The 72,089-nt window shown below is 40.5% G+C and overlaps 3 protein-coding genes and 1 long non-coding RNA gene across 5 annotated transcripts; 3 read left to right on the forward strand and 1 right to left on the reverse strand.

Moving 5' to 3' along the window:
- Positions 1-7,987: 7,987 nt before the first annotated feature.
- Positions 7,988-8,473, forward strand: LOC104111369 (uncharacterized). Its single transcript, XM_009621050.1, has one exon. It carries the CDS (start codon positions 7,988-7,990, stop codon positions 8,471-8,473), a length of 486 nt encoding a protein of 161 aa, XP_009619345.1.
- A 26,931-nt stretch (positions 8,474-35,404) lies between these two features.
- On the forward strand, positions 35,405-39,975 carry LOC104111367 (ubiquitin carboxyl-terminal hydrolase 20-like). Of its 2 annotated transcripts, XM_009621048.4 has the most exons (8): positions 35,407-36,143; positions 36,238-36,358; positions 36,716-36,826; positions 37,316-37,485; positions 37,618-37,956; positions 38,454-38,576; positions 38,809-39,310; positions 39,404-39,975. In XM_009621048.4, the coding sequence occupies exons 1-8, from the start codon at positions 35,739-35,741 to the stop codon at positions 39,715-39,717; spliced, it is 2,085 nt and encodes a 694-aa protein (XP_009619343.1). In that variant the 5' UTR covers positions 35,407-35,738; the 3' UTR covers positions 39,718-39,975. The 2 variants fall into 2 exon arrangements, with proteins under 2 accessions (XP_018631532.1, XP_009619343.1); XM_018776016.3 differs by having other exon boundaries at positions 35,405-36,143; positions 38,809-39,975.
- Positions 39,976-40,445: 470 nt separating this feature from the next.
- On the reverse strand, positions 40,446-40,932 carry LOC108947735 (uncharacterized). The gene is made up of 2 exons (XR_001972275.3): positions 40,828-40,932; positions 40,446-40,644 (listed from the first exon to the last, which is right to left on the reverse strand). It is a non-coding gene; the product is annotated as an uncharacterized lncRNA (long non-coding RNA).
- LOC117280335 (uncharacterized) lies at positions 40,646-43,460 on the forward strand. The gene is made up of 4 exons (XM_033660038.2): positions 40,646-40,914; positions 41,033-41,175; positions 41,278-41,375; positions 42,996-43,460. Exons 1-4 carry the CDS (start codon positions 40,674-40,676, stop codon positions 43,222-43,224), a joined length of 711 nt encoding a protein of 236 aa, XP_033515929.2. The 5' UTR covers positions 40,646-40,673; the 3' UTR covers positions 43,225-43,460.
- Positions 43,461-72,089: the final 28,629 nt, after the last annotated feature.

Raw genomic sequence — 72,089 nt, forward strand, 5'->3', positions numbered from 1 at the left:
CAGTCATACACATTCATTTGTATATTATATCTCAGTCTCTGTTACCATTTATTGATACATCACATCATTATTTTGGACTGATTTTTTATGACATCGTGAGCCCGAGAGACTGGAGAGATTGATGAATGAGTGAGTCCGAGGGCCTGATGGTGAGGATATTGATGGGATAGTGTTGCACGCCGCAGCAGGTATTGTTGATTTATGATGGGATAGTGTTGCACGTCGCAGCAGGTATTGTTGATTTATGATGGGATCGGGCTGCACGCCGCATCATGTTTTATTGATTTATGCTATGATTAGCTTGTTATATTTCTTGGGCTGAAGGAGCCCCTCCGGAGTCTGTACACACCCCCAGTGAGAGCAGGTACCTACTGAGTGCGAGTGCGAGTACGAGTGTCGAGAGCGAGTGCCGAGTGATTGGGAGGACTGAGTAGCTGTGAGGACTGAGTGACTGGGAGGACTAAGTGAATTGATACTCTGAGAGTATGCATATGGTTTATCACTGATTTGCATTGCATTCGAGATGCACACTTGACATACAGGCATATAGATGGATTTTTTCTCATGCTGTACAATATTGCATCATTCATGAATTCACAAACACATTGACATGTAGGCATAGAGATGTACTTTCCTCATGCCATTTGAAAATGAAACATTTGCCTGTTGAAAGTTTTGGAAAAAATCACAGTTTTACAAACGTACTCATATCTTGGTGATTTCGGTAAAAGATTTGGATTTTCAATGACATACTTGAAAAGCATGCCTATTTTTCCGGAACTGTGAATGAGTTGAGTACTATATCTCTGAGTTACTTCTTTTATCACTTTTATTATGTTGTTATGGACTATTATTGGCTATTGGTGTTGGACCCCGACCTTTGTTCCAGCTCATCACTACTTTCAACCTAAGGTTAGGTTTATTACTTATTGAGTACATTGGGTCGGTTGTACTCATACTACACTTCTGCACCTTGTATGCAGATGTTGGATGCTGATATTGATGTGCACGGCGGGAGCTGAATTTGAAGATGTACCTGCATTCTGGTCATAGCTGCCTCTTGATCTTGGTAGCTTTAGAATTTAAATTTGTTCATGTATATTTCAAACAGATGATGTACTTTACTTCATACCGGCTTTGTAAATTCTAAATCTTAGAAGCTCATGATTTGTACTACCAGACATTGGGAAATTCTTGTATAAAAGAAGTTGTATTATCAGTTTTTTTCTTATTAAATCTCATTAAACTGGTTAATTGTTAATTGGCTTACCTAACGGGTTGGGTTAGGTGCCATCACGATTGGCTGGATTTTGGGTAGTGACAAATATTCTCTTCTTTGATAAGCTTGACATGAAGTATGCAATCAATTACCACTTCTAAGTCTATATATCCCTTTCTTTGACTAATTTGAGACTTTGTTTGATGCTCCATAATTTTGTAGTGAGACTTGATGTAGACTTCACCTTACCTGCATGTCCCAATATCAATTTTTTTTGGTCATCCATCTTGACACCTGCCATCATTATTAAGTTTCATCTTTCCTACAGGAGGTGACCAATCAATTAGTTTAACTAGTTTAGACATAGAAATTCGTAAAACAATACTTCATCAATTTTCTTAGCGTAATCTCTAATTTGCTTGCATATATAGGTTCTTATTTTCAATTAAATTTCTATTGCGCTCTTTCCAAATATACCACATAATAAAAAACACATGTAGCATTACATGAGAGTTGCCAATTGATAAAGGGTGAAACGTGCATATTTTGAGTATGTTTGTGTGTTATTTCGCGTGTGAGTTGGGGGAGTTCAAATCGCTTTTGAAGTGAAAATATGCTCATGACGTGTTTCTTATGTGTATGAACAAACTTGCGCGGAAAAGGATCAAATGAAAGAAAAATTGGTGAAAAAGGAGATCAAGAGAAAAGTCCCGGACAGCGAAGCAAGGTTCACTTCGCCAGACCGGGACCGAAGCAGAAGAAATCAGGAAAGTCCCGGACAGCGAAGCGAGGGTCACTTCGCCAGACCGGGACCGAGACAGAAATTCAACTTTTACAATCCGAATTAGGAGAAGCAAAAATCCGGCCCAACTCAATCCTAAACCATATAAATATGAGAGCTAGCCACTTTTTGAAGGGAGAGAAGACTTTGGAAAGGCAAGAACATTCTTGGAGCAAGGAGAAGGATTCAACTTCACTTTTTTTCCTCTTTCTTCCTAATTTTCTATTGCTATGAATTCTAATCTTGTATTTGTGCAAACGACTATGAGTAGCTAAATTCTCATCTAAGGTTTTAGGGAACCTATTGAAGGATGATTTTTCCACTGCGTTTAATATAAATTTGCCCTTTGTTTTTCTCTACGTTTTCAACTATATTATTATTGTTTTTGGTTGAAGGGCCCTCAATTGACTGTACCTATCTAGTGTGTACTGCTCGAGAGAGAGTGTGCATTTAGATAGTTGTTGAACAACACCACTCCTAACGTATTTGAGAGATTAATACGGAGGGTTTAAAGGCGGGATTAGAGATAACAAAACCTTGGTGCGATCGTAGTGAGCGGTGAATTAGTGCCAGCTAGCGTAGTTCGAGAGAATACGTCTAGTAAATTGTGGTAGTTGCTCGAGAGAAAGCTACGATACTCAAAGTACTCACGATCTTTAGAGAATACTAGGGCGTATTTATAGGAAACATAGCGAGGGAGATTCCGACAATATGGGAAATCAAAACCCTAGACTTTTCCAATCTTGTCTATAATATTTGCTTTGTTAGTGATAAAATTACATCTTTTTAAATACCTTGTTTTTAGTTAGTAAACAATCACTTATTATTCAATATTTCTGAAGGTTGATTACTTGAATTCTTGTGAAACTAGTGGTTGTGATTAGTATGTTAATTTCCTGCGGGATTCGACTCCGTACTTGTAAACCGAATTAATGGTGTTATTAATTACGGCTAGAAGAATTACTATAATTCTTAGTTTAGTCAGCTTTCTCAACTTAAAATTCATTATATTGAAACTCTAACATTTGTAGTCTTGTGTGTTACAGGTGCATGCCTAGAAACTCCTCAAGAATTGGTGAATTGTACAAAGTATTGTCGGAACCCGAGAAAGCTATCAAGGCACTAAATCGAGCAAACAAGAAAGACAAACGACAACAGAACTCAACAGAATGAATCGAACTAGACATGGGGGACATCAATGACAATCAAAACAACAGAAACAATGCGAATGACATGAACAATAAGAGTGTGGAACCTCTTGTGCCAGAAGCAGCCTTGTATGATTGGACACAACCCACCGCTGAAAATCTAGTAACCGCAATTGCAGTCTCTCAGATACAAGCGGAATCATATCAAATCACAAACAACATACTACATTTGTTGTAGAACAAGAGACTGTTCTCAGGGTCTTACATTGAAGATCCTCAGCAGCATCTGAAAAATTTTCTATCGATTTGTGTCACGCAAAGGCAACAAAATGTGACACCGGAAGTAAAAAAGGCTGTTGTTGTTTCCATTCTTAGTGATGGGAGAGGCTCAGACTTGGCTCAATTTGCTCCCCCACAAACTCCATCACTACTTCAGAGGAATTAGTCAAGCAGTTTTTGAACAAATTCTACCCACCCAATAAGACAGCCAAGCAAGTTGATCAGATCTTGAGCTTCAAGCAGAAACCAACGAAAACATTGGAAGAGACGTGGGAGAGATTCAAAGGGATGCTGGTTAAGTGTCCACACCATGGCATTCCGGATCAGATGTTGGGACAAAGTTTTTACATGGGATTGGCAGACAGCTTGAAAGCCAACGTTGACGCTTCAGCAGGTAGAGCATTTTTTAGCAAATCATTCAGAGAGTGTAAGGTTTTGCTTAATAAAATGGCTTAAAACTCAGGATGGATGACAAGGGACTCTACAATCACTTTGGTAGTACACTCAGTAGCCCTAGACCCAAACAACTCCATGGCTGAGAACATGGATACTGTGATGACGCAATTGAGTATCCTCACTAAAAAGATTTATGAGTCGGGCCAAAAGTAGGTGCACATAGTTGACACGACCCAACCATATGTGTGCTCGTGGAGCGGTGAAAGTGACAATCAAAACTATCAAGAGAACATGAACTATGTGGGCAACTATGGAGGCCAGAGGCAATGTGGTCAGAATTGGGGGCAGCAGAATCAGTTGTATAGACCAGCACAGCAGCAGTACAATAACAACAACAATCTTGGAGCTATGCGACCATAGAGGCAAGTCGTGCCTTACCAAAGGCAACAGGGATATAATCAGCAAAATCAGCAGCTAGCTTATCAATAGCCTCAACAACAACAAATAGTGAGACAAGATGATAGGTTGTCTGAAATTAAAGGAATGGTACAACAATTGATTGGGTCCAATGGAAAAATGCTAGAGAAGGTTGAAGCACATGACTCAGCAATAAAAGGCATTGAGATTCAATTAAGGTAGATATTTATGACTCTGAATAATCGTCCCCAAGGGATGCTACCTGCGGACACACATGTCAATCTGAAAGAGCAAGGCCCAAAGTAGCTAATGGCGGTGAGTCTGAGAAATGGTAGAGATCTTAATCTAGAGCAAGAAACGGCTCGCGAAAGCTGACCAACTCAGATACTCATGCCAGTACCAATTGAAGTAGATGAGTCAACTGAGCTAACAGAAGTAAGAGTGCAGCCAGCCTAGGAGGAACTAAGCAAAGAGAAAGAGGTCGCAAAGGAGACTGAGAAAATGCAAGAGAAGGCAGTAGAAAAGGTGCTTGAGCAGGATCTAACTCAAGTCACAGGAAAGAAGCAACCGCCAACACCCTTCCCGCAGAGGTTGGCCGAATATCATAAGGATGATCAATATAAGAATTCATGAAGATGTTGAAGCAGATTCATGTGAACATTCCACTGATTGATGCCTTAAGGGAGATGCCCGGTTATGAAAAAATGATGAAGGACTTGATGTCTCACCAGTTCGACTTTCAAGACTTGGCAACTGTGACTGACTCAGACCTGTAGTGCTATTGTGAATAGACCTATAGCAGAGAAGCTATCCGACCCAGAGAGTTTCACAATTTTGTGCACCATATGCAGTTATGCTTTTGCCAAAGCATTGTGTGATTTGGGGGCGATCATAAATCGCCCCCAAATTTTGTCATTCTGGACTGCTATGCTTTTGCCAAAGCATTGTGTTTGTGTTTCCTATAGATTTTGTCATTCTGGACTGCTAGGTTGATGAAGAGATTATCATAATTTTGGGGAGGCCATTCTTGGCCACAGGGAGAGCTCTGATTGACTGTGAAATTAGGGAGCTAAAGATGAGACTAAACGATGAAGAAATAATGTTCAATGTGCAGAAGTCTATACGGCGACCCAGTGAGTTTGCTAATTGCTCTTTGATTGAAGCTGTGGATGTGATTTTGGAGGAGGAAGATGAGGTACTGACCCAAAAGACCCCTTAGCATCCTGCCTCATGAACTTAGAAGAGGTAGATGGTGAGGACTTGGCGGAGTGGGTTTTGGCCCTTGAAGGCCAAGGGTACTGGAAAAGAGAGCTCGAATTCGAGCCTTTACACTTAGAAGAAAGAAAGACCCCTCCAACTAAGCCATCAATTGAAGAGCCACCACAGTTGGAGCTAAAACCGTTACCGTTTCACCTCAGGTATGTTTTCCTAGGACCTAGTTCGACATTACCTGTTATTATCTCATCTGGTTTGTTAGATGTGCAGGTAGAACAACTTTTGCAGGTTCTGAAGGAGTGCAAGACTGCAATAGGGTGGACCATTGCAGACATAAAGGGAATCAGCCCAACATTTTGTATGCATAAGATTCTACTAGAAGATGGGCACAAACCTTCCAGAGAACATCAAAGAAGGCTGAACCCCAACATGAAATAAGTGGTAAAGAAAGAAGTGATCAAGTAGTTAGATGCGGAAATCATCTTCCCCATCTATGACAGAAACTGGGTCAGCCCAGTTCAGTGTGTGCCAAAGAAGGGTGGAATGACTGTAGTGCAAAATGAGAACAACTAGTTGATCTTAACAAGAATAGTCACGGGATGGCTAATCTGCATGGATTAAAGAAGATTGAACAAGGCCACCCAAAAAGATCACTTTGTGCTGCCATTCATTGATCAGATGCTAGATAGATTGATGATGAGGTCCCACTTTTGCTTCCTGGATGGGTACTCGGGGTATAACTAGATCTCTATTGCCCCGGAGGATAGAGAGAAAATATCGTTCACCTATCCGTATAGAATCTATGCCTTTTGGAGAATGTCGTTTGGCCTATGCAACGCACCCGCCATATTCCAAAAGTGCATGATGGCCATCTTCACAGATATGGTACAGGAAATAATAGAGGTTTTCATGGATGACTTCTTAGTGGGGGGGGGGGGTACTCATTCGATGATTGCCTTATAAACTTGAAAAGAGTATTGAAGAGGTGTATGGAGACTAATCTGGTACTGAACCGGAAAAAGTGCCATTTCATGGTACAGGAAGGTATAGTCTTGGGATACCTAGTGTCAAATAAGGGCATTGAGGTGGACCGTGCTAAGGTTGATATAATTGAGAAGTTATCTCCACCCACTAACGTCAAGGCCATAAGAAGTTTCCTTGGTCACGTCGGCTTTTACAGGCAGTTTATAAAAGATTTTTCTAAAATTCCTAACCCTTTATGTAAATTGCTTAAAAAAGATCACCCTTTTGTGTTTTTTGATGGCTACATAGTAGCTTTTGAGGAATTGAAAAAGAGGTCGGTGACTGCACCAATCATAGTGGCACCTGACTGGGAGCAACCTTTTGAGCTGATATGTGATGCAAGTGATTATGCTGTGGGAGAAGTTCTTGGGCAGCGAAAAGATAAAGTCATGCATCCAATTTACTATGCAAGTAGAACCTTGAGTGGTGCCCAACTAAATTACACAGTGATCGAGAATGAGATGTTAGCAGTGGTTTTCTCATGTGACAAAGAGTCAAAGTTGCACCTGATTCGATGGGTGCTACTGCTGCAAGAATTTGACTTGGAAATCCATGACCGAAAGGGAATGGAGAACCAAGTGGCTGATCACTTGTCTAGGCTAGAAGGAGCAGAGAAGAAGGTTGAGGTGGAAGAGATTGTGGAGACTTTCCCGGATGAACAATTGTTGGCCACGAGCCTTGAGGTACCGCAATGGTATGTAGACATTGCAAACTACCTGGCGAGCGGTATTGTCCCCTATGACCTTTCCTCTGTTCAAAAGAAAAAGTTCTTTCGTGACTGTTGTGCGTATTATTGGGATGAGCCTTATCTGTTTAGGATTTGTGTTAATAACATGATCCGGAGATGTATCCTCGAGACAGACCAATCTTTTATTTTGCAGGCTTGTCACGCATCCCCATATGGTGGCCATTTCGAGGGAGTAAGGATAGCCGCGAAAGTGTTGGAGTCGGGCTTCTACTGGCCGACATTGTTCAAAGATGCACACCTCTGGGTGAAGGGTTGTGATGAATTCCAACGGACCGGGAATATTTTTCGCCGACATGAGATGCCCATGAACTCGATTTAGGAGGTAGAAGTGTTTGAGGTATGGGGAATCGATTTCATGGGGCCTTTTGTCAGCTCATATGGCAACAAGTACATACTTGTAGCTGTGGACTATGTGTCAAAATGGGTGGAAGTTGTGGCACTCCCTACAAATGATGCAAAGAGAGTCATTGGTTTTTTGAGAAAGAATATATTCACCCGGTTTGGCACTCCAAGGGAAATAATCAGTGATGGAGGCACTCGCTTCTGCAACCGAGCCTTCGCAAAGTTGTTAGAAAATTATGATGTTTGCCACAAGGTTGTCACCTTATATTATCCACAAACAAGTGGGCAAGTGGAGGTGTCGAACAGAGAAATAAAGAGTGTTGACAAAGACCGTGAATGCTACGAGAATGGATTCGGCGAGAAAGTTAGATGATGCACTCTAGGCCTATCGCACAGCTTTTAAAACTCCAATTGGCATGATGCCATATAAAGAGGTGTTTGGGAAAGCGTGTCACTTACCCGTGGAGTTGGAACATAGAGCTTTGTGGGCATTGAGGCAGCTGAATCTCGATATGGAAATAGCGGGTACAAGTAGAGTCACAGAGTTGCACGAGCTTGATAAGTTTAGTTACCATGCTTTTGAGAGCACAAGGCTATATAAGGAGAGAATGAAGATGATGCATGATAAAAATATTCTTGAGCGAAATTTTAAACCTGGAGACATGGTATTGCTATATAACTCAAGATTGAAATTATTTCCGGGCAAGTTGAAGTCTAGATGGTCGGGACCATTCAGAGTAGTGCAGGTGCTATCAAATGAAGATGCAGAAATTGAGTCCGAGGATGGGACGAATAGGTTTAGAGTGAATGGGCAAAGGTTGAAATACTACCTTGAAATGAGTGATGAAAAAGGAGAGAAAGATGTGACACAATTGAACAAACCTCAATATGTGAGTGAAGTATAATCCGAAAAGTCAGTGTCGTACCGCGACGTTAAATCAGGCATTTCGTGGGAGGCAACCCATTGTAATGTTGTAATTCATCATGCCGCGATGTTAAATCAAGCGCTTGTTGGAAGGCAGCCTAATTTTCTTGTTTTCATCTAGTTGTCATTTAGTCACAAAAAAAAGAGGAACGTGGGGAGGCAGCGAAGCGTAGCTAGCTTCGCGAGACCGAGACCAAGAATGTTGAGGAGAAAACTTTTGGGGACAACAAAGTATGCCTCGCTTTGCGAGACCGAGACCAAAAGAGAAAGAAAAAGAGAAGAGGGGACAACAAAGTGTCCATGGCTTCGCGAGACCGGGACCGGGCATAGCTTAACCAGGTAAAGGGGCGCGTCTCCACGTCGTGCATCGCGCGGTCCTGGCGCGACCCCAAGTATTTTTATTTTTTATTTTTTCTATTTTCTCATTAATCTGTAAATAATAAAAATAAATAAATAAATAATAAAGGAGAAAAACCAAAACAAAACGAAATAAAAAACCCCCAACAAAATAAAAAAGGAAGAGAAAAGCAACATAAACCCCTCCCACCTTTTTTGTTCTTCTTTTCCCCAGCGCCCACCCCACCCCTCCCACCTTTCTTTTTCTCCTTTTCCCCAGCGACTCCTCCCCAGGTAAGCCCCCCTCCTCTTAGTTGTTTTTTCGTTTTTTTTTCTTCTCTTTCTCGTTCTGTTCTAGTGATTTTCCTTAGGTTAGCTAGTTTTTGTTTTCTTCTTTTTCTTTCTCTCTCTCTCTCTAGTTGTGTTATTGTTTATGTGGTAGGATGGATAGTGATTTTTTTGTGAATGGTGGAGCATATTTTGCTCTAAAACTTGTTGGTGGTTATGCATAGTGAGGTGAAAAACTACAATTCCCACCACCTCACTCTAATTGGGAGGATACACTATTAACAAATTGAACCAATGAAGCTTAACAAAAGTTGTGCACATAAAGTGTTCGATGAATTGCCCGAATGAAAGTTTTGGTACGGTTTCGTGAATTATGAGTAGCTAACCTACCTCAATTGGAAATATGAACATATCTTAAGTGTGGGTTGGCCGTTGGGTGTCCTATGAACTTAATTGTGCTCTTTCTAAGACAAGTGTCATCCGCGGCCAACTTAGGCATGACTTACGTGTTGCTTTCCTCACGTGTTGTTGCATAATGCTAATTAACATGGGATGAGTATAAAGTGTTTTGTAGTGCGTGTAACTCGTCTTATGCACATATGCTCAAATGCTACGTGTGGGATACAACGCACACCACTATGACGTGATGTGTCTAGAGTGAACTAATGTTGTTTCTTGGCTCTTTCCATGTACTATGACCACCTCCAAGACACCTACAAGTAACCATGGTAAGGGTAATATGCCCTCAGAGAAGCCTTCCAATAAAACTGGGGCACAATCTAAGCGTGCTACTGAGCTTCGAACAAAGACAAGGAATGATAGGGATGCACGAAACATTTCTGAAGCAACACCACAAGAAGTGCAACACCCACGACCGTCTAGGTCTAGAGAAGTTCCACTCCTGATTCATGAAGGAGCTTTGAGGCCACCCAAGGCTAATAATCGCAAGATGGTTGATATGTGAGGGCGAGTCTTACATCCCGCATTTTTCGTACGTTAAAAGTTTCGTCTTCAATAAATTGACGTAGACTCGGGGATGAGATTTTCTTGAGATTATAAGCATGATGCTATTTCAAACACATGATGAGTAAATTCGTGAAGGAGAGAATATCGTACGGATTTTTTTCCTACTCTAGGTATGTTAAGGCTAAACCTTTCTTTCATTTTGTCATGATCTCGTAATTACATGTGTTTGATAACGAGGCATAAAGAGAAGTTCATACTCCCGAATTTATATACATTATCCTAATCTCATAAATTACAGTATTCTCCTTATCGGGACTTCATATTTAATTGAGTATTGTCTTCTTCCAGTCAAGAGAGTAGAGAGCCTATATATACAATATTACAGTATTTTCATTACCATCGAGCTATAATCGATGGGCAGGACCCTATTGGGCAACCTCTGATCAGATGGTAAGTTATATACCGAGCCTACTGTGGCCGAGTGCCTATGAACGAGCCCAGCATGGCCGAGATACAGAGCCTAGTATGGCCGAGTGCCTATGAGCGAGCCTACTACCGCAGAGCAGTTATATATATACCGAGCCATATAAGGCCGGGCAACTATTTTACTTACTATATTGAGAGAGTTGAGTCAGTATCAACAGGTGAGCATATCTTCAGATTATCTTTGACTCCCAGTTGCTTTTAGTTGTTATATTATCAGTTCAGCTTCAGCTTTCAGTATATTGCCTTACATACTCGGTACATTATTTCGTACTGACGTCCCTTTCTGGGGGCGCTGCATTTCATGCGTGCAGGTTAAGACAGACAGACGGGTAGACCTTCTCAGTAGGTGTTGCCCGAGTTTAGCTTTATCGGTAAGCTCCACGCCCTTCGGAGTTGCCGGGTCTAAAAGCTTTGTGTGTATATGTATATAGGCTATGGGTAGGTCGGGGCCCTTTTCCAATCACAGTACATCCTTCAGTAGAGGCTTGTAGACATATCCTGTCAGTTAGTACAGTATGGTGGGCTTGTAGGCCCTGTACATATATTTTGTCTGCTTGTCAGTTGTAGTAGTTATGACGGCCTTGCTAGCCCATCTTTATGTTGACATTTAGTCAGCATTAGTCTCTATTCAGTTCTATATTTTGCTTCGCACATTATCTTGTAATGTGGCCCATGGCCAAAGTATGACATTACATGTTGAGAGTCTCTTAGTCGCAAGTGGTACGCAGGGATAGGTGAGGCGCCGGGTGCCGGTCTCGCCCCCAGGCTCGGGGCATGACAAAAGTGGTATCAGAGCAGTTCTGTCCTAGGGAGTCTACAAGTCGTGTCTAGTAGGGTCTTGTTTATAGATGTGTGGTGCACCACATTATATAAGCAGGGGACTACAGGGCATTTAGGAGTTGGTTACCCTTCTTTCAAATCTAAATCGTGTTGTAGCACTGAGTTATAGGAAATTTGAGTTAAACTTACGTGTTGGCGTTTGCATGCACAGATGACGGTAACTAGGAAGACTACGGCTAGCCAGAGGAGAGAAACAGCAGTAGGTGAGGGGACTAGTAGGGTACCCCTAGTAGATGGGGCCTAGGGAGAGACCCCTACCCAGCCATTATCGGCTCCTTCACCACCTGAGGAGATTCCTAGGGAGACCGCACATCCAGTTCCCCCTCCGCTTCCATCAGATCAGGACTTGAGGAGTGTGGTGCATTTGTTGACACAGCTGGTAGCTACCCAGCAACAGGCTAGGGCATCCACTAGTGCAGGACCTTCTGAGGGGTCTGGGAGTTCAAGGGTCCGAGAGTTTATTGCTTTGAGTCCCCCCAGAGTTCACGGGGACAGATTAGAGGGAGGACCCACAGGATTTCATAAATCAGCTTCACAGGATCTTTCGGGTTATGCATGCCACGGAGAAAGAGGCAGTTGAGCTAGCAGCTTTTTGACTCCGAGATATAGCCATCCTTTGGTACGAGGGATGGGAAAGGTCCAGAGGACGTGATGCACCTCTAGCTAATTGGGAGAATTTTTCAGATGCCTTTTTTGACCAGTACTTACCGCGGGAGATCTGACAGGCCCGAGTTGATCAATTTCTAGCCCTCAAACAGGGCAATATGAGTGTTCGAGAGTATAGTCTTCGTTTTGACTCATTGGCCAGATATACACCATCCATAGTTGCTACTATGCGGGACAGGATCCACAGGTTTATAGCAGGGTTGGCCCCAGAGTTGACCGAGGCATGTGCCACCGCTGCATTGCAGGATAGTATGGATATCTCCCGAATTCAGGCATTTTCCCAAAATATAGAAAGGGGTAGGCGTCAGCAGCAGGGTACGGAGAGGACCGAGTCAGGGCCGCATAAGAGGGTAAGATTTGCCAGGTCTCAAGAGCAGTCTCGGGGTAGTTATAGGCCCTAGTACTTCGAACGGCCACCTAGGCCTCCACCACCTCAGTTACAGAGTTACAGGTATGACCGTTATACTCAGTCAGGACCAGGTGAAAGCTTCCAGGCATCAAGTTTGCAGCGACAGTGAGGTTCGGGGCAGACATGGCCATTTTTGCCGCGGTGTGCCATCTGCGGTAGAGGACACTTGGGCCAATGCCGAGCCAGTTCCGATGATTGTTATACATGTGGACGTCAGGGGCATATGATGCGAGATTGCCCAAATAGAGATTCTGGGGGTATGGCACAACCAGCGAATTCAGCAATAGGATCATCTATATCCGTGCATCCTTCGGGGCACGAGTCTTAGTCTTCGGTGGTAAAGGTCGAGGCAGAGGTAGAGGTTCCAGTTCAGGTGGTAACCAGAATCGTAGCTATGCGTTAACGGGTCGACAGGACCAGGAATCCTCATCAGACGTTGTGACAGGTATGTTGACCATTTGCTCTCACGATGCTTATGCCTTAATAGACCCAGGATCTACTTTATCGTGTATTACCCCATTTGTCGCGGGGAAGTTTGGTATAGTACTTGAAATACTAAGTGATCCTTTTGCGATATCTACACCGGTCGGAGAATCAATTATTGCTAGACGGGTATACTGAGGTTGTACGATGTCAGTTTGTGGTCATCAGACCTCAGCCGACCTAGTTAAGCTAGAGATATTGGATTTTGATGCTATCATGGGCATGGACTGGTTGGCAGCTTGCTATGCCACAGTTGATTGTCGAGCAAAGATAGGTAGATTTCATTTTTTGGGTGAGCCAGTCCTTGAATGGGTAGGTAATACAGCGACACCCATAGGTAGGTTTATTTCCTATCTGAAGGCAAGGAAAATGATCGCAAAGGGGTGCATTTATCATATTGTGCGAGTTAGAGATGTAGATGCTGAGATACCTACACTTCAGTCTATTCCAGTAGTAAAGGAGTACGCGGATGTATTTCTAGATGAACTTCCAGGTATTCCTCCAGAGCGAGAGATTGATTTTGGCATCGACTTGCTTCCGGGAACGCAACCAATATCCATCCCTTTGTATAGAATGGCACCTGCCGAATTGAAGGAGTTGAAGGAGTAGTTAAAAGATTTGCTGGAGAAAGATTTTATCAGGCCCAGTACCTCACCGTGGGGTACACCGGTACTGTTCGTACGAAAGAAAGCTGGCTCGTTAAGGATATGTATCGATTATAGGCAGTTGAACAAGGTAACTATTAAGAATAAGTATCCACTTCCAAGGATAGATGACATGTTTGATCAGTTGCATGGGGATAGATACTTTTCAAAGATAGATTTGAGGTCGGGGTACCACCAGGTCAGAGTTCGGGAGAAAGATATTCCCAAGACAGCTTTTAGGACCCGATATTGCCACTTCAAGTTCCTTATCATGTCCTTCGGATTGACGAATGCACATGCCGTGTTCATGGACTTGATGAATAGCCTATTCCGTCCATTTTTAGATCTGTTCGTGATAGTATTTATTGATGATATTGTAGTTTATTCACGTTCAGAGAATGAGCATGCGGACCACCTACGAGCGGTGCTCCAAACCCTCCATGATAGTAAATTATATGCTAAGTTTTCTAAATGTGAGTTCTGGTTGAAGTCTGTAGCATTCTTGGGGCACATTGTATCCGATGGAGGTATAAAGGTAGACAATCAGAAAATTGAAACTGTGAAATCCTGGCCTAGACCTACCACTCCGACAGAGATTCGTACCTTTCTAGGCTTAGCAGGATACTACCGGAGGTTTGTAGAGGGTTTTTCTTCTCTTTCAGCACCATTAACGAAGTTGACGCAGAAAGCAACTAAGTTTCAGTGGACAGAGGCCTGTGAGTAGAGTTTCCAGGAGCTTAAGAACAGGTTGACCTCAGCGCCAGTTCTAGCACTTCCAGAGGGCCCAGATGGTTATGCCATGTATTGCGATGCCTCAGGTATCGGGTTAGGATGTGTCCTGATGCAACGTGGGAAAGTAATTGTGTATGCTTCAAGGCAGTTAAGGAAGAATGAGCAGAATTATCCGACCCACGACCTCGAGTTAGCTGCGCTTGTCCATGCACTTAAGATATGGTAGCATTATTTTTATGGTGTTCATGTCGATGTATTCACAGATCATAAAAGCCTGCAATATATCTTCAAGCAAAAAGAGTTAAATTTGCGACAAAGGCGATGGCTTGAGTTATTGAAAGATTACGATTTTAACATTCTCTACCATCCAGGGAAAGCTAATGTTGTAGCAGATGCCTTAAGTCACCGATCTATGGGTAGCTTAGCACATGTAGAGGCCGAGAAAAGACAATTAACTAGAGAGATTAATCAATTGGCTTGTTTGGGGGTTCGGTTAGTAGACTCTGGCAATGGTGGAGTTGTACTCCAAAATACTGCAAAATTATCTCTCATAGCTGAAGTAAAGGAGAGGCAGTACGAGGACCCAGGGTTGGTCGAGTTGAGAGAGCGAGTTCCGCAGCAGAAGAAGCCGTTGTTAGAGCTCAAGGGAGATGGGGTTCTCAGATACAGGGGTCGTTTGTGTGTTCCAGATGTAGCAGGACTACGAGACAGGATTATGTCAGAGGCACATTATTCGTGGTACTCCATTCATCCTGGGTCGACGAAGATGTATCATGACATCAAGAATGTGTATTGGTGGAACGATATGAAGAAGAACATTGCTGAGTATGTCGCTCAGTGTCTTAGTTGCTAGCAGGTAAAGATAGAGCACCAGATGCCCGGAGGGCTAATGCAGACTATAGAGATCCAGACATGGAAATGGGAGGCTATAAACGTGGACTTTATCATGGGTTTACCTCGTTCTCATCGTAAGTTCGATTCAATATGGGTGATAGTTGATAGGCTCACGAAATCAGCTCATTTCCTACCGGTCAGATCTACATATACAACAGAATATTATGCAAAGTTATATATTAAAGAGATAGTGCGACTACACGGAGTACCAATATCTATTATATCTGACCGTGGGGCCCAGTTTACAGCACATTTTTGGAGGTCATTTCAGAAAGGTCTAGGGACTCAGGTGAATCTCAGCACAGCTTTTCATCCAAAGACTAATGGACAAGCCGAGCGCACAATTCAAACACTCGAGGATATGTTACGAGCATGTGTATTGGATTTTAAAAGAAGTTGGGATGAACATCTACCTCTTATCGAGTTTGCATATAATAACAGTTACCACTCCAGTATCCAGATGGCTCCGTACGAGGCTTTGTATGGGTGTAAGTGCATATCTCCTATAAGGTGGTTTGATGTTGGAGAATCTGGGTTACATGGGCCGGACCTGGTTCAGCAGGCCATAGAAAAAGTAAAGCTTATCCAGGAGTGACTGTTGACAGCTCAGAGTCGTCAGAAGTCATATTCTGATGTGCGGCGATGAGACTTAGAGTTCAGAGTTAATGACTGGGTATTCTTAAAGGTGTCACCTATGAAGGGCGTGATGAGGTTTGGTAAGAAAGGCAAGCTTAGCCCACGGTATATTGGGCCTTATAAGATCATTCGGAGAGTGGGCCAAGTAGCTTATGAGTTAGATTTGCCCTCGGAATTGGAGTTTGTCCATCCGGTTTTTCATGTATCTATGTTACGGAAGTGCATTGACGATCCTACCCTAATGGTTCCCACGGATGATGTACAGATTACAGAGGACTTGTCATATGAGGAAATTTCGGTTGCCATCCTAGACCGACAAATCCGCAAGCTACGGAATAAGGACGTAACCTCCGTGAAGGTTTTATGGAGAAGCAAGAATGTGGAAGAGATGACGTGGGAAGCGGAGGAAGAAATGAAGTCTAAATACCCCCACCTATTTCAAACTGGAGATATGGCTCGAGGTGGGATAGCTCAGCACAGCCCTATTCAGGCCAGTAGGTCCTCAGGTGAGCTCTTATTTTTGACTTTTCGAATTTACAATAGACAGTTGTGTGAGGCCAAGTGTGGCATGTATAGTATGTTTTCTGGCTGCGTGCAGGGTGGTTTTAGTCTAGTATACGGAAGAGACTCTGGCAAAATTTTCCAAAGTATCTAAAAGTAGACATTCGAGGACGAATGTTTCTAAGGGGGGAAGGATGTTACATCCCGTATTTTTCGTACGTCAAAAGTTTTGTCTTCAGTAAATTGACGTAGACACGGGGATGAGATTTTCTTGAGATTATAAACATTATGCTAATTCAAACACATGATGAGTAAATTCGTGAAGGAGAGAAGGTAAGCAAATAGAAGAAAATGAGTTTCGTTGAAGGTTGTCGATTTGGGATAAAATACAGGCCGAGCGATAATACCCGATATTTGTGGATTAGTACCATACAAAGTACTATATGACCATGATAGTATAATGTATAAAGTATATTAAAAATAAGTAGAATTTTAAGTAATTTGAGATAATTCTTAATTATGCGGGTAATTGGTTAATTACCGGGTAACGGAATATTACTTAATTACTTAATTGGTTATGGGATAAGATTAAAATTTCCCCCACCCCCACGTGGCAGCAAGCCACTTCCTAAAGATATGACTCTTAGTCATTGTGATTAGGTGGCACGATAATGTGTTAGTTACCAAAACACTTCATTTCTAAGATTTTCAATACCAAAAATACTACAAGCAAAATAATGTGTTAGTTACCCAAACACTTCCATTCTAAGATTTTCAATACAAACCATGCTACAATCAGACGTGAGGTTTTGGAGATTAGCAAGGTGATTTTACAAACTATTACAAATTCGTAGAAATTCCTACAAAACACTACAATGTGATTTCTTCAACCGAAGAGATTTCTTAGCACAATAACAATGTGAGATTTTGTGATTCTAAGGGAGTACGGTGCAACCTTTTCCAAGAATATCATACGGATATTTCCCTACTCCGGGTATGTTAAGGCTAAACCTTTCTTTCATTTTGGCATAATACTCGTAATTACATATGTTTGATAACAAGGCATAAAGAGAAATTCATACTCCCGAATTTATATACATTATCCTAATCTCATAAATTACAGTATTCTCCTTATCGGGACTTCATATTTAATTGAGTATTGTATTCTTCCAGTCAAGAGAGAAGAGAGCCTATATATACAATATTACAGTATTTTCATCGCTATCGAGCTAAAATCGATGGGCAGGCCCCTATTGGGCAACCTCTGATCAGATGGTAAGTTATATACCGAGCCTACTGTGGCCGAGCACCTATGAGTGAGCCCAGCATGGCCGAGATACAGAGCCTAGTATGGCTGAGCGCCTATGAGCGAGCCTACTACCGCAGAGTAGTTATATATATACCGAGCCCTATAAGGCCGGACATCTATTTTACTTACTATATTGAGAGAGTTGAGTCAGTATAAGCAGGTGAGCATATCTTCAGATTATCTTTGACTCCCAGTTGCTTTCAGTTATTACATTATCAGTTCAGCTTCAGCTTTCAGTATATTGCCTTACATATTAAGTCATTATTTCGTACTGACGTCCCTTTCTAGTGGCGCTGCATTTCATGCGTGCAGGTTCAGACAGACAGACGGGTAGACCTTCTCAGTAGGTGTTGCCCGAGTTTAGCTTTATTGGTAATCTCCACGCCCTTCGGAGTTATCGGGTCTAGAAGCTTTGTGTATATATGTATATAGGCTATGGGTAGGTCGGGGCCCTTTTCCGATCACAGTACATCCATCAGTAGAGGCTTGTAGAAATATCCTATCAGTTAGTGCAGTATGTTGGGCTTGTAGGCCCTGTACGTATATTTTGTCTACTTGTCAGTTGTAGTAGTTATGACGGCCTTGCCGGCCCAGCTTTATGTCGACATTTAGTGAGCATTAGTCTCTATTCAGTTCTATATTTTGCTTCGCACATTATCTTGTAATGTGGCCCATGGCCAAAGTATGACATTACATGTTCAGAATCTCTTAGTCGCAAGTGGTACGCAGGGATAGGTAAGGCACCGTGTGCCGGTCTCGCCCCCAGGCTCGGGGCGTGACAGCGAGGCAAAGCTGTAGTCGATATGGAACCTGAGCCTGGGGAAGACTAGTCCGATGAAGAGGAGTATATAGAGGTTGCCTTACCTGAGGGTAATGGTAAAACTAGTGAACCAGTGGATGACTCAGGGTGGAATAAGAACTTTGTTAGCAAGAAGGCATGGCTACATTGGAAGACACTTAAAGGAAAACAAGTCAACCCAGCTTTGTTCGAGAGGCCGTTGAATTTTGAAGTCGTCAGGAAAGATTTCTTGCCGATCATGTAGAAGATTGAAAGGTACGGTTTGACACATTTTGCTCAGGGACCCAAGGGTGAGGCGAATGTGACACTTATGCAGGAATTATATGCTAATTGGGATCCAGAAAAAGGGTGATGATATCGTCTGGGTCCGCGGTCGTAAGGTTGACATCTCTCCCAATGCAATAAATAAGCATTACTGTATTTCATTCCAATATCATGATGAGTATTTGCGGCAATTTAAGAATCCAGACCAGCACCGCATGTTGCAGCTAATGTGTGACCCAATGACTGAGCCATCGTAGACCAAAACTAGAGGTCTGGGAAAGGGATACATGACTAGGGAGACTAGGACTTGGTTGAACTGGGTGAGTAACAGGTTGATGCCGGCAACGCATAAATTGATTGTATATTGGGAGCGTGTGTTCTTGGTATACGCATTGATGGTGAATATCCCCGTGAATATTGGGGAGGTGATGCAGAGTCAGATGCGCCAAACACGAGGTAACCAACAACTCAGCCTTTACTTTGTGCATACCTTGACTGCACTCTTGGCCAAATATAAGTTAGCTAGACCTGGAGATGATATTAGAGTTGGCACTAAAGGAGCACTGCATGATATCTGTGATGTGTCGGACCCAAGTGAGGAGCGTGTCCAGAGGATCAGTAAAGATATGCAGTTGACATCGATAGAGAGTGAGATACACCAGTTGAGACTAGAGTTAGAGGCTCAAGATCGCGCACTAACTGATGCAGCGGAGTACATGGAGCAGAGTGTCACTCTCCAAAACCGAGGAGCGCGACCGGCGCTCAACCGAGTGAACTCGACCGAGCAAGCCTGTTAGATTTCCTTCTACCCAAACTCATTCACGAATGATGATAATACATATTTTCATTAATTAGACAAAAAGGTGTTTATGTCCACAATACCAATTCATTACCAATAGTTCCATCGTTTTTAATCGTCTTAACTAGAACAAGTAATACAACCACAATATAACGTGGTTTGTCTTTCCCAGCACCAATACACAACCCACACTATGTCTACGGAGCCTCTATAGATAAAGAAGAGTACAATGATAATGCCGGCAACAAGGCCCCGTCTATACCTCAAACCGAATACACAAAGTACAAAAGATACATGACCCCGGAATGAAGTGGGGCTCACCGAGTTAGCTGGGAAGAAGGTGTACTACTATCACTGATCAATATCTCCTGCTGTGGAACTACCTGCATCCATTTAAAGATGCAGCGCCCCCAGCAAAAGGGACGTTAGTACCGTCGAATAGCACTAGTATGTATAACTAAACAGTCTCTCAATAGAATGACACAGTGTTCAAATTAATTCTCATATCTCACATTGGGAGATTTTTAGTATTGATATACCAGTATTCACAAAACCAGTACCACCGTACTCTTAGCACGGAGTCCGATCACGACCCGATCGGCTAGGCCATCTCATTAGAGACATCAACCACAATTTCTCTCAATATCAATACAACCGTCTTTAACACAGAGTCCGATCACGACCCGATCGTCTAGGCTATCCATTAGGGACATCGACCACAATCACAATTTCAAATTATAAATTTTCAGCACAATCACCACCATGTGTGCGGCATGGTATCCGATCACGACCCGACCGGCTAGGCTGTCTTATTTGAGACATCAACCTTTTTATATCAATCATCGCATTTCGTATTACTTTCACATCTTTTCATCTCATTGGCACTAATGGCCATAATTATAAGATCATTCTTGGCACGCTGGCCATATTCAGTATTTCATGCTCACCTTATCAATTTCAATTATCATCAACAACAAATACAATTCAAGTCAAGGTGTGTAGTATACATGTGAGCAATTTAAAGTCTAAAGCACATAGAGATATTTCACAAAATTTGGCATAATAGCCTTCATTTGAACTTGACTTAAAGTCGAAACATTATTAATGCACAACCCATATTTTAACACATCCTCAATTGGTAACATAACATGGATAAAGCATTTGGGATGCTTGTTGAACATATATCTTTCAACTCAATCTTACTCGGAATAGCCAGTTTCATAATGAATCACTCGGGACTTACATAATTTACATGAATATCGTGGGATTCAATTCTAAGAGAAGAGTTTAGCCAACATACCTCACTTGAGCTTCCTTAAACTCTAAAACATTCCGGAATTCTTAGCAACTTCAATCTATTGTAGAAATATAACAAATTGAATCAAAATTTGGAAGATGATCATGGTTCTAGCTCACTTGAGCATTTTATCAAACACTAGGTGTGCATAAGGTTTCAATATCCTTTTTATGAAGGATTCCATCATCCCACAACCCAAGCTTTACCATTTTTAGCTCAACAATCTTCCTACACCCTTTGATAACACATGCATGTAAAATAAATAACTCTTATGCCCAAAAATTACCTTGCTAGTTACCCATTTTCAGAAGATTTTTAAATTAGGGTTTAGGGTGTAGAATCTTACCTCTAGGATGAAGACCTAGTGAGCTTCCCTTCTAAATCTTCCAAAACTTGAGCAAGAATTGAAGAAAATTATTGAAGAACACCTTCTCACTCTAGGGCACTCTCTCTCCCTCTAAAATATCATATTATGGCTCAAAAATGGCCTAAAGAGTGTATTTAACGAAATAGGGTCGGGTTTTAAAAACCTAAAAATGGAGCTCCAGAATAGTTCTGCGGTCGCATATGCGACCGCATAATGGATATACGCACTGCATATCGGTCTCATAATTGCTGATAAAATGATCAAAAAAGATGTTTGTGTATGCGGTCACGATGCGGTCCGTATAACTGTTATGCGATCGCATAATGCACCGCATAACAGTTATGCGGTCGCATAGTCGACCGCATAATTGCTTCCAACTGACCCAATTAACTGTCTCACTCTGTGGCCATTATGCGATCCGTAGAGTGATTCTGCGGTCGCATAATGGACCGCAGAAATGCACTATTCCGCCAAAAATTTTCTTTTACTTTCCTGTGCATTGTTCAACCCAAAAATTCTAAGCCGCGCTACAATCCTCAAACACATAAGCCTAGTCCGGTACCATGAAATATTATTTTTTTTGCAAATTTTACCGGGCTTTACACTTAAGTTCTTCAAAATTTTTTGGGGTGTTACATTCTCCCCCGCTTAGGATAATTCGTCCTCGAATGAGGGTTCAAAATCTGTTATTAACATCTTATGAAACTCAGTTTGTTTCATAGCTCATTCGAGCAGCCCCAAATTTGACTAACTCCCAAAATTTCCAAAACATTTGCCAGAGTTTCCTTTGTAACTAGGCCTATCCACCTGTCAGAGAGCCCCAGAAACACATCCTAACAACATATACATATGCCAACGACGTAACATAATTCAAAACAACACCAATTGTGGCCTCACAAGCAATTATATTACCAGTACGGAACACCCTTAACATCAAATGTACAAATCATACGTAATTTATAGAAAGCAACTCTTAGAATTTTTCATAGATCACAACTTTATAAATACATGGTCATTCAAACAAATAAGGATACTTTTTCTTCATTCCTTTCTCGGCCTCCCAAGTAGCCTCTTCAACATGTTGGTTTCGCCACAACACTTTCACTGAGGCAATTTCTTTATTTCTCAATTTTTTGAACTTGCCAATCAATAATAGAAATCAGAATCTCTTCATAAGTCAATCTCTCATTTACCTCAATAGTCTCGACCGGAATAATGAGTGTCGGATCTCCAACCACTTTCTTCAACATAGACACATGAAACACCGGGTGTACTAATGACATCTCAGGTGGTAGCTCAAGCTTGTACGCCACCTTACCGATCTTCTGAATGATTTTGTACGGTCCGACATACCTCGGACTCAATTTCCCTTTCTTACCAAATCGCATTACACCCTTTATGGGGGAAACTTTCAAGAATACCTAGTCATCTTCTTTGAACTCCAAATCCCTACGACGATCATCCGAATAGGATTTCTGACGACTCTGAGCAGTCTTCAATCGCTCCTTAATGATTTTAACTTTTTCCATAGCCTGATGCACGAGGTCTGGCCCTATCAACTCTGCTTCTCCAATTTCGAACCACCCAATGGGAGATCTATATCTCCTACCATATAAAGCCTCGAATGGTGCCATCTGAATACTAGCACGATAGCTATTATTGTATGCAAATTCTATAAGTGGTAAATGATCATCCCAGCTACTTTTGAAGTCTAGCACACAAGCACGCAACATATCCTCAAGCGTTTGAATAGTCCGCTCTGCCTGCCCGTCAGTCTGGGGGTGAAAGGCTGTACTAAGATTCACCTGAGTACTCAAACCTTGCTGAAATTTCTTCTAAAAATTAGCAGTGAATTGTGCTCCCCGATCAGAAATGATGGAAACTGGGGTGCCATGCAACCTGACTATTTCTTTTATATACAACTGAGCATATTGCTCCGCTGTGTCGGTAGACTTAACCGGCAAAAAGTGTGCTGACTTCGTGAGTCGATCCACAATCACCCAAATTGAGTCAAACTTGCGCGGAGTACGCGGTAATCCTACCACAAAGTCCATATTAATCATTTCCCATTTCCACATTGGAATTTCTATGTTCTGTGCCAACCCACCGGGCCTTTGGTGTTCGGCCTTCACTTGCTGACAATTTGGACATCTTGCCACAAAATCCGCCACATTCCTCTTCATATCATTCCACCAATAGACTTCCTTAAGATCATGATACATTTTCGTAGAACCTGGGTGCACGGAATACCTAGAAGTGTGAGCTTCAGTCATAATTCTTTCCCAGAGACCATCCACATTTGGAACACAGAGTCGCCCTTGGTACCTTAGTGTACCATCATCCATGCCAAGAGAAAAGGCCATGGTCTTATATTTATGAATCCCCTCTTTCAACTGCACCAATAATGGATCGTTGTATTGCTTCTCTTTGACTTCCACAACAAGCGATGATTCAACCCTATTTTGCACAATTACCCCTCCTTCACTAGAGTCCGTAAGACGAACTCCCAAACTAGACAATCGGTGAACTTCTTTGGCCAATGGCCTTTGATATGCCTCCAAGTGTGCTAAGCTACCCATAGATTTTCGGCTAAGAGCATCCGCCACAACATTAGCCTTCCCTGGATGGTACAAAATATCAATGTCATAATCCTTGAGTAATTCAAGCCATCTTCTCTGCCTCAGATTCAATTCCTTCTGTTTGAAAATATATTGAAGGCTCTTATGGTCCGTGAATATATCAACATGGACCCCATATAAATAATGACGCCAAAATTTCAATGCAAATACCACTGCTTCAAGTTCTAAATCATGTGTTGGATAGTTCTTTTCATGATTCTTGAGTTGCCTAGAAGCATAAGCTATCACATTCCCATGTTGCATTAATACACACCCAAGCCCGATTCTTGAAGCATCACAATATACCACAAATCCATCTATACCCTCTGGTAGAGTCAACACCGGTGCCGTAGTCAATCTTGCTTTCAATTCCTGGAAACTCTTTTCACAAGCATCTGACCATTGGAACTTAATTGCCTTCTACGTCAATTTTGTCAATGGAGAGGCAAGAGTAGAAAAACCCTCCACAAACTTTCTGTAATATCCAGCCAAGCCTAAGAAATTGTGAATTTCTGTTGGAGTTGTAGGCCTCGGCCAATTCTTCACAGCTGAAATTTTCTGAGGATAAACCTTAATTCCTTCACTAGGAACTACATGACCCAAGAATATGACTGATTCAAGCCAAAATTCACACTTTGAAAACTTTGCATATAACTGGTGCTGATGCAGGGTTTGCAGAACTACCCTGAGATGATCGGCATGGTCTTTTCGACTTCGTGAATATACAAGAATATCGTCAATAAACACTATCGTAAAAGAGTCAAGGAATGGCTTAAAAACTCGATTTATAAGATCCATGAAGGCTGCTGGGGCGTTTGTTAGCCCAAACGACATTACTAGAAACTCAAAATGCCCATACCGGGTTCTAAAAGCTGTTTTCGGAATATCCCGCTCCCTGATCTTCAATTGGTGACACCCGGATCTTAAATCAATTTTGGAGACGTACCTGACACCTTGCAATTGATCAAACAAGTCATTTATCCTTGGTAGTGGGTACTTATTCTTGATTGTGACCTTATTAAGTTACCGATAGTCAATACACATACGTAGTGACCCATCTTTCTTTCTTACAAAGAGAACAGGTGCGCCCCATGGCGACACACTAGGTCGGATGAAACCCTTTTCTAACAAATCATTCAATTGTTCCTTTAGCTCCTTCAATTCTGCCGGTGCCATTCTGTAGGGTGGAATAGATATAGGATGTGTGTCTGGCATCACATCAATCCCAAAATCAATCTCCCTATCTGGTGGGATCCTAGGGAGTTCATCCGAAAAGACTCCCAAAAATTCATTCACAACAGGCACGGACTCAAGTGTAGGTGCCTCAGCATCGTTGTTCGTAACTCGGACCAAATGGTAAATACACCCTTTGTTGATCATTTTCGTGGCCTTAAGGTAAGAAATAAACCTACCCTTTGGCACTACATCATCACCCTTCCACTCAATAACTGGCTCATTTGGAAATTCGAACCTAACAATCCTGGTTCAGCAATCAAGCTTGGCAAAACAAGAATAAAGCCAATCCATCCCCATTATCACATCAAAATCGACCATTCTCAATTCAATAAGATCGGCCACTGTGTCTCGATCATGCAATGTGACAACACAATCCCTATAAACCGTGCGGCCAAAACAGACTCACCAATAGAAGTAGATACAGAGAACGGCTCATGAAGTTGTTCTGGTTCTATCCCAAATTTCATAGAAACATAAGGTGTGACATATGACAAAGTGGAACCGGGATCAATAAGAGCATATACATCATGATATTGGACAGTTAATATACCTGTGACAACATCTGGAGAAGCCTCTGAATTCTGGCGACCCCTCATAGCATTGAAACTGCCAGATCCTCCCAAACTTTATGCTCCACCCCTAGCTGCACCATGCCCTGCGGGTGTTGGAGTGCCTCGAGCTGGAGGAGGTGCTGCGGATGTAGTAGCTGCAGAACTAGCTGGCTGTGTTGGGCCCCTGCCCGCACCCTGGCGGGACGAACGACAATCCCTCTAAATGTGACCCCTCAATCTGCATCCGTAGCATATGGGTAAGTCCATGTAGCATATTCCTAGGTGCATCTTTCCACAACGAAGGCATGGGGGCCTCCTCTGCTACTGGAATCTACCACCGTGATGACCCTGCTGATATAAGCCCATGTTGCCCTGATTGGGCCTAAAACGGCTCCACTGCTGCTGCTGACTGGGCCCTGATGGCGGTGCACTAGCTGAAGACTGAGCAAAGGACTGTGATGGCCCTGACGACCCTCCTCTGAAGGCTGACTTGCCGCTACCAGAAGAACCACCAAAGTTGCCCGCAGACCGGGTCTTATTGCTACACTCTCGCTCCATTCTGTTCCTTAATTTGCGGGTCTCTATGGCTTGAGCGAATGCCACCATCTTTCCATAGTTCATATCAGAATTCAAGGCAGCTGTAGCAGCCTCATTAATTACCAAGGGACTAAGGCCCTGTACAAATCGGCGAACTCTAGCCTCCATAGTGGGCAACATGTAAATAGCATATTTAGACATGTAAGCGAATCTCATATGGTAATCCCACACACTCAGGCTACCTTGCCTCAGGTTCTCAAACTCAGCAGCACGGGCTACCTTAGTCTTGGCAGGCAAGAAGTGATCAATGAAGGCATAGGCAATCTTACCCCACCTCGCCAGAGGGCTCCCTTCATCACGGGACTCCTCCCATAGTTCAAACCAAGAATATGCCACCTCTTTCAGGCGGTAGGAGGCCAATTCCACTGCCTCTGTTTTAGTAGCACGCATAACTCTGAGAGTCTTGTGCATCTCATCAATGAAATCCTGGGGATCTTCCTTTGGGTTAGTACCCGTAAACACTGGAGGATCTAACTGGAGAAACCTGTTCACCCTAGAACCAGTAGAATCCCCTGGCTGACTGGAAGAAGTGGGTGCAACATTTGACCTCTGGGTCTGGGAAGCCACTATTTGAGCCAACATTTGTATGGCTCCCCTAAGATCAATATTAGAAACACCAGAATCGGAAGCTGGAACTGGAGGTGGAACTGGTATATCAGTTGGAAGGACCGTTGCACCCTCAGTAGGTGTAGGGACAGGTGCGGTCTGATCAGTTGTAGTAGAGTCAGGCAGTATAGTAGCTGGAGGAATATTCTCACTCCTCGGGTGTTCACCCGCATCATCAATTATAGGATCAACTGTCACTACTGGGGTGACATTGGCTCTTTGGCCAGTTCTTGCCTTCTTCTTAGGCGCCATGTACTGAAAATTAGAGCAACTCAGGAGTTAAAAGAGGAATAATCTTATAACCAACTTTATCGCACGATCAAGAACATGAAAGAAGGGTATTATTCCTAAATGTCCATGTAGCATCCTAATTATAGATGTGGTCGACAACACACCGATAATAAGGACTCTACTAGACACGGCTATGAGATATCCTAGGACACTTTAAAACCTTAGGCTCTGATACCAAATTTGTCACGCCCTAAAACCGAGGAGCGCGACTGGCGCTCAACCGAGTGAACCCGACCGAGCAAGCATGTTAGATTTTCTTCTATCCAAGCTCATCCACGAATGAAGATAATACATATTTTCATTAATTAGACAAAAAAGTGTTCATGTCCACAATACCAATAGTTCCACCGTTTTTAGTCGTCTTAACTAGAACAAGTAATACAACCATAACATAATATAGTTTGTCTTTTCCAACACTAATACACAACCCACACTATGTCTACGGAGACTCTATGGATAAAGAAGAGTACAATGATAATGCCGGCAACAAGGCCCCGGCTATACCTCAAACCGAATACACAAAGTACAAAAGATACATTACCCCGGAATGAAGTGGGGCTCACCGAGTCAGCTGGGAAGAAGGTGTACTGCTATCACTGATCAATATCTCCTGTTGTGGAACCACCTGCATCCATTTAAAGATGCAGCGCCCCCGATAAAAGGGATGTTAGTACCGTCGAATAGCACTAGTATGTATAACTAAACAGTCTCTCAATAGAATGACAAATAATACAAACAAGATTATCATAATATCAATGAAAGCCTTAATTAACATCAAACCTCAATTTAGGATCAAGACAGTTTTCAAATTAATTCTCATATCTCACATTGGGAGATTTTTAGTATCGATATACCATTGTCTATAATACCATTATTCACAAAACCAGTACCACCGTACTCTTAGCACGGAGTCCGATCACGATCCGATCGGCTAGGCCATCTCATTAGAGACATCAACCACAATTTCTCTCAATATCAATACCACCGTCTTTAACACGGAGTTCGATCACGACCTGATCGGCTAGGCTATCCATTAGGGACATCGACCACAATCACAATTTCAAATTATAAATTTTCATAACACAACCACCACCATGTGTGCGGCATGGTATCCGATCACGACCCGACCGGCTAGGCTGTCTTATTTTAGAGATCAACCTTTTTATATCAATCATCGCATTTTGTATTACTTTCACATCTTTTCATCTTATTGGCACTAATGGCCATAATTATAAGATCATTCTTGGCACGCTGGCCATATTCAATATTTCATGCTCACCTTATCAATTTCAATTATCATCATTATCATCAACAACAAATACAATTCAAGTCAAGGTGTGTAGTACACATGTGAGAAATTTAGAGTCTAAAGCACATAGAGATATTTCACAAAATTTGGCATAATAGCCTTCATTTGAACTTGACTTAAAGTCAAAACATTATTAATGCACAGCCCATATTTTAACACACCCTCAATTGGTAACATAACATGGATAAAGCATTTGGGATGCTTGTTGAACATATATCTTTCAACTCAATCTTACTAGGAATAGCCAGTTTCATAATGAATCACTCGGGACTTACATAATTTACATGAATATCGTGGGATTTAATTCTAAGAGAAGCATTTAGCCAACATACCTCACTTGAGCTTCCTTAAACTCTAAAACGTTCTGGAATTCTTAGCAACTTCAATCTATTGTAGAAATATAACAAATTGAATCAAAATTTGGAAGATGATCATGGTTCTAGCTCACTTAAGCATTTTATCAAATACTAGGTGTGCATAAGGTTTCAATATCCTTTTTATGAAGGATTCCATCATCCCACAACCCAAGCTTTACCATTTTTAGCACAATAATCTTCTTACACCCTTTGATAACACATACATATAAAATAAACAACTCTTATGCCCAAAAATTACCTTGCTAGTTACCCATTTTCAGAAGATTTCGAAATTAGGGTTTAGGGTATAGAATCTTACCTCTAGGATGAAGACCTAGTGAGATTCCATTCTAAATCTTCCAAAACTTGAGCAAGAATTGAAGAAAATTATTGAAGAACACCTTCTCACTCTAGGGCACTCTCTCTCACTCTAAAATATCAGATTATGGCTCAAAAATGGCCCAAAGAGTGTATTTAACGAAATAGGGTCGGATTTTAAAAACCCAAAAATGGAGTTCTGGAACAGTTCTGCGGTCGCATACCGTATAATGGATATGCGGACCGCATAATTGCTGATAAAATGATCAAAAAAGTTATTTGTGTATGCGGTAACTATGCGGTCCACATAACTGTTATGCGATCGCATAATGCACCGCATAACATTTATGCGGTCGCATAGTCGACCTCATAATTGCTTCCAACTGACCCAATTAACTGTCTCACTCTGCGGCTATTATGCGGTTCGCAGAGTGATTCTGCGATCGCATAATGGACCGCAGAAATGCACTATTCCTCCAAAAAATTTCTTTTACTTTCTTGTGCATTGTTCAACCCAAAAATTCCGAGCAGCGGCTAGCAAGCTCGCCGCGAAGAATTTCTACAATCCTCAAACACATAAGCCTAGTCCGGCACCATGAAATATTATTTTCTTTGCAAATTTTATCGAACTTTACACTTAAGTTCTTCAAAATTTTTCGGGGTGTTACACAGAGGATGCAGTCTCACTTTGCACACTTGATTGTCGTCTTTAAAGGTACCCTGCCGACCCATTTTATTAGGGTGCAGACTGATGCAGAGGGCCCTCACATCGTTGAATTGAGTGCTACTGATAGCACTATTGCGGAGGAGCCAGGACTAGCCGTTGTTACTGTAGCGGGCATGGGGAATGATGCGACTGAGGTTCTTCCTATTGCGGAGGATGATCTGATTGATACAGTTGATGTGCATGGCGTCGCACTAGAGGATCCGACACTTCTGGGGACCGAGGTCCACCCTCAGTCCTCACCACGACCCGAGTGATTTTGAGGGAGTTTCTGACAACCACTCTACTTATGATCTTACTTATTTGTATTTTTGTGATATTATGCAACTGAGGACAGTGCACATTCTTAAGTGTGGAGTGGGGTGTCAGGCTTTAATTTTTGTGGCATGTGCTTAATTGTCAGTGATACATTTTAAACTGCATGATCACTCTTATGACCGTTATAATTGTATAATTGTAGTAGTTCTTTTTTTGTAGTGGCTGAATCCCGGGTTTTCTTTAAACCACGGTTCTTTCCCGAGGATGCCATTTTCTTGAACTGGGTAGTTTAGGTAGATTTGTTTTTCAAAATTTGTAAAGAATTGTGGACTTTTCTCGACGATGGACTTCCTAAACAGTTTTCTTGAGGGTTTAAAGTCCAAAGAAAAATACAAAAAGATTTTCATTGTTTTTTTTCTTTTGAATTGATAATGGAATAGGAAGAAGCTTGAGTAAGTTGTGCTTTTGACATGTTTTATATCGAGGCTTAGGTCTGGAGCATTTGAACTAAGTACTTTCTTTATGATCTTTGTAATTATATGCCTCGAAATTATGTGTGGCTTTCTTTTGATACTGAGGCTCATCTTTCGACTCTTGTGATTAATTCCCGTGTGCTTCTGTTTTATAATGACCGTGCTAGTTGCTTTAACTTGAGGATTGGGTCCGAGTTGTCCTGAGTGAGTCATGTGTATTGTGTGAGATAAGATTTTGGTGTACTCTATGCCATCCTTGCTAGTCTAGAACTTATCCCGTGCGTGAGTCAAAGCGAAATGATTAAGTCTTGGAAGTTTGGGAAATGATATAGGCTTTCTTTGATTGACCATTTAGCCTATTTGCCTAGTAGTGTTGATATTATCCGTAGTCACCCCTTTTGAGCCTGTAGACCTTTTATTTGGCAACCACATTACAAGCCGTATCCCCTTTGTTCTTAATCAAATCTTGTTGAACTTTTACCTCTGAAAGCACTTAAGTAGCTAGAAGAGAAAAGAAAGAGATTGGGGAGCTTATGAGTGGAACCATAGAAAGGCCGGAAAGGTGCACCTGTGTACAAACAAAACAAAAAAAAAAGTACTAGCCGAAAATACTAAATTAAGGAGGAAAAAAAAGAAAAACAAAAGAATAACACCTCCATATCTTTGTCTAGGCTAGTATCTATATGTTGATATGCCTAATGAAGCAGGGCCTAAATGTGTATGGTTTCATGGCTAGATATTGAATTGGTCATGACAAGAAGGTGCTTAGAAGAGAAGTGTAGTGTATTAAAGTGCTTAGGAGGGTTAATTACTATTTTCTCAAATATATCCTACCCGTCCTTTAGCCTACATTACAACCTATAAAGTCCTGCTTGATCTTAGACTTTGCGAGCTTAAATTAGTAGAGACTTACACTACGGGCAAGCCTATGGTATGAATTTGGGTGGCATAAGAGTTTCTTTGTGAGAGTGAGCAAATTCTTCCGATTCGGGAGTCCTTAAATTATACTTGAACTTATAATTGAGTGTGTGGACTACGTCTCTATGGTTTGTTGGTGAGGGCACATGATTTGCAAAGGATTGGTAGAGACCTTGATTTTTGAGTAGGCACAAGGAGCGAGTCATAGGGTGGAATGCATTAGAGTCAAGTTTTGAGGCGAGGATGTTAGAAAGAGCTACGTGAATATTTTAAATGATCTTGGCATGAGTTTAAAACTTGAGGAACAGTATGAAGAGTGCATGTGCTGGGTTCTAAGCGTTGATATAAATCATTGTCATTGGTGTGATGCTTGCGTATGTTTTAAAAGGTATTTCTTGCTTATGTGCTTACTTTTAAGTTACTCGAGGACGAGCAAAAGTTTATGTGTGGGGTGGTGATAAAGGGTGAAAAGTACACGTTTTGTGTGTGTGTTTGTGTGTTATTTCGTGTGTGAGTTGCGGGAGTTCACATCTCTTTTGAAGTGAAAATATGCTCATGACGTGTTTCTTATGTGTAGGAACAAACTTGTGCGGAAAAGGATCAAATGGAAGAAAAATTGGTGAAAAAAGAGCTGAAGAGAAAAGCTCTGGATAGCGAAACGAGGTTCATTTCACCAGACCGGGACCGAAGTAGAAGAAATCAGGAAAGTCCCGGACAGCGAAGCGAGGGTCACTTCGCCAGACCGGAACCGGGGCAGAAAAATTCAACTTTTCCAATCCAAATTAGGAGAAGTAAAAATCCGGCCCAACTCAATCCCAAACTATATAAATATTAGAGTTAGCCACTTTTTGAAGGGAGAGAAGACTTTGGAGGGGCAAGAACACTCTTGGAGCAAGGAGAAGGATTCAACTTCACGTTTTTTTTCTCTTTCTTCCTAATTTTTTATTGTTATGAATTCTAATCTTGTATTTGTGCAAACAACTATGAGTAGCTAAACTCTCATCTAGGGTTTTATGGAACCTATTGAAGGATGATTTTTCCACTGCGTTTAATATAAATTTGCCCTTTATTTTTCTCTATTTGTTCAACTATATTATTATTGTTGTTGGTTGAATGGCCCTCAATTGACTGTGTCTATTTAGTGTGTACTGCTCGAGAGAGAGTATGCATTTAGGTAGTTGTTGAACAACACCACTCCTAATGTATTTGAGAGATCAATACAGAGGGTTTAAAGGCGGGATTAGAGATAACAAAACCTTGGTGCGATCGTAGTGAGCGGTGAATTAGTGCCAGCTAGCGTAGTTCGAGAGAATACGTCTAGTAAATTATGATCGTTGCTCGAGAAAGAGCTACGACACTCAAAGTACTCACGATCGGTAGAGAATACTGGGGCGAATTTATAGGAAACGTCGCGGGGGAGATTCCGACAATAGGGTAAATCAAAATCCTACACTTTTCCAATCTTGTCTACAATATTTGCTTTGTTAGTAATAAAATTATAGCTTTTTAAATACCTTGTTTTTAGTTAGTAAACAATCACTCATTATTCAATATTTCTGAAGGTTGATTACTTGAATTCTTGCGAAACTAGTGGTTGTGATTAGTAGGTTAATTCTCTACGGGATTTGACTCCGAACTTGTAAATCGAATTATATTTGCAACGACCGCTAAACCTCTTAGGAGCCATAATTGAGCGTGATCACCAATCATAATGTATTATATCATTAAGCCATTCAAGCAATGGCTTCTCATTAAAATATCAATCTCATGTTGTGAAATGAAATTGTCCTATATCTGATATTGGAAAACTCATAACTATATGTGCAGAGTCTTCCACATCTCCATCACATCGTTCACACTTAGGAGATTCAATTATTTGTATGGTAAATCTAAGCTCATTTGACATAAGTCTTTTATGTCGCACGAGCCAAATAAAATATTTCTAATTTTTCTATTTTAAATTTCTATATATTAGTCCATCTCCTATCATTTGTACTAAATTTTTCATTACCTGTTCCATTACAAATGAGCTTATCTACAAAACAATATTATTAGAGATGAAACGAGATAAAATAGTATTTATGCATGGCCTCCCCACCCTCCCCCCCCCCCCACACACACACTCTCTCTCTTGGAGTGTTCGACGATCGGTATGGTACGATATTTAGATATTTTGGTTCGATATTTTCGGTATCCGGTTTCTTAAAATGCTATCCCAATACCGTACCTAATTAAATTCGGTATGATTCGATTTTTCTCCTTTCGGTTTCGGTTTATTTGATTTGAATACTAACTAGTGCACAGAGCCATAGATTATAATATTCTTAATTAAAGTACTCAAAAGTACAAAACTGAAAACGTTTGTTGACAAAAGTTTTGTCCAAAACCAGTAAATATCAACCCATAGAGAAAACTGTGCATAATAAATTTGATCATTAGAAATATTTTATTACTTGCTTAGAGCTAATTGATAAACTTAGAGAATAAAAGAAAGTAAATTTTAGATTTTTTATATTTATGTTATAAATTATAATAGATGTATGGTGTAATATAATATATATTTCGGTACGGTATCGGTATTTCGGTATTTCATTTTAAAATATCAAATACCATACTAATACCAATTTTTTGAAAACTTAAATCAAATACCATACCGAATACCAAAATACCGAATAACAAATACCAAAATTTTCGATATTTACTAAATTATGCACTACCCTAATAGCATCACATATTTTTCTATATAATGAAGCAGTTGATATTTTAAGCAACTGTGAAATAACACGAGAAGAAAGGACATGAAATTCGATTTCTCAAAAGAAAAGAATGAAGTTGAAGAAATTTCACTAATTGAATTCAATATTTCATTCTTTCCTAGAAGAAGTCGTGTCCCTTAAACCAAATATTTTCTGTCCTAAAATGGTTATTCCATTTCTTACTAGAACGAAAGCGAATGGATTTTGGGTACAATTTTTTAGTTCATGTTATTCTTTCTATACCTAAAATTTATAATTTATTTATCAAATAATCAAATTATTTTATTAAAAAAGTACTCCCTCCGTTCCAATTTATGTAAATCCGTTTGACTTGGCATAATATTTAAGAAAAAAATGAAGACTTTTGGAATTTGTGATCCTAAACAAGTCAAAATTTTTGGATGACCACAATTCTTTTGAAACTTGTGATGAGGCAGATTTAGGTATAAACTTAAGGGGTCACAGGACCCCGTAAACTTCGATAGAGATCTTGTATATGTATATATGTATACCTTAAAAATGGTTAATTTAAATCACCTGCCACCCTGAACACTAAAAGCTTTTAGGGGCACTAGTTGAGCAGAATACTGGTGCCCCCGTCGCGTTAAAATCCTGGTTCCGCCTCTGCTTGTGATGGTAAACATTATAGAGTATTTGTGTGGTTATAAAAGCTTCTCATTAACGATAGAATTAAAAGTTTAAGTTAAATTGTTTCCAAATTTAGAAAAGAGTCATTTTTTTTGGAACGGACAAAAAAAAAATATGTTCAAATAAACTGGATCCGATAGAGTAGTAAATTTATGTCCAACAAGCTAAAAGGGATGGTAAATTCAAACACGACAAGGACGCGGAAGCGGAACACAAATACTTTACCAGTTACCATCAACTTCTTTTTGGCTGTTTCAACATTGAGGTTTAATGGTTTCAATTATTTTATTAATCCTTAAAAAATTTATTTATTAGTACATGAAAAGATCAGGAAAGAGAAAATTGAAAAAATGAAATAGTGAAAATTAAACTCACACATATTTCGCGAGACTCCATCAGTACCATTAGATCCTAAATTTTGATGGTTAACGGTTGGAAATTTATTTTACATAAATTGAGGTGCAAAGTTCAAATCCATGACAGTTCACTCCATTTTATTTAAAAAGAAGCGGAGACTGGCTTGTAATTTTTGAAATAATATCTATGGTTTGCTCTTGGTAAATTCATTCTCGACACTTTAGCACTGCATCTACCTTTGGCTCCTTCCTAAATTGAAGTATTCCTTGAAATTCCAAAATGGCGGCTTAACTTTCCCTCCCCTTTTCAAAACTCTCCATTCGTCTCAATACTCCCTTCAAAATCACTTTGCAAAATTTTACCAATTTTCATATCCAACCTTTTCCCTCTTCCTTTCCTTTCCCTCCATTCTTCAAAACCTTAAGAAAATTCTAAATCCCCAAAATCCGCACTCCTTCAAAACCCTAACAACGCCCATTTCTGCTTTCTGTTCTTTTTTCTCAACATATTTCAATGGAAACTCATTGCTCAGAAATCCTAGAAACTGACACTGAACTGGTTAATTCAGTAAATCCTCACGAAACCCTAGATCGGTCTTCCCCAAATTCTCCTGAAAACTCAGCTAATTCGAACAAATTTGAAGGATTACAAATGGAGGAAGAAGAATTGGATTCATCACCTGTTCGGAGGTACACTCCATATTCCTCGTACACCAGCCATTGGTCTCAGCCTTGGGGTCCAATCACCAATTCCAAGCCTTTGGGCTCACAATCGACTTCTACTGCTGAGCCCGACGACGACGAGCCATCGGATTCTGGTTGGCCCGACGGGCCTAATAAAGCTGAAACTACGAAATTGGTATCAGTTGGGTCTCTGTGGAATTGTCATGGAGATGAGGATGCTAAGTCGTTTATGCTGGTATTAATCTTCATGTTTCGCCAATAGCTCCAAATTTTTTTTTTTTTGGGTGCTTTTGTTTTGTGTTGATTTTTTTTTCTTGGATTATTAACAGGGTGCAGGGCTTGCTAATTTAGGCAACACGTGCTTTCTAAACTCTGTATTGCAATCATTCATACACACAGTGCCTCTGATTCAGGGCCTTAAGTTGAACGATCATGCCACACCCTGTGATAGTAAGAAATAACAATTAATCCCTTTGTTCCATTTTATTTGTCTCTATTAAGTACTATTTAGAGAGTCAAGTAGCCATTTTTTCATAAAGTTTTTAATACTTACATAGTTTCTGAACGAGTAATTATAATTTTATTTTTTGGAAAAAATTAAAGGAACTTATGTTTAAATTAAGATCGAAACTCTTTAATTATTTTTTAGAACAAAGGGAATAACGAACTCTGCATTGCCAATTATTCAACCATATGAGTTGTGTCAGTGTATTTGGTTTAATTAATCTTGTCTAGTAGAGAGATTTCCTCTTTCTCTCTCTGTTTGTGAGGTTGCTTATTGTTTTGTTGTCTATGCAACAATTGCAGGTTACCTGAAAGGTTTCTGTGTAATTTGTGCGTTGAAAGAGCTTATTGATGCTTTACTGGTTTCTGAGACTGGTGTTGTCTCTCCCTGGAAATTTGTTAACAATTTAAGCTGTATCCTTTTAAATTACTTGTTTGTGATTTTTGGGATAATATTCACATTTCATACACATATATATGTGTGTTTATCTTTTCTGCTTATGTATTCGTTACCCTTATTTCTTACTGAAATATAAGAAAGATGACTGATTTTGGTATGGTACACACTATTGGTACATTCACATTTCTTCATTCCCTTTTATTATGCAGGAAAAGAAAAACTTAGATCTCGTTTAGGGCCTGTTTGATTTGGATTATGTTAGCTCACCTAATCAGTTACTTTTATTAAATTAGCTTCCTTTATCATAGTCAATGTTTAGTTACATACAAAAGAATTGATTGTTAGTCAATTCTCTAATAAATTACCCTTCAAGATGATTATAGAGAATTTGAAGATTCAAATCAGACAGGCCAGCTAGGTATGAAGGTTGTATAAATTCATTGCTTTGTTTGCGAATCTGTAGCTGTTGTTTCACTGTCATCCTTAACTTTGTGAAAAAATAGATTTTTCTTCCACTTTCCATCGGTTCCAACAAGAAGATGCTCACGAATTTCTACAATGTTTTCTGGATAAACTTGAACAATGTTGTGATGTTTCGAGACCAAAAGACAGCCCAACTTTGGAGACTGAGAACTTTGTGAAGCAGGCTTTCGGAGGTCGTTTAGTTAGCAAAGTAAGAACAAATGATTTGTCTATTCTTTGTGCCTTTTATTGTAAAACTGCATTCACATATATGTTCTGCTCTTCATTCTTAAATGCAAATGTAGAACTAACATTCTACGCATGCCTTTTTTCGAAATTGCAGCTGCGATGTTGTAATTGTGGCCATTGTTCTGACACTTACGAGACTCTAATTGATCTGAGTTTGGAGATTGAGGATGTTGACAGCCTAGCCACAGCTCTGGAGTCTTTCACAAAGGTTGAGAAGATTGAGGATTCAGAAACAAAGTTTACATGTGAAAAATGTAAGGAACAAGTCTCCATTGAGAAGCAGCTTGTGCTGGATAAGGCCCCTTCTGTTGCTGCCCTTCATTTGAAGAGATTCAAAACTGATGGTTCTCTTGTTGAGAAGATTGACAAATATGTTTCATTTCCACTGGAATTGGACCTGCATGCTTATGCTGATAACAACCAAAGTGATAATGTGAGTTCCTGTTACTCTGAGTCTATGCTAGGAATTAGTGTTGCAGGGATTCTTTTCGTTTTAGGAGTTGGAAGAGATGAAATAAAGTGATTTTTTTTTTCTGGTAAAGAAGTTGATGAAGAGTAATTACTAGTGCTTAAATATATACTAGCTTTATAGTTCCCGAGAAAAAAAGGGTTTTAGAGGTAAACTTTTCCTGCATATTTAAGTTTAGTACCTGAAAGTTTTGGGATTCTTAATTTTTTTTTTTTTTTTTTTTTTGCAAAAGATTTTTGGAGGGCTTGTAGCTGATAGCTTGGGAGAAGTATTTTATCAAAATGAATTTAAATTTTCCTTCTTTGTTTATGTTAGATAGGATATGGGGTCTAAGCAGGGAAAATGTTGTGTACAATACTACAATTTCACTAATATTTTTAATTTAAGATCTTTCTTTCTTTTTGCTTAATCTTTGTTAACTGGAACTGTATATGATTTTTAATTTTCCTTTCTTGGCACAGGAAGAAATGAAGTACGATCTTTATGCAGTTATAAGGCATGTAGGATTTTCATACTCTTCTGGGCACTATTACAGCTTTATTCGCTCTGCTCCAAATGAGTGGTACAAATTTGACGACTCAAAGGTATGTAATATACTGCAAATCAAGCTTCCTACTTTCTTTTAATGGTTTTACTGTAGGATTAATCTGTTTCTCAATATTCTGGTGCCTCTAACTTAGAAACCATTTTGTTTTTGTGCTGCATTCAATATCGTTTCATCATTGCTTATTTTTGTTATACCCTGCAATTCTCCTGGCATAAAGGGCAGCACAAGCGTTTATGATGAACTGACTTGATATTTGTTTAAACTTATAGGTTATTCAGGTTGGAGAAGATTTTATTTTGTCGCAGGAAGCATATGTTCTGTTTTATGCAAAGAGGGGCACTCCGTGGTTTTCAGATTTTATTGAAGTGCAAAAGCCCTTTATAGATCCGTCCATACTGAACACCTCTCCCAAGTCAGTTTTAGATAATACAAATGCTGTCTGTGTTACTTCTCCGCGTCTGCCAAATCCCCGGGCTTTATGTGTCAAAGGTTCCCATGATGCTGCAAGTGAGTCATCTCCCAATTCTCTCAACAAGGTTCAGGATAGTGACGGAAAGGAAAATGTGCAGACGAGGTCTGCTCCTGGACCACATGGTGCAAGTAACATTTTGCATCCCAAGTCACCTGAAGTGGATAAAGTGTCTTTTCCTTCAATACTCAAAGAAGACTGCAGTACTCTGGACCCCGGTGCACCCAGCAGACCTATATTTATCACACCCAAAACGCCATCTAGATCTCCGAGCCCAGAGATATATCGGGAAGATCCCCCAGGTAAACTCATCTTGCACTTCTATTTTATTATCGACTTGTTGCCTATAGTGAATATAGAGAAGCTGGTGCGAGATCATTGGTTTTCATTTGCAGAAAATGATTACCATATTCCCCGTCCTCATCTAAGAACGGCAGACCGGGTTTCTTGCAAAAAGCAACTGCAGAAGGAGCTAGAGCAGAATATGGAAAGAAAGCAGGCGTGTACCCTGATAAAGAAAAGCATGCGGGGGTCTAGAGCCCAGCAATTACTAGCTGCAATGGCGGGGTCACAAAGTGAAAGTTCTGTTAACAAGAAAAGGAGAAGAGTGGATGTATCTCCAAGTAGAGATGATAGTAGTTCCACCAGTCGCCGGAGGTCTAGCCTTGGCTCTGTGTTTCGTACTGTAATGACTGGCAGCCTGAGATGAGCAGGTTACATTTGGGCATAACACTAATAATTTTGGTACCTCATGAAATTTTTAACTGGAAAATCTGAACTAACGGAATAGGGTCTTGATCTGTATCCTCAAACAAACATGACGGGTAGTTTTTAGATAATAGCAGCTGTTAGTTTGTTGTTTATATTTCAGAGTTCCACTGTATAGTGCAGAGTAAGAATTTTATGTTATATTCTCACAGTTGAGAATTATAATTACTCTTATATACCTAGCGAGCTTTTGCAGGAACTTTTAATTTCTGTACTACATAAGTGCCACTACTTTTTTTCATTCATAAATTTTGTTAAATTTCATAAATTAATTCCACACTAGTTGAGTTTGGCTACACAGATTCTCAATATCTAATTAGTCTTTGAGTATAAGTTAGGATTTTTTTAAAACTTAAAGTTCTCCAAATCTCTCGCTTTCAAAACCAGAATGCCTACTTGTGGTTAATATTCTAAAACTTGAATATTCAAGTAGAACTTTGAGACAAAAATGATTGTAACTTCCAGTTACTGGTTGTGCAAAAGAAACCGCTTATAAAAAAGATGTAACCTCTTTAGAATCCAGAAAACCAATGGAGCTTCCTATGTGTTAGATTTGTTTTAGGAGTAAGCACTAGGTTAAAATAAAATATGTGCTTAGTTCAGAGTTATTTTTGAGCTTGTCGTAACAAAGAGTTGGGATCCAAGCATCTCCAATTAACAAAGAGAAAGGAGATCACCTCAAACCAGGCAACTTATTTGGCTTCTTTGCATGATGTTCTTTTACATCATAGGTTTTATAAAGCATTCTAAGTCATTTTCTTGTTAACATCGAACAAATTATTTTCCTGTTTCATTCTTCCTCTTCTTCAGCTCCTGAAAACTTCTATATAAGTATCTGAAAGCCCTTGAGTAAATCCCTTCCGTTCTTCTTCTTCAAAAAAAAAAAAAAAATTTCAAATGGAGGCTATGGCTACTAATATAGAAGAGAACAACTTCTGTAAGAAAACACCAGATCAAGATTTCAACTTTCAACAGACACTCATGGGGTCATCAAATGTTCCTAAACATGTGCTTATAGTTATGGATGCATTAAAAGAATTCTCCATTGAACCTCTTGAATGGACTCTCAAGAATGTTGCCTTGAAATCATGCTGCACTGTTACTATTCTTGGCATGATGCCTTGGCTCAATATTCCTCGTATACTTTCATGTTAAATCATTTCCAGAGTCCTAAATATATGCAAGAACATCATATAAGTATGTATTATTTATGACATGTAGGAAATTTTGCTTAATTGCTTTTGCGTTTTTTATAGTCTCCGCGAAGACATGGTCGGACATCTGGAGTGTGGATTTTGAAGAACTTCCAAAAATTAGAGAAAAAAGGGACCAGTGGAGAAGTGAGTATGCTAAGTATCACAAAGTTCAGTATTTAATTGACCTTTGCGAAAAATATGGGGTACGTGCCTATCATATATCATCATTCATCCCTTTGAACTTCAGCTGTCTTGTTTAAATGATATTTCTACAACTGGAGTTTACTTTCTGATATTTCATTTAGGTAGAACCAAAAATCAGAACTGAGATGGGCCATCCACTGAAATTCCTCGTGGTTGATTTGATCACTAGCCTTCGAGCAAACCTAATAGTATTCGACAGGTATTAATATCTAGGCCTTGTAATGACTCTTTCAACTATCAGGGCAATTAATTAAATTGTATGGAAGGTTACTTGTATTACTCAATTCTACTCACTATTGATAGTTATTTACCTATAAGGTAGTATAAAAATCTTTTACGCCGTCAATCTTTCTAATCTATCTATATCTATATTTATATTATTTTAAAAGTACGAAAACCCTTAGAGAAATATAGTTCATCTTTTCTATTCTTAAAAAATAAATTTTACACCGGACAAATTTATAATTTAATTATTTTTTAATATTAATTAACTAAAATTTTGCTTATTGAATTGTTTCTTATTTGAAATATGTAGCAAATCCTAATATTAAGGATTTTAAAATCGAGTAATATTTTACTTTATATAAATCACATTTAAATTGTGCATCTATTTTCCTTAAATCTAATCCTTTCACGTTTCCGGGGTTTTAAACGTTATGGATCGTTATTAAGGCTTTTATTTCAAGCTTTTGTCTTCGCTTTAATTTTGAATTTATTCATATAATCTTTCTTAAACTCAATTTTAAATAGCGATAAGTTTATAATAACAAATATATGACATATACTACATACAAAAAAATAATTTTATTTTGTGGTCTCCTATGTAATTATGAATTTGCCACAAGTATTCCTAATCGTGTAAAAATTAATAAGAATCCTACTTTTCTCCTTTTAAGTTTCCTAGAATTTATGGTCGTTTTAACAAATTTGGAATCATTTGGAAACCACCCATTTCTAAGCTTTTATCTATTTTTTTTAGAATTATTTTAATCATATTTAGACTAAATTAGATGCTCGGTAATAAGGTTAGATAGCAACCACTATAACTTTTCTAAAATTCATCACCTTAATAATCAATAAGAACCTTTATTTTTGTGCGGGTAATGTTAGGAAAGCAAAAAATTTTAACCACCTTCTTTCTTCTTATTTTTTTTAATACAAACTAATGTTGATAATTTTGATGAAACTTCTTAATAGTCCTGTTGATTTGAAGATGTGATAATAACCAAAGTTAGCAAAATTTTTGCAAGGAGATAAAAAAAAAATATTTCTATTCTTCTTTATAAAAGTGAAGATATTAAGAATATACTAGAATGAATATATCAGACGTCCAAATCTCAAGAATTTTATTTTAAATTTTAGATAAACTAATATTTAAATTTTAAAGTTTACAATATGAATTTTCATGCTTAGCGTTAGTTAGGTCATAAGCTATTTTGTTCACTAAATAAGATTAATATTCGTCATTTTCAAAAGCTTATATTTTTTAAATTTTATTTTATAACTCAAACGCATTGTTTAATACTCTCTCCATTTCAATATTTGTGAACTTATTTCCTTTTCAGTCCGTGCTAAAAAGAATGACCCCTTTATATATTTAAAAATAATTTAACTTTATGTAATGATTTATAGTCACATAAAATATATGTGCCTCATTTTATGTCACGGTTTCAAAAGTCTTATCTTTTTTCTTAAACTCGCCCAAACAAATGAGTTCAAATAATTAAAACGGAGGGAATAGTATTTTTAATATTTATACTCATTGATATAATACACTCAAATCGCGTGTATCCTAATTAGTATAATTAAAAAATTACAGGCACCACGACAAGAAGAATATAGAATACTATGCAGAGAAAGTTCCATATGACATGGTAGTAATAAGCGAAGATGGTGAGGTGGATATGATCAAAGGAAGGTCTCAGAAAAAGATCAAAGCTGCAGAAGAAACTTCAGGAGAATCCCCTGCTTCAATTGTCCCAGCCACAAAACCGATGATTTCCGGACAAATAATAAATTTTTTCAAGCCAAAGTGCGTGAAAACCTGAAATGGCAGCAAGCAAGGAGGAGGAATCGAGGAATACCATATATGGCTGCCCTATAATAATGTACTTCTATCATTTACATTAGAATAAGACAAATAAAAGGTCTAATTGAGCTATAAAAAATGAAACATTTTACTTCATCTATTTGTAAACCGCAATATAACAGATTTGTTCGAACATTTTATTGTCTTTTATACTGATCGATTGTTATACGTTTATAACATGTGACATTTAAATTTTATTTAGTTGCTATAAACGAAAAGTACACAAAAGCTTATTTTTCAATTTGTTTATGTTATAAAAGATAATTGAATTATTTAATTTTAATTTCTCAAATGATATTCATATCTCATATATTATAAACATAAAAAAATAATGAAATTATTTTTTGGTAATAACTGTAAAATATTACCATAAACACATAAAACTGATACACCTAAAGAGCACCTCAGCCACTTTCTACGAAGGAATTTATAAAGGACAACACGCCTCTGAAAACAACAACCCTCCCTCGAAAAGGAAAACTTATTACAAAATCTCTGTATGAAAAAATCACATCTACTCGCTCTCTTTGAGCCCATAAGCCTATCCACATTTTCTCTAATAACTCCTGAATCTATCTGTTGCATGGCAAGGTTGATTTGTACAATTTGATTCCCAAATATCATCCAGATCCTGGCCATCGATATCTGATAAACTAGAGCACTATAGATAGCTGCAATCACTCCCCTCTTAAACTTTCTCCGGTGCTTCCAATGCTTGCTTTTTGTTTACCCGAAAAACGGATAAAGTTGAATTTATACGTAGTTCTAAGGATATGTAGTATAACTTAACACAAATCGTAAGGATAAATTGAAAGTATCAAATACGGATTGTAAAGAATGAAAAATACACAAGGTTGGAAAGAAGAAGATTTAAGGACTAAGCAAGATGAATCAATCAATAAAGCCCAAAAGAATAACCCTTCAATATAGGAGTGTATGGTCTTTTAGTTACAATGTAAGCAAAAGCTTGGTCCTTACAGAAATAATAACTATCCCCTTTATAGTAGATGGATCTTACTTTTAGTTATAATTAAAAATACATAGTGGGAGACCCATGATAAATCAGCTTTTCCATAATTCCTGTCAGGATTCTCTCCTCTAGTGGGATTGCAACGGCTCTTGTCTATGAGCTCGATATTGACTCGAGCTCTCGGTCTTGACTCGAGCTCTCGATCTTGACTCGAGCTCGATTCTGACTCGGATCCTTATATTGATTCGGGGTCAGTGTTGGTCGGTCTCTGCCTCATAAACTCGATAACTTCACTTTGCATCATAGTTCGACTTGGATTCGAGCTCGATAATGACATCGAGCTCGACATTGATCGATCCCTCGGGCTCGAAGCTTAGTGACCTGACTTTGGACCTCAACCTTATACTATGAAGACGCTTCTCCGATCCAATATATTGCCATTTAAAATAGTTCGTACGAAGGACTAACCAGTTTTTACTGTATACAGATAGTCCCCTCGTTTCTCGAGAAGGATGTAGTGAGAAACGACATGATTTCACAACGGCTCGACTAGATATAAGCTGACGTTCATATTGGGCTCGATCATGACGCATGTGATAGCTGTCCCGTCAGTTTAGTTTTTCAAGGCATTTAATGCGTGTCAGACGGTGGTCGGCCATTATCGAAATTGAACCGCCATTGCTATACCTATAAATAATCCCTTTTTTCACTTTTAATCACTTTTACATCTTCAAACTCTAAATTTTCTAACTTCTTTCTCATATTTTCTGAATTCACTCGCAAATCTGTGATTCTTCTCTGCAAAAACCTTTCTTCAAAAATACCAAATCTTTGTTACCTCCTTCTATTCTCGATCTTTAAATTTAAAAAATGGCGGAAACATCAAAAACCATTCCTCAGAAAGAAAAAGCTTCTTCTTCACAGCCTGCCGCCAACAAAACACCGGTTGAGCCACGGCCTGAGGAATGCATTCCTGGGGCGTGTGTTCTTACGTCTGATTTTAAGGTTGACAAAGGCTCGTCGGTTCCCGGCCGATGTGAGCCTGTATCGAGGTATATGTGTTCGATAACCGAGAGGCACCTCGAACAGCTAAAGAAAGATTGCAATTGGGAGAACAAAGAAATAGTAATCCCGTCTTCTGAAGAAGATATCACCACTTACATGAAAGGGTTTTTAAGTGTATATACTTACCCTTTCACGTTAGGTCCCCTCGACCCTGTTATTATTGACTTCTGCCGTCAATACCAAATAACCCTAGGCCAGATCCATCCTTCTTTTTGGCGGATCATTATTTTGATCCGATACTTCGTGAACAAAATCGAGGGGATGCATTTCACCCTCGACCATCTCATCCGATTATACCGTCCTTGCCTTTTTCGAGGAGGGTTAATAAAACTTCTGCGTCGGGCTACCAAGGTTCTATTCTCGAGCATAGACAAGGACAGGGATCGAGGCTGGATGGGCAGGTTCATTCGAGTAAGGACTTTGGACCTGATTCCGACTGAAAAGATGCCTTTTCCTGAGGAGTGGAACATGAAGCGTAAGTGTAATTCTGTTGTTATCTCCTACTACTTTGCCCTTTCATTTCTTTTCTCACCGATATCCTCTTTTTGTGATGCAGCGGTTCCCTGGATGCCCGACGCAGTTCCCGATCTCAAGAAATGGGTACGAGATCTAGCTTCGACCTCCACATACGCCGAGCGCTCATGGCGTGATTTGTCAAAGGGTCGATGGGAGGCCAAAAATCACGGTAAGCCCCTTTCTTTTATTTTTTGGTAGTTCGAACGAGATGCTTTCCATATACTTCAATAAATTTTTCCGTATGTAGGTGTGGGAAAAGATGCGGTTTTGAGGCCCTCGTCCGTCGAGGAAGAGGCTTCGACCTCTATTCCAAAACCGGTGAAGGATAATAAGAGGAAAAGGGCCTCCGCTCCCTAAGATCCAAAACCAAAGACGAAGACGGCTCGTAAGCCGAAGAAGAGTACCATTACTTTGACCGTAGAATCAGTTCTACATCTAAGGGATGAAGACGAAGAAGAAGAAGAAGAAGAAAACGACGGGTCCGCGCTGGCGGCCCGAATGAAGAAAAGCACTGATGCCCCAAAGGCGGCTGAATCGATGGTGATTTATAAGGCTCCGCCTCGGACCGAGGAGATATCGGAGGAAGGCTCGGGCAAAGTCCCCGAGTCATTAGAGATCGAGGATGCTTCCTACCGAAGTCAACAAACAGTGGGTACATCGGAAGGGGCCGGTCCTGAAGCTCTCTGAACTGAGGAGAACGTCCCAAGCGAGTCACTTGAGGCAATAGTAATCGGAGACTCGCCCACTCTCCCTGCCTTTTTCAAAGGGGCGATTCGGGAAGCCCAGGCTTTGGGGGCCCTCAAGATGAGCCGGTCTCATGAAGGAGAGGACCCCTTCAGTGATTTGTTTATTGTGGTCGAGGACGCTGCTGGCCCTAGTGATGTGTCGGGCCTTTTTTGCGAAGTGCAGCAAGCTCTGAATCGGGTAAGCTTTAACTCTCTTCGTTGATATTATTTTTTATGTTTTGCTATTCTTTTCTAACTTCTTTTCCTATTTCTACGCAGGCCGTGGTGGTTCATCAAGAAGCATGTTCTCAGTCTCGAGCTGAGCTACATCGATTCGAGGCCGACCTCCGACGAGCTACGAAGGAGAGGAACGGCCTTAAACTCCTTTTCGGTCAAAGAGAAGAAGAAATCAAAGGCCTTCGAGCTGAGTTGGCCAAGGCTCATCAAGACCAGACCGACCTGACCGAGCAGGTAATGATAATATTAAGAACTCATGGGCTTGATTCAGGATTGGAGGCTAATATTTTGATCTCACAGCTGCAGCAGAAACTCGAGACGATCGGGCAGCTTCGTGAAGAAGTTGATATAATAAGGGCGGAGACCATGGTATGGAAAGATGGCATGGACCGTCTAGCTGAAGAAAAGGAGACTGTTCGAGCCCAATTGTCATCGACTGTAAGCCAACTTCAAGGCATGAAGGAGAAGAGCTCGGTTCAAGCGAAAATAATTGAGGAACTCGAGGCTCGGTTGGCCTCCGAACTTGCCAAGGCCAAATCTGATGCCGAAAAGGAAAAGTCCTATGCGGATGCATTAGTGTCCGTATATCAGGCGGATGCTGAAGCTACTCAGGTACAAGCAAGAGAGGCAACCGAGACCGCCAATACTCGAGCACATTGGGTTTCTGAACTTGCTAAGTGCCGATCTCGGAGGGAGACCCTTGAGGAGATCCATGCTCGAGGTTTCGACCTTACTGAAGAGATGAAAAGGGCTAAAGAGCTCGAAGACGATGCTGAAGCCTTGGCTTCCGATGATGACGATGATGGGAGCAAGAGCGGGTCCGAGAGTGGGGAGGAGCCCGATGGAGAAGAGACCGCCCCCGGGGATAACCAAGAAACTTAGTCCCTTAGTTTCTATTTCGGATGTTGCAAACAATCTTGTAAATATATACAAATATCTTTTCTTTTCCCGTCTTGCCTCTGTTTTATTTTCTGCCTTGTGAAGATTTTGTTTTATTCATGCCTTATGAATGTTTTCATAAGGCTTTAGGCAATTTGATCGAATTCGGACTTTGTAGCCTTTATATCTGAGTGGGCATTTTCGAACTCGAAGTAATGTAGCCTGTGGGCTTAGTAGTTGAGTGAGTGATTTCGAACTCAAAGTAATGTAGCCCGTAGGCTTAGTAGTCGAGTGAGTGATTTCAAACTCGAAGTAATGTAGCCTGTAGGCTTAGTAGTCGAGTGAGTGATTTCGAACTCAAAGTAATGTAGCCCGTAGGCTTAATAGTCGAGTGAGTGATTTCGAACTCGAAGTAATGTAGCCCGTAGGCTTAGTAGTCAAGTGAGTGATTTCGAACTCGAAGTAATGTAGTCTGTAGGCTTACTAGTCGAGTGAGTGATTTTGAATTCGAATTAATATAGCCCGTAGGCTTAGTAGTCGAGTGACTGATTTCGAACTCAAAGTAATGTAGCCCGTAGGCTTAATAGTCGAGTGAGTGATTTCGAACTCGAAGTAATGTAGCCCGTAGGCTTAATAGTTGAGTGAGTGATTTCGAACTTGAAGTAATGTAGCCCGTAGGCTTAGTGGTCGAGTGAGTAATTGCTCCAACTCGAGATGATGTAGCCCGTAGGCTTATTAGTCGAGTGAGTGATTCGAACTCGAAGTAATGTAGCCCGTAGACTTAATGGTTGAGTGAGAGTTTGCTCGAACTCGAAATAAGAGTAGCCTGTAGGCTTATTAGTCGAGTGAATGATTTCGAACTCGAAGTAATGTAGCCTGTCGGCTTAGTAGTCGAGTGAGTGATTTGAACTCGAAGTAATGTAGCCCGTAGGCTTAGTAGTCGAGTGAGTGATTCGAACTCGAGGTAATGTAGCTCGTAGGCTTAATCGAGTGAGTGCTTGCTTGAACTCGAAGATTTACCTTAATCCTGTTTGCATAATAAATCTCGAAATAGAGGAAATTTTTCTTGGATATAAGATATCGGTAAAAAACATTCTTTGTAAGTCATTATACATGTGTTCATATTTTGCGTTCAGGGCTCGGGCCAACTACATGAGCATGGTTCGTTTTGACCATTTGGCTCTAACAATTTTTCCTATCGGAACCCTGTTGTTATGAAGTAACTTTCTTGCATCGAACTTGATATATTTGAGGGCTAATGCCCCCACAGTATTCGAGGTCGATTGTAAAGTGGCCTCGGATACTGTCGAATTGTTTCTAAGTTAGCACGATCAATGGTTGCCTCATTAAAAACCTTGCCGAAAACTCTGTTTGGGATAAAACCGGTTTAAGGGAAAAAGAGTGCAACGCGTGCTTTCAGACCTAGGGCTTTGTATTGAAGGATCCATCCTTGCTCCTGATCGGACTCCTGCAAGGGTTAGTTTTGAAATATAAACGAATATAGGAGGGTCATACCTTAACAGTAGTATCATTTTAGGTACGATACATTCCAATTGCTTGATAGTTGTTTCCGTTTATAATACCAAGCTTGTAGGATCCTTTTCTGACGTTTTCGAGAACCTGATATGGTCCTTCCCAGTTTGGACCCAGTTTTCCTTCGTTTGGATTTCGGGTACTGAGGGTGACTTTACTTAGCACTAAGTCCCGGAGTTTAAAATGGCGAATCTTGTTCTTTGATTATAGTATCTTTTGATCCGCTGCTTTTGGACGGCCAATCGGACGAGAGTGGCTTCTCGTTTTTCATCCAATAATTCGAGGCTAGTATTCATAACCTCGTGATTTGACTCTTCTATTGTATATCGAAACCTGTCACTGGGTTCTCCGACTTCAATTGGAATCAAGGCTTCAGAGCCATATACTAAGGAGAATGGGGTTGCCCCCGTACTGGACTTTGACGTTGTTCGATACGCCCAAAGAACTTCGGGTAGGATTTCTCTCCATTTCCCCTTAGCGTCGTTCAACCTTTTCTTTAGATTTTGAATGATAGTTTTGTTCGTCAATTCGGTTTGTCCGTTCCCACTAGGGTGATACAGTGTTGATAATATCCTTTTTATCTTATGGTCTTCGAGGAATTTCGTCACTTTGCTGCCGATAAATTATTTCCCATTATCACACACTATTTCGGCGGGTATCCCAAATCGGCATACGATATGATCCCAGATGAAGTCTATAACCTCTTTCTCTCTAACTTTTTCGAACGCCTGAGCTTCAACCCATTTAGAGAAATAGGCAGTCATAAATAAAATGAACTTAGCTTTACCTGGGGCCGATGGCAGAGGGCCGACGATATCCATTTCCCATTTCATGAATGGCCATGGGGATAGGACTGAGTGAAGTTGCTCTCCGGGCTGATGGATCATCGGTGCAAACCTTTTTCATTTGTCACATTTTCGAACAAACTCCTTTGCATCTTTGTCCATATCGATCCAATAATATCCTGCTCTGATTATTTTTCGGACTAATTAATCGGTACCAGAATGATTTCCACAAGTACCCTCGTGAATCTCACGTAGGACGTAATCGGTGTCCCCTGGTCCTAAGCATACTGCCAATGGTCCATCGAATGTCCTTCAGTATAATGTTCTATCTGCAGTCAATATGAACCGAGCAGCTTTGGTTCGTAGGGCCCTCGAATTTTTAGGGTCCGATGGGAGCTTTCCGTTCTCCAAGTATTCAATATACTTATTCCTCCAATCCCAGGTTAAGCTTGTAGAGTTTATCTCGGCGTTACCTTCCTCGATCACGGATCTCGAGAGTTGAACGACAGTCCCCGAGCTGATCTCATCTTCCCCGACCGATGATCCCAAATTTGCAAGTGCATCGGCCTCACTGTTTTGTTCTCGATGTTCATGCTGTAAGGTCCATTCTTTGAAACGGTGCAAAGTTACCTGCAGTTTGTCCAAATACCTTTGCATGAGTCACGCTTGGTTTCAATGACTTCTGCTCCCAAGCTTTTAGCTAGCTCGAGACCTGCAATCATGGCCTCATACTCGGCCTCGTTGTTAGTCAACCTAGTAGTTTTGATAGATTGCCTAATAGTGTTACCTGTGGGCAGCTTTAAAATGATTCCTAGCCCGGCCCCTTCACGTTCGAAGCCCCGTCCGTGAAAAGGGTCCATACCCCCGATGATGTACCCGATTTCAATAAGAGTTCTTTTTCAACTTCGGGTACGAGGCTCGGCGTGAAATCGGCCACGAAGTCCGCTAAAATTTGAGACTTGATGGCCGTACGGGGTTGATATTTGATATCGTACCCACTGAGTTTGACGACCCATTTGGCCAATCGGCCTGATAGTTCAGGCTTGTGCAAAATATTTCGAAGTGGGTAAGTGGTTAATACGCATATGAGGTGACATTGAAAGTACGGTCTTAACTTTCTAGAGGCGCTTATCAGTGCAAGTGCCAATTTTTCTAAGTGTGGATATCTAGTTTCTGCTTCTCCTAAGGTTCGACTTATATAATAAACGGAAAATTGCGTACCTTGCTCTTCTCGATCTAGGACACCACTTACCGCGATTTCTGATACTGCCAAGTACAAGCAAAGTTTTTCGTCTGTTTTTGGAGTATGAAGCAATGGTGGGCTCGATAGATATCGCTTTAATTCCTCTAATGTCTGTTGGCATTCCGGGGTCCAAGCGAAATCGTTCTTATTTTTGAGTAGAGAGAAAAATCTATGACTTTTATCTGAGCCAAATGGTCATCTACACGCAGGGACTTAACTAGCATGTCATCAATATAAACCTCCATTGATTTACCTATTTGTTCCTCGAACATTTTTTTTACTAGGCGTGGGTAAGTAGCTCCTGTATTTTTTAGCCCGAAGGGCATCACATTATAACAATATGTTCCATACGTGGTGACAAATGAAGTCTATTCCTGGTCTTCCGTGTTTATTTGGATTTGATTATACCCGGAATAAGCATCGAGAAATGTAAGGACCTCGTGGCCGACCGTGGCATCGATCATGCGATCGATGTTGGGCAGCGCAAAAGAATCTTTGGGGCATGCCTTGTTTAAATCCTTATAATCTACACACATTCTAAGTTTGTTCCCTTTTTAGGGACTACAACTACATTGGCTAATCATTCGGGATATTTCACCTCCCGAATGGACCCTATTTTGAGAAGTTTAGTTACCTCGTCCTTTATGAATACGTGCTTTACCTCGGACTGGGGTCTTCTTTTTTGCTTCACCAGTTTGAACCTAGGGTCCAGGCTTAGCTGATGCGTCGTTATATCCGGTGATATTGAACTTCTCCTATTTCTTTCCCTTATGTGATATTGAACTTCAGAATTAAAGCTAATAGCTATTGAACAACTGTACGTGATGGGGTTAAGAGACGATCGATGCTCTAAGAAATTAATTAATAGCAAATTTGTGTACGGGTAAAATCGGAGATAAAGTTATCCCCGATTTTTCGGTAAAGAAACGAGAGGAAAGCACGATCTGACATGGCCTCGAGTAAAGCCGAGGAATTTCACATCTCAGAGCCCGGAGAGGATGAATGGTGCACCCGGGACCGGACACGGCCAAGCATTGGGCCCGAGCAGAGTGAAGAGCCGAGACTAAGGGAAAAGATGGTTGGACAAGTGTCACGCCCCGACCTCAGGGAGCGCGACCGGCGCTCAACCGAGATAACCCGGCCAAGCAAGCCTGTACAATGCCTTCTACCCAGACTCACCCATGAATAAAGAGAAGGTAAATTTCAATAATTAGACAATGAGAAGGTTATATGAACAATCCAAATTTCACTACCGTTAGAACTTCATTCAAGATTTCCCCAAAATATCACATTACACATTCATCGTTTAAAAGTGGAAACATATGATACAAATACAACATTTCTAATTTGACTTTCCAAAACAAAGGTACCACCCACGCTATGTCTACGAAGCCTCTAATAGATATAAAAGAGTAGCATGATGGTGCCGACAACAAGGCTCCGGCTATACCTCAAAACAATTTACATAGAGGACAAGAGATACACGACCCCGAAATGAAATGGGGCTCACCAAGTCAACTGAGGAGAGGGTGTGTTGCTATCACTGATCAATACCACCTGGTATGGAAAAGATACAGCGCCCCCGGCAACGAGGACGTTAGTACATATGGAATAGTACTAGTATGTAAAACTAAACACCCTCTCAATAGAACAAGTAACAGTAAAAGGAAAAGGAAACATGAAATCAGTAAGAGCCTCAAACATTATCAATGGGTCAAGTTAGGAGAAAAGTAAATTTCAAGTAAGTTTCAATATTTTTAAGTTGGGAGATCTTTAGTACTGATATACCACCGTGCTTTTAGCACAGAGTCCGATCTCAGTCCGATCGGCTAAGCCATCTCACCTCGAGACATCCACTCAAGACACCACCATATGCGCTGCATGGCATCTGATCTCAGCCCGATCGGCTAAGCCGTCACACCACAATGTCGTGTGGGTTGACATCACATCACATCACATCTTGCTAGCAGTAATCTCATCCCATTTAAGGGGAAATATCTCAACACAACAATCTCATCCCATATAAGGGAAAACAATCTCATCACATAAACACAAGGATTTACCCCTCAATCACTCCTACACCGACACGTGTTGTTTCGGGGTTAGGTCATTTTGACCTACCCTTCCTCGATGACTAAACGATACTCCCAAAACATTTATTATTTAAAGGATTTACAGCTCATTTCATAATATTTCTGTAACACCCCGGAAAATTTCGAAGTACTTAAGCGCTATTAAGAAAGTTGATGTGCCCTAATTATATTATTTTGTGTATAGACGAGAACTATTAATATGATGGATATCAATTGGATATGATAATAAGTGTACGAGGAATATTATAAGTGATGTGGGGTCTAAGGAGAGCCCCAAGTCCAAGTCAAGTTGGAAATTACATGATAGACTAAAGTTCCAAATAAATACGCACAAGACCCAAATTTAGACAAGCATATCTATATATATATATACTATCAAATGAAAGATCGTCGAGTCTAGTTTCTAATGCTTCAAACCGTTTGTCATTTGGACACTCCTACAAGAAGTTATGACCAAATTACCAAAGGCTGGCGGAATGCGATTTTGCGGTCAATTTTGCAACCGTAGAACAATTATGTGATCGCAGAAGTGGTTATGTGACCGCAAAACTTGTCGCAGACCTGGCCAGCGCAGCTCAGTTCTGGGCATCAATTTTGCGGTGCATTGTGCGACCCGCATACCCATTCTACGGTCCATTATGCGACCGTGATCTGATTATATATATATATATATATATATATATATATATATATATATATATATATATATATACTACCTATCAAATGAAAGATCGTCGAGTCTAGTTTCTAACGCTTCAAACCGTTTGTCATTTGGACACTCCTACAAGAAGTTATGACCAAATTACCAAAGGCTGGCGGAATGCGATTCTGCGGTCAATTTTGCGACCGCAGAACAATTATGTGATCGCAGAAGTGGTTATGTGACCGCAAAACTTGTCGCAGACCTGGCCAGCGCAGCTCAGTTCTGGGCATCAATTTTGCGGTGCATTGTGCGACCCGCATACCCATTCTGCGGTCCATTATGTGACCGCGATCTGATTTTAGAATGTTAATTTTTCTATTTTCATAACCTGACCCCATTTTGATAAATAGCCTTTGGGGCTTATTTTGGGGTATTTTTCTGAGGGTTTTAGAGAGAGGTAAGAGCATTTTAGAGAGAGAAGGAGGAAACCTAATATTCTAATCATCCAATCTTGCACCAATATTCAAGAATCAAGGAAGCCAATCACAAGATCTTCATCTAAGAGGTAAGATTCAAACCCCCTAGTCTTCAATTTCGAGTTTGGGGTAAAAGATGGATGATCCAGAGTATGATTCTTCGGTGTAAGAGTATTATTTATATATACTTGTACTAATAAGGTTAGTGGAAAGATTGTTGAGCTCAAATAAGTAAAGATTGGGTTGTGGAGTGAAGGAAATCTTGTAGAAGAACCTTGTAGTTAAATTTGCACACCTAGTGTTTGATAAAATGCTCAAATGAGGTGAGACCATGAATATCTTCCTAATTATGGTTCAATTTTGTTATGTCTCAAAATAGATTGGGATTGATAGAATTTTCGGAACGTTGTAGTAATTTAAGGAAAGCTCAAAGCGAGGTATGTTGGCTAAACTTTCTCTCTTAGAATTGAATTCCATGATGTTCCCGTAAGTTCCAAGTATGGTTGTCTCAAGTTCCTTATTCTATGTTCCGAGTTGTTCCCAATAAATTCAATTGCCCGAATAAGCAAAGTGATGAGAATTGTGTAATCAAAACTTGTTCCCAATGTTCCTATCACATTATGTTATCCTTTGGGAATGTGTTCAAGAATGATATGTGTATTAAAATGCTATGTCTTTGAGTCGTGTTCCAAATGAAGGTTATGATGCCAAATTGTGTGAGAAAATCTCAATATTCTTTAGACTCTTAATTGCTCATATGTGTACCTAAAGTCTTGATTGGAAATATCTTATTGTTGATAATCTATAAAGATAGTTGGAAGTGAAATAAGTGAATTGGGGATATAGAGTGTGGCCAACGTGCCAAGAATTTAAGTTATAGTTGTGGCTAGTGGTGCCAATGAAATGAGAATATGTGATAAAGATTATGAAATGAGCATCGACTCAACTGCTTTAAAATGTCTTCGAAAATAGAATTGCCTAAAAGCTTTTGTACTCAAGTCATGCCATATGTGGCTGTTTTAACAAATACTATGATTTGTGAGTATTTTCAATGTATTTTGCATTCTTACATATTCGTGAATGAAAATTGTGTATTGCCCTTTTTTGGGGAAAATATTTCAAGAATAAATGGTATGTTACTTGTTGAAAGAAATCAATTGTGCTTAAATTGTTCATTTCTAATGAACTTGAAGTTGTGATTTCCGGAATATTATATATGTTGATATTTGATGGTGATCTTTGAAATTGAAAGAGGTGAAAGTGTGGAATATGAAATATGGCCATCGTGCCAGGAATAAAGAATCTTGTGAATGGCCAAATGAGCCAAGAAAATATTATCGTTGTGAATGACCGGAAATACTAATGAGAATTTATACAATGTGAAAGATGTTGAGGTGAGTACAATTGTATTTATGTTACCTCTGTGTGCAAATCAAATCAAAAATATTTTTGGGAGCATCGTTAGCAAAATCGAGGAAGGGTGGGTCATAAGGCCCTCACCTGAAACTACACGTGCCGGTGTAGGGGTGGATTGTGATTATTTCCCTTATTTGGGATGAAATTGAAACATTGGAGAAATTGTGATATTATTCCCCTTAATTGGGATGAAACTTGTAACAATTGTGGATTGGAAAAAGTCAACCCACACGTCATATGTGGGGAGGCGGCCTGGCTGATCGGGTGGAGATCGGACGCCATGTTGCGCACATGGTGGCACTACTCTTGGTAACAACTTTCTTTCGTATCACATGTCAAACCACATTGTTCGTGGGGAGATGTCCTAGCCGATCGGGCGTGATTGGACTCCGTGCTAACAAAGATGGTGGTATATCAGTGCTAATGATCTCCCAACCAAAATTGTGTATGAAGTTCGTATTTTGAAAATTATTGTGTTTTAACTGGATATTTGGATATTGTTGATTGTGGCTTGCTGTTTCTATGTGTTGCCTTTTCTTATATGGGTATTCTATTTTGAAAGAGGACTTTTAGCTATACATACTAGTGCTATTCGACAGTACTAACGTCCCTTTTGCCGAGGGCACTGCATCTTTAATGGATGCAGGTGGTTCTACATCAGGTGGCATTGATCAGTGATAGCAGTACACTCTTTTCAGCTTATTTGGTGAGCCCCACTTCATTTCGGGGTCATGTATCTTTTGTTTCTCATGTACTGTATTTTGACGTATAGCCGGGGCCTTGTTGCCGGCATTTCCATATTACTCTTGTATTGTACTTAGAGGCTTCGTAGACAGGTTGTGGGTTGTGGTTGATGTTGGAAATTGAACTAGAAATGTTGGTATTTGGAAATCATGTTTTTCATTAATTCTATAAACTCATAATATTTTGGAAATTATGAATGAAGCTGCTAATGGGAATGAAAAAGAAGTTGTTAATAAAAATCTTTTTAGTGTTTGATTAATGGAGTACATCTCCTCTTTATTCATGGATGAGTTTGGGTAGAAGAAAATCTAACAGGCTTGCTTGGCCGGGTTCTCTCGGTTAAGTGTCGGTCACGCTCCCCGAGTTTGGGGCGTGACACTTTCACCCATCTTTCCATTTCATTGGCATTAGGGGTCACAATTGTAATATCAATTCTTGGCACGTCGGCCGTATTCCACATTTCATACTCACCCCTATAACTTTCAAGCGTTACCATGGATTATCATCAATAAGAGAATTTTTAAATCAAGACTTTAAGTACACATATGGGCAAACAAGAGTCTTAAGCACATTGAGTTTCTCTACCACGATTAGGCATGCTAGCTTGCAATTGAAACATGGTTTTTTAAAATCACAACACCTTTGATACATTGATCCTACTAGATTACATTCTCGGAGGGAATCATGATATGATAGGAACATTTGGAGCACATTTTGGGTACATACATCTTTCAACACAACACTTATTTTTGAATAATCAAATCTATTAGGAAGGACTCGGAACATGAAACATAAGAAATTGAGCCAATCATGATCGCAACTTACTAGGACATCATGGAAATCGATTCTACAAGAGGAGTTTAGCAAACATTGTAAGGCCCCGTAAAATTTCGCAAATGAAAGATAATGTTTCATGGTGCCGGACTAGGCTTACGTGTTTGAGGATTGTAGAAATTCTTCGCGGCGAGCTTGTGAGCCGCATCTCGGACTTTTTGGGTCGAACAATGCATTGAGAAGTAAGGTTTGGGTACTCAAGTGAATCTTAGTACAACCTTTCACCCGCATACTGATGGGTAGGCAGAGCGAACTATTCAGTCGCTTGAGGATATGTTGCGTGCTTAGGTTCTAAACTTCAAAGGTAGCTGGGATGATCATTTGCCACTCATAGAATTTGCCTACAACAATAGTTATCTTCCTAGCATTTAGATGGCACCTTCGAGGCTTTATATGGTAGGAGATATAGATCTCTCATTGGGTGGTTTGAAATTGGGGAAGCAGAGTTGATAGGGACAGACCTCGTGCATCAGGCTATAGAAAAAGTTAAGATCATTAAGGAGCAGTTGAAGACTGCTTAGAGCCGTCAGAAGTCCTATTCGGATGTTCGTCGTAGGGATTTGGAGTTCAAAGAAGATGATTGGGCATTCTTGAAGGTTTCCCCCATGAAGGGTGTAATGCGATTTGGTAAGAAAGAGAAATTGAGTCCGAGGTATGTCGAACCGTACAAAATCATTCAGAGGATCGGTGAGGTGGCGTACAAGCTTGAGCTACCACCTGAGATGTCATTAGTGCACCCGGTATTCCATGTGTCTATGTTGAAGAAGGTAATTGGAGATCCGTTAGCTATTGCGCCGGTTGAGACCATTGAAGTTAATGAAAAACTACCGTATGAAGAAATTCCAGTTGCCATTCTTGATAGGCAAGTCCGAAAGTTGAGGAATAAAGAAATTTCCTCCGTGAAGGTGTTGTGGCAAAACCAGTAGGTTGAAGAGGCTACTTGGGAGGCCGAGGAAGAGATGAAAGAGAAGTATCCTTACTTGTTTGTATAAGCTATGTAACCTTTCTATAAAACTGTCGCCTATGGATTCTTGTATCACTTGTTCAGTTAATGTAAATGTGCTTCTTTCTAAATATATTGTATGTGAGTCCACAATTGGTGTTGTTTTGTGTTATGTTACGTCGTGGGATTATGTATATGCTGTTAGGATGTGTTTCTGGGGTTCTCTGGCAGGTGGATAGGCCCAGTTACAAGGGAGACTCTGGCGAAATTTTTTGAAATTTAGGGAGTTAGCCAAATTTTGAAACTACTAGTGAGTGTGAATTAACAGTTGGGCCACATTTGATGCTAATAATAGATTTTTGTCCCTCATTCGAGGAAGAATGATCCTAAGTGGGGGAGAATATAAGGCCCCGTAAAATTTCGCAAAGGAAAGATAATGTTTCATGGTACCGGACTAGGCTTACGTGTTTGAGGATTGTAGACAGCTCGGACTTTTTGGGTCGAACAATGCATTGAGGAGTAAAGGAAAATTTTTGGCAGTGAAATGCATTTCTGCGGTCCATTATGCGACCGCAGAATCACTCTGCGGGCTGCATAATGGCCGCAAAGTGAGGCAGGTATGGGCTGGGATGGATGCCATTATGTGATCGATTATGCGACCGCATAACTGTTCTGCAGTTCATTATGCGACCGTAGAACAGGTCTGCGGGTCGCATAGAGAAGCAGACCCATGCAAAGTTTTTTCAGTTTTTGGCACCAAATTGTGCGGCCGATATACGGACCACATATCTATTCTGCGATCGCATATGCGACCGCATATCCTGTTTCGGAGCTAAAACCTGATATTTTGAGAGTGAGAGAGTGCCCTAGAGTGAGAGAGTGATCTTCAACAAATTGTCCTTCATTTCTTGCTCAAATCTTTGAAGATTAACAAGGAAAACTCACTAGGTCTTCATCATTGAGGTAAGATTCTACACCCTAACCCTCAATCTCGAATTTTATCTAGAATTGGGTAATTAGTAAAATGATTCTTGGGTATGGGAGTTGGTTATTTTGCATGCATGTGTTATCAAAGGGTGTAGGAAAAATTGTTGAGCTAAAAATGATAAAGAATAGGTTATGGGGTGATGGAATCCTCCATAAAAGGACTTTGATACCTTAATGCACACCTAGTGTTTCATAAAATGCTCAAATAAGCTAGAACCATGATAATCTTCCTAATTTTGGTTCAACTTTTTATATCTCTAAAATAGATTGAAGTTGCTAAGATTTTCGAAATATTTTAGAGTTTAAAGAAGCTCAATTGAGGTATGTTGGCTAAACTCTTCTTTAAGAATTGGAACCCCAATATCCTTGTAAGTTCCAAGATATTTATTACAAATCGAGTATTCCGAATAAATTTTGTGACAAAGATATATGTTCAATTCGTGTTTCAAATGGCCTTATCATATTGTATTATAAATTGAGGATGTGTTCAAAACTATGGATTGTGTATCTACATGTTATGATTCCAAGTCGTGATTTATGTGAAAATTATTATGCTAAATTGTGAAGAGATTGTGATTGAGATTACACCTCCACCTGCATACATTGGGGTGAGGCGGCAATGCCGCTTTGTGTATGGTTTTGATATTGTTGTTGCATCACCACCCACACACTTATATATATATATATATATATATATATATATATATATATATATATATATATATATATATATATATATTGGGGTGAGGCGGCATGGCCGCTTTGTGTAGGTATTGGTATCGTTGATGCATTTCCACTCGTATATATTGGGGTGAGGCGGCAGGTCCGCTTTGTGTGAAATGGGTATTGTGTTTACATCTCCACCCGCATACATTGGGGTGAGGCGGCGGGGCCGCTTGAGTAGAGTTTTGGTATTGTTCTTACACCTCCACCTGCATACATTGGGGTGAGGCGGCGGAGCCGCTTTGTGTGAAAATGACTACAGAGGATCTCATCTTAAGTTCTATAAATGTTAATGACAACTCTTGATAAGCTTGCTTTGGTTTAAACGGCTATCTATGCAATCTATTGCCGCCTTGATTCATCATATTCATACTATATTTCTAAGTTCTTAAATTGGTGTTTGGTTTTCATACTAGTACAATTCGATATGTACTAACGTCCCTTTTGCCGGGGGCGCTGCATCTTTAATGGATTCAGGTGGTTCCACAGCGGGGGATTCTGACCAGTGATAGCAGTGCTCATTCTTCCCAGCTGACTTGGTGAGCCCCATCTCATTCCGGGGTTGTGCATCTTTTGTTTCTTACGTGTTTTGAGGTATAGCCAGAGCCTTGTTGCCGGCACTATCATTGTACTCTTTGGTATTTTTAGAGGCTCCGTAGACTAAGTGTGGGTTGTGTATGGGTGTTGGGAATGTTAAACAAATTGTGTTGTGATTAAATCACTTGTTCCACTTTGAACCATGAAGGTGTGTGTGTGTTTTGAGACTTATTAATGGAGTAACTAATGGTAATGAATTGGTATTGTAGACATGATCATCTTATTGTCTAATAACAAAAATATGTATTATCTTTATCCATGGATGAGTTGGGTAGAAGAAAATTTAACAGGCTTGCTCGGCCGGGTTCACTTGGTTGAGCACCAGTCGCGCTCCCCGATTTTGGGGCATGACAAACATACCTTGCTTGAGCTTTCTTTGATTTACTACAACGTTCCAAAACTCCTAGCGACTTCAATCTAATTAGAGACACGACAAACTTAAACTATAATTAGGAAGATTCTCGGGGGTTCAGCTCATTTGAGCATTTTATCAAGAACTAGGCGTGCATTAAAGTTTCAAAGTCCTTCAATGGTGGATTCCTTTATCCCCACAATCAATCCCCACTTCAATAGGCCACCCCCAAATACTCCACAACATTCCTACTACCTTTATTAGTACATGCATGCATAAATAGCAACTCTTGTTCTCATAACCTTCTTCCCCATTACCTATTCCCAACCCAAATTTCGGAATTGAAGGCTAGAGCTAGAATCTTACCTCTTGGATGAAGAACTTGTGAGTTATCCTTGTGAATTTTTCCGGACTTGAGCAAAGATCGATGAACAAATAGCTTAGGAATCCTTCTTCTCACTCTAGACCACTATCCCCCTCTCTAAAGTATCAGTTTGAACCTTCTAAAATGACCCCTAAGGTTGTTTTATAAAAATGGGGTCGGGTTTTAAAACCAGAAATGGTCCCTCCGACTCCACTCTGCGGTCACAGAGTGCACCGCAGATCAGGTCTGCAGCTCGCAAACTGGTCCGCAGAAACGGTCCCAAAAACTGGGCTGGTCTGTCCAGTCTGCGGCCAGGTCTGCGGTCCACATATCAATTGTGCGGCCGCAGAATGGACTGCAGAATCTCCCTCCAGAAATCTTCATGCTGGTTCTGCGATGGATGTGCGTCCTGCAAAACGATTATGCGGTCGCATAGTTGATCGCAAACAACCTCCAAAATTGGCCCATTTCTTTGCTTCACTCTGCGGCGGATCTGCGGTCCGCAGATCAGTTCTATGGTTCGTAGATCAGTTCTGCGGTCACATAATGGACCGCAGAAAATGCCCTGTTCTGCAACTAGTTTTCCTCAACTCCCCAATGCTCTATTCAACCCAAAAAGTTCGTACTGCGGAAAGCAAGCTCGTCGCGAAGATTTTCTACAACCCTCAAATACATTAGCCTATCTCGGCACCACGAAACCCTAGATTTTAGGTGAAATTTTACGGGGCCTTATAACAAGATAAGCGAGGGGCCGAAATATCCGCCCTCAATCGGATATTACGACACAAATCTCCCCCGCCCTCAATGTTTAATGAGGGCTGGATCAGAATCGATTTCCAAACACCCATTGCAAAGCTAGACTTAGTCATCCATCACATTTGGTTTGATTGTTGTGTTTTCCTTTAATTCAATTATTTATTATTCTTAGTTCATTCGTGTTAAATTAAATCACATATCCTTTAAACCGCACATAAATTCAATTGTTACTCATTTAAAGGTAAATAATTTGGTGCCCACCGTGGAGCAAAAGATAATAGTGGTGATTTAATACGAATCTCCATAACATATTCTATTTTACACTTGCTCTTTGAAGTTTGATTTCAGGTTTATTTAAAATGTCAAACCCTCAGTCTGCTCATTTGAACGTTGACGCCGAGTCAGGCCACCACGGTGAAAATAATAACGTGGTACCAAGAAATGACGTACCCCCTGTTGATCCCAATGGTGATCCAATTACTGATTCGATCGATGCTAACTCACAAGTTACCATCAACATCAACCTGCCAACTGATCCCGCAAATAGCATTCGCGGGGCACCCCGGCCATCGACTCAAGAAGCACACGAAGTGAAATGTGATGGAATTAGATTACGATTGATTTTTAAAATGCTATAAACTCAGAAAATGGCAATAGTATAGCTACAAACTCAAAATAACACCCAGAATAGGACCGAACCCGAGCGGGTTAGAGGAAACGCCCGAAAAGATGAAAACATTATCATAGAACCGGATGTGTTGGGACTCGGAGAAACTTTTGAGGTGCTGAAAATGCTCGAAGCACTAACAAAGTGAGTGGAGTCTGGTGAAAAGAAGATAGATGCAAATGACAAGAAGGTGGAAACTTATAATTTGAGGGTCGATCAGATCCCTGGAGCGCCTCCAATATTGAAAGGGATGGATTCTAAAAGATTCATTCAAAAACCTTCCCCCCCGGAGTGCGGAACCGAAGCCAATTCCAAAGAGATTTCGGATGCCCGATATTCCCAAATACAATGGAAACACAGATCCAAATGAGCATGTAACCTCCTACACGTGCGCAATAAAAGGCAACGACCTAGAAGACGATGAGATCGAGTTGGTGTTGTTGAAGAAATTTGGGGAAACCTTATCCAAAGGGGAAATGATATGGTACCATAACTTACCTCCGAATTCTATTGATTCATTTGCTATGCTTGCAGATGCCTTCGTTAAATCCTATGCCGGCGCTATCAAGGTCGAGACGAGGAAATCGGACCTCTTCAAAGTCAAGCAAAGAGACAACGAGATGCTTAGGGAGTTTTTATCGAGGTTCCAAATTGAACGGATGGACCTGCCCCCGGTCACAGATGATTGGGCCGTTCAGGCATTCACTTAAGGGCTCAACCCCTGAAGTTCCATTACTTCTCAACAATTAAAGCAAAACTTGGTAGAGTACCTGGCGGTTACCTGGGCCGATGTTCATAACAGGTATCAGTCAAAGATCAGAGTCGAGGACGACCAGCTGGGCCCCCCCTTGAGGTCTGTTTACCCTAATAAAGAGAACAACAGAACTAAAAGAACTATGGACCAAGAGCCAAGGTCGGTCCGAGATCGGTATCAGCCATACAACTCGGATAGAAGGGGAAACAGACCTGGTCGCCACCTAGCCAGGAACGACAGGAGAAGCGACCAAGGACCTAGCAACCGAGGTCTGGTTGGTGGAAAACTATACCGAAGATCATTTTTCGGACCATTATCAAGGTGCTTAGGGTCTGGGGAAAACCGACTACATGATGAGAGAAGTGCACGAGGGTACTTGTGGGAACCATTCGGGAGCAGAGTCCTTGGTTCGAAAATTGATCAGAGCCAGTTATTACTGGAATGAGATGGAAAAACACATAAAAGACTCCATTCAAAAGTGTAACGAATGTCAGAGGCATGCCCCGATGATCTATCAACCGGGGGAAATTCTTCACCCGGTCCTTCCCCCTAGCCATTCATGAAATGGGGAATAGACATCGTCGGTCCCTTGTCGTGTGCCGTGGGCACCCGACAAAGCATAATACATCTTACTTATGATCGATTATTTTTCCAAATGGGTCGAAGCACAGGCGTTCGATAAAGTTAGGGAAAAGGAGGTCATTGACTTCATATGGAATCATATAATATGCCGGTTCGGGATACCGGCCGAGATCGCATGTGAGAACGGAGGAAGTTCATCAACGACAAGATTAATATGTTTTTGAGGATCACAAGATCAAAAAGATTTTATCGACGCCCTACCACCCAAGTAGGAACGGTAAAGAGGAATCAACAAACAAAACTATACTCCAAAACCTGAAGAAGAGATTGACCGACTTAAAGGGGAAATGGAAAGAAATTTTTCTCGAGGTCTTATGGGCATATAGAATGACTTCGAAGTCCAGGACCGGTGAAACATCGTTCTCTCTAGTGTACAGCGCAGAAGCCCTAATTCCGGTAGAGGTAAGAGAATCGAGCCTAAAGTTCCAATATGCTACAGAGACATCAAACGATGAGGCCATGGCCACGAGCTTAAATTTAGTAGACGAAAGGCGAGAAGATGCCCTAGTCTGGTTAGCGACCCAAAAGCAACGAATAGAGATATACTACAATCGAAGGACAAACCTTCCACACTTCCAAGTCGGGGACATGGTATTGAGGAAAGTTACACTTCATACCAAGAACCCGAATGATGGGAAACTAGGCCCAAACTAGGAAGGACCATACAGAGTCATCAGTATAATCGGGAAAGGCTCGTACTAGCTCGAGTCTGGGAACGGTGTACAACTACCTAACAACTGGAATGTGGCACACTTAATGCGGTACTACTGCTAAGGTATGAACACAATTTTCTTTGTAGTTTATTACACTTTGAGCTAACCCGTACAGGTACTCAGTCGAAGTTAAATATGAGGATTAAGTTTGAAAGCACGTGTTGCACTCTTTTTTCCTTGGACCGGTTTTTTCTTGAAGTGGTTTTTATGGCAAGGTTTTTAATAAGGCAATAGTAAGCGTGCTACTCTAGTTTTGAAGACCAGTATAAGATCGGGGATTACGGATCGTCTGTATCAGATCAATAGTATTCGAGATCACGCCCTAAGTCAAGGTCTTGAGTTCCAAAATTTAGAAGGTATTTTTTATTCGATATTGAAAGCCAAGGCTTGAATATTAGGATTAATTGTAAGGGTCAGATGGTCAAACGAACCGTGCCCATATAGCTCATTATCGCTATGACAAATAGCTTTTGTATCTTCGATTATTTACACTACATTCAAAGTAATAAAAGAAGTTTGACTTCTATGTTTCATCGATTCACATTTGCACTAGCAATATTATCGTTAAGTTACTTAGAGTGAATATTGGGTTCAAAACCCTTAAGCCTATGGGCCTCCCCGATCCAGAGATTGTACCCGATAATAAGATTGAGAATTCGGGCGACCAAATACCGGAGGCACCGAGCCTACTAGGCAGAGCCCAAACACGAAAGGCTATGACCAACTTAAATGGATCGGAGATGTCTGAGTCCGTACATAAAAAGTAAGGTCCTTACATGTTTCTTAATCTATGAAAGATTACCTCAGACCCGGCCATGAGAAGGGCCACATTCGGGTTAATTGTGTCCGGTCAAAACGTTCAAATATTTTAACAAAGACTTCATTTTTTATCAAGTCCTTTAAAGTAAAAGTAACTCAGAGTTGTTACTTAACCCATGCCTCATCCAGGCTTTGTGGGAACAAACAATCTAAGCTATGTCAAATTCTATGCTAAGGCATCGATGACATATTTTAAAGACTAAAACACAAGTTATAAGTCTTGAACATAAGCAAAGGACACAATGTATAGACGAAGAGAGAATTTTTATATACATGTACCAAAAGGTATTTACAAAGGCGCCATAAAACGGCCATAAAATACAAAATATGTAGCTACAAAGAAAAAGCAAAAATAAACTAAGGCTTTTCCTGCCTAGTCCTCGTCGGAGTCCGACTCGCTACCCGAACCATCGGGCTGATATCTCACTCTGGCCTCGGCTTCGAGTTCGCCTCCTCGATCTCGGCTGCTAGGTCAACTCCCCGAGCTTGGATCTTCTCGAGGGTCTCTCTCCGAGATAGACATTTCATATATCCGGCCTTCGTTATTACACAGGCCTCGACTACGTCCACATCATTCTTATACTGGGCCAGCATGTCCTGGACTTCAGAGGCCTTGTACGAAGCCGCCTCCAACTTGGACTTTAGCACAGTGTATTCTTGGCCGAGAGTGTCCCGTTCAGTAACAACCGGGTTAAGTTGTGCCCGGATCTCCTTATTTAGTCGATACCATTTGTCGGCTTTTTCCCTCATTACCCAGAGCTGATCTTTGGTTGATGCCAAATCCTTCTTGGTGGCATCTCGCTCCGAGGCCATGAGATCCATTTTGCTGCTCAGCTTCTCGGCTGAGGCTTTGACCTCGTTCATTTCGGCCCTAAGCTGCTTGATCGGGTCTATCTTCTCTTAGACCTGCAAGGTTGTGGTGTTAGCAGTTTCGCTTAGCCTCTTGTTATTAATCTCAAACACTCTTACCTTTTCAACCAGAAGGGCATGTTCCTGACTCACCTTTGAGGCCTCCTTTTGAGCTCTTTTTAGCTCGGCTTGGAGGACGGAGTGGTCCCTGAGAACCTCATATTTTTGCTCTGAAAGAGCTTTATATATTTCCTTTTGCCGGACCTGATCCTTGAGCTTGAACTCAAGGTGGCTCACCTCCATCCGAGACCATTGAAATCTCTCATGATGAATCACCGAAGCCTGAGGCCTAAAAAATGTCGAAATCATTAAAATACACTAAGGCAAAATGGATTCTTTAAAGATGTGAAGGGAAGAAAACATACACTATTCAGTGCCTCGTTGAAGAGGCTCGGCGTGTCCACCTCATTCATCATCGCTTGGTCCTCATCGATCACCAAGGAACGAAGGTAGCTGGCCATATCAACCGGCCCGGATAGCATCTTGGTATCCGTCGGTACCGTAAACACTACTGTCTTCTTGTAGTCGGGGTCCACGCTCGGGGCGGGGAATTGCTTCACAAGCTTTAGGCTCGAACTCGACCCGCACAACCCTGACAACACGTCCTTCCTCGGGATCTCCAGGTGTCCAAAACCAGAGTAGTCTTCCAGCGCACCAACATACATGCCTTCAAAAAATAGATTGAGGGCCTCATCCGCGGCCCGTGATGCCTCCGTCGGCTTTTCTGTAATAATCTAAGCCTCATTGATAAGAGGCTCTGTGTGGGATGGTGACTCCGAGACATCAATGATGTTAGCAGCTTCTCTTGGTACCAGAGTAGCTTCTCGAGAGGCAGTAGCCACGGGCTTTTCATTGGGCTTCTGTACTGAAGAGTGTTCGGCCTTACGGTTGCCTCCCTCCGGTGCTGCCTGCTCTTCTATAGCGACGGCCGACTCATGGGGTGAAAAACTCCATATCATCATCTTCAGAGTAGTCCCTGAGCTGGTAAAGAGAATCAGTGTCCGGTACTGTCATGCCCCAAAATCGAGGAACGCGACCGACGCACAACCGAGTGAACCCGACCGAGCAAGCCTGCTAGATTTCATTCTACCCAAACTCATCCACGAATAGAGATAATACATATTATCATTACTTAGACAAAAATGTGTTCATGTCTACAATACCAATTCATTTCCAATAATTTCATCATTTTTAAAGTCTCAAATGGACAAGTAATACAACCACAACATAACGTAGTTTGTCTTTCCCCAGCACCAATGCACAACCCACACTATGTCTACGGAGCCTCTATAGATAAAGAAGGGTACAATGATAATGCCGGCAACAAGGCCCTGGCTATACCTTAAATAGAATACACAAAGTACAAAAGATTCATGACCCCGGAATGAAGTGGGGCTCACCAAGTCAGCTGGGAAGAAGGTGCACTGCTATCACTGATCAATATCTCCTGCTGTGGAACCACCTGCATCCATTTAAAGATGCAGCGCCCCCGACAAAAGGGACGTTAGTACCGTCGAATAGCACTAGTATGTATAACTAAACACCCTCTCAATAGAATGACAAATAATACAAACACGATTATCATAATATCAATGAAAGCTTTAATCAACATTAAACCTCAATTTAGGATCAAGACAATGTTCAAATTAATTTCCATATCTCACATTGGGAGATTTTTAGTATCGATATACCATTGTCCACCATACCATTATTCACAAAACCGGTACCACCTTACTCTTAACACGGAGTCCGATCACGACCCGATCGGCTAGGCCATCTCATTAGAGACAACAACCACAATTTCTCTCAGTATCAATACCACCGTCTTTAGCACGGAGTCCGATCACGACCCGATCGGCTAGGCTATCTATTAGGGACATCAACCACAATTATCATTTCAATTACAATTTCCAGCACAATCACCACCATGTGTGCGGCATGGTGTCCGATCACGACCCGACCGGCTAGGCCGTCTTATTTGAGACATCAACCCTTTTATATCAATCATCGCATTTCATATTACTTTCACATCTTTTCATTTCATTGGCACTAATGGCCATAATTATAAGATCATTCTTGGCACGTTGGCTATATTTAGTATTTCATGCTCACCTTATCAATTTCAAATATCATTATCATCATCAACAACAAATACAATTCAAATTAAGGTGACTAATACACATGTGAGCAATTTAGAGTCTAAGGCACATAGAGATATTTCACAAAATTTGGCATAATAGCCTTCATTTGAACTTGACTTAAAGTCGAAACATTATTAATTCACAACCCATATTTTAACACATCCTCAATTGGTAACATAACATGAATAAAGCATTTGGGATGTTTGTTGAACATATATCTTTCAACCCAATCTTACTCGGAATAGCCAGTTTCATAATGAATTACTCGGGACTTACATAATTTACATGAATATCATGGGATTTAATTCTAAGAGAAGCGTTTAGCCAACATACCTCACTTGAGCTTCCTTACACTCTAAATATTCCGGAATTCTTAGCAACTTCAATCTATTATAGAAATATAATAAATTGAATCAAAATTAGGAAGATGATCATAGTTCTAGCTCACTTGAGAATTTTATCAAACACTAGGTGTGCATAAGGTTTCAATGTCCTTTTTATGAAGGATTCCATCATCCCACAACCCAATCTTTACCATTTTTAGCTCAACAATCTTCCTACACCCTTTGATGACACATGCATGTAAAATAAACAACTCTCAAGCCCAAAAATCATCTTGCTAATTATCCATTCCTACACAAAATTCGAAATTGAGGGTTAGGGTGTAGAATCTTACCTCTAGGATGAAGACCTAGTGAGTTTCCCTCCTTAATCTTCCAAAACTTGAGCAAGAATTGAAGAACAATTATTGAAGAACACCTTCTCACTCTAGGGCACTCTCTCTCACTCTAAAATATCAGATTATAGCTCAAAAATAGCCCAAAGAGTGTATTTAACGAAATAGGGTCGGGTTTTAAAAACCCAAAAATGGAGCTCCGGAACAAGGTATGCAATCGCATAACCGATATGCGGACCGCATAGTTGGTTACAAAATAGCCAAAAGAACTGTCTGTGTATGCGGTCACTATGCGGTCCGCATAACTATTATGCGGTCGCATAATGCACCGCATAACAGTTATGCGGTCACATAGTCGACCGCATAATTGCTTCCAACTGGCCCAATTAACTGCCTCACTCTGCGGCCATTTTGCGGTCCACAGAGTAATTATGCGGTCGCATAGTGGACCGCAGAAATGCACATTTCGGCACCATGAAACATTATTTTCTTTGCATATTTTACCGGATTTTACACTTAAGTACTTCGAATTTTTTTTTCCGGGGTATTACATTCTCCCCCTCTTAGGATCATTCGTCCTTGAATGAGGGTAAAAATCCGTCATTAGCATCTTATGCAACTCAGTTTGTTTCATAGCTCATTCGAGCAGCCCCAAATTTAACTAACTCCCAAAATTTCCAAAACTTTTGCTAGAGTTTCCCTTGTAACTAGGCCTATCCACCTGTCAGAGAGCCCCAGAAACAAATCCTAACAACATATACGTATTCCAACGACGTAACATAATACAAAACAACACCAAATGTGGTCTCATAAGCAATATATATCCAGAAAGGAACACCCTTAATGCTAATTGTTCACATGATACAAAATTCATAAAAAGTAAGTCTTATAATTTTTTTTTTCCTAGATCACAACTTTAAATACATGGTCATACAAACAAATAGCCTCTTCAACCTGTTGGTTTCGCCACAACACTTTCAAGGAGGCAATTTCTTTATTTCTCAATTTTTGGACTTGCCGATCAATAATAGAAACCATAATCTCTTCGTAAGTCAATTTCTCATTTACCCCAATAGTCTCAACCAGAACAATAAGTGTCGGATCTCTAACTACTTTCTTCAATATAGACACATGAAACACCGGGTGTAGTAATGACATCTTAGGTGGTAGCTCAAGCTTGTACGCCACCTCACCGATCCTTTGAATGATTTTGTACGGTCCGACATACCTCGGACCCAATTTTCCTTTCTTACCAAATCACATTACACCCTTCATGGGAAAAACTTTCAAGAATACCCAATCATCTTCTTTGAACTCCAAATCCCTACGACGAACATCCGAATATGATTTTTGACGACTCTGAGCAGTCTTCAACCGCTCCTTCATGATTTTAACTTTTTCCATAGCTTGATGCACAAGGTCAAGCCCTATCAAATCTGCTTCCCCAATTTCGAACCACCCAATGGGAGATCTACATATCCTACCATATAAAGCCTCGAACGGTGCCATTTGAATGCTAGCATGATAGCTATTGTTATATGCAAATTCTATGAGTGGTAAATGATCATCCCAGCTACCTTTGAAGTCTATAACACAAGCGCGCAACATATCCTCAAGCGTCTGAATAGTCAGCTCTGCCTACCCGTCAGTCTGCGGGTGAAATGCTGTACTAAGATTCACCTGAGTACCCAAACCTTGCTGAATTTTCTTCCAAAAGTTAGCAGTGAATTGTGCTCCCCGATCAGAAATGATAAAAGCTGGGGTGCCATGCAACCTGACTATTTCTTTGATATACAACTGAGCATACTGCTCCACTGTGTCGGTAGACTTAACCGGCAAAAAATTGTGCTGATTTCGTGAGTCGATCCACAATCACCCAAATCGAGTCAAACTTATGTGGGGTGCATGGTAATCCAACAACAAAATCCATATTAATCATTTCTGACTTCCACATTGGAATTTCTATGTTCTGTGCCAACCCACCGGGCCTTTGGTGTTCGGCCTTCACTTGCTGACAATTTGGACATCTTGCCACAAAGTCCGCCACATTCCTCTTCATATTATTCCACTAATAGACTTCCTTAAGATCATGATACATTTTTGTAGAACCTGGGTGCACGGAATATCTAGAAGTGTGAGCTTCAGTCAAAATCCTTTCACGGAGACCATCCACATTTGGAACACATAGTCGCCCTTGGTACCTTAGTGTACCATCATCCATGCCAAGAGAAAAGGCCATGGTCTTATGTTTATGAATCCCCTCTTTCAATTGCACCAACAATGGATCGTTGTATTGCTTTTCTTTGACTTCCACAAGAAGCGATGATTCAACCCTATTTTGCACAATTACCCCTCCTTTACTAGAGTCCGTAAGACGAACTCCCAAACTAGCCAATCAGTGAACTTCTTTGGCCAATGGCCTTTGATATGCCTCCAAGTGAGCCAAACTACCCTTAGATTTCCGGCTAAGAGCATCAGCCACAACATTGGCCTTTTCCAGATGATATAGAATATCAATGTCGTTGTCCTTGAGTAACTCAAGTCATCTTCTCTACCTTAGATTCAATTCCTTCTGCTTGAAAATATATTGAAGGCTCTTATGGTCCGTGAATATATCAACAT

The sequence above is a fragment of the Nicotiana tomentosiformis genome, chromosome 8 (assembly GCF_000390325.3).
Source record: "Nicotiana tomentosiformis chromosome 8, ASM39032v3, whole genome shotgun sequence".
Taxonomy (NCBI): Eukaryota; Viridiplantae; Streptophyta; class Magnoliopsida; order Solanales; family Solanaceae; genus Nicotiana; species Nicotiana tomentosiformis.

Excerpts from the sequence above, each read along its gene's own strand:
- LOC104111369 (XM_009621050.1), top strand. The coding sequence starts at position 7,988 with ATGCCATATAAAGAGGTGTTTGGGAAAGCGTGTCACTTACCCGTGGAG.
- LOC117280335 (XM_033660038.2), top strand. The coding sequence starts at position 40,674 with ATGGAGGCTATGGCTACTAATATAGAAGAGAACAACTTCTGTAAGAAA. Across the intron at positions 41,176-41,277 it reads ACCTTTGCGAAAAATATGGG|GTAGAACCAAAAATCAGAAC; the intron begins GTACGTGCCTAT and ends TATTTCATTTAG. Across the intron at positions 41,376-42,995 it reads AACCTAATAGTATTCGACAG|GCACCACGACAAGAAGAATA; the intron begins GTATTAATATCT and ends AAAAAATTACAG.
- LOC104111367 (XM_018776016.3), top strand. The coding sequence starts at position 35,739 with ATGGAAACTCATTGCTCAGAAATCCTAGAAACTGACACTGAACTGGTT. Across the intron at positions 36,144-36,237 it reads ATGCTAAGTCGTTTATGCTG|GGTGCAGGGCTTGCTAATTT; the intron begins GTATTAATCTTC and ends GATTATTAACAG. Across the intron at positions 38,577-38,808 it reads ACAAATTTGACGACTCAAAG|GTTATTCAGGTTGGAGAAGA; the intron begins GTATGTAATATA and ends TTAAACTTATAG.